General features: G+C 36.6%; 1 protein-coding gene across 2 annotated transcripts; it reads left to right on the top strand.

The window, feature by feature from the left end:
- The first annotated feature begins 62,826 nt into the window (after positions 1-62,826).
- On the top strand, positions 62,827-66,726 carry LAC6 (laccase 6). Of its 2 annotated transcripts, XM_089382599.1 has the most exons (6): positions 62,827-63,348; positions 64,022-64,173; positions 64,321-64,565; positions 64,725-64,853; positions 65,358-66,308; positions 66,465-66,726. In XM_089382599.1, exons 1-6 carry the CDS (start codon positions 63,229-63,231, stop codon positions 66,593-66,595), a joined length of 1,728 nt encoding a protein of 575 aa, XP_089238725.1. In that variant the 5' UTR covers positions 62,827-63,228; the 3' UTR covers positions 66,596-66,726. The 2 variants fall into 2 exon arrangements, with proteins under 2 accessions (XP_089238725.1, XP_089238726.1); XM_089382600.1 differs by lacking the exon at positions 62,827-63,348 and having other exon boundaries at positions 64,093-64,198.
- The last annotated feature ends 5,363 nt before the right edge of the window (positions 66,727-72,089 follow it).

The following is a 72,089-nucleotide window of genomic DNA, read 5'->3' as shown; positions in this document are numbered from 1 at the left end:
CTATGAGCTAACTGAGTACCAAGACAAGAAAATAATTATGTCCAAAAATTTCCAGTGAAAATGGGATCTCTGTCACTTACAATAATCTTTGGGTTTCCATGTAGCTTTTGAATTGTTTCCATAAATGCAGTAGAAACTGTACTGGCTTTAAATGGATGTGATAATGCACAAAAGTGTGCATACTTGGTAAGTCTGTCAACTACCACCATGATGACACTCTTTCCCTCAGACTTGGGTAAACCTGTGATAAAATCCATTGAAACCTCCTCCCAACGTTGGCTTGGAATGGATAAAGGTTGTAATAGACCCGGTGTCTTAATTGTTTCAACTTTATTTTGTTGGCAAACCAAACATTCCGCCACAAACTTTTGAATATCTGATTTAAGGCCATCCCAAAAAAATTCCTTCTTAACCCTGTGGTAAGTTTTTAAAAATCCTGAGTGCCCTCCTAAGGGAGAAGTGTGCAATTCCATAAGAATCTTTTGTTTTAGCTGGGAATTCTTACAGAGGTATAAGCGATCTTTGTACCATAACGAATCATTTTGCCAGCTAAATGTATCAGACGTACTGGAATCTTGTTGTAGCTTTCGAATAAGTGCCCACACTTCTTCGTCATTCTTCCATTCCTCCCTTGCTTCATTTATCCAATCTGGTTGGATAATAGAAATGGCGCACAACAATGCTTCCACATCCTCATCCTTTCTTGAGAGTGCATCTGCCACCACATTTTGCTTCCCTTTTTTGTAGATGATTTCAAAGTCATAACCCAACATCTTTGTGACCCACTTTTGTTGCTCTTCAGAGGATAATCTTTGTTCTAAAAAGTATTTAAGGCTATCATGATCCATTTTTACCTTGAAGTGTCTTCCCATTAGGTAGGGTCGCCATTTCTTAAGTGCATGGAGTATTGCCAACATTTCCTTCTCATAAATAGCTTTGCTTAAAAACTTTCCCTTGATTGGACGACTTTCAAAAGCAATGGGTCTTTCATCTTGCATTAGAACAGCACCAATTCCATTTCCTGAAGCATCACATTCCACAATAAAGGTTTTTGTGAAGTCCGGTGTAGCTAAGACCGGTGCTTGGCACATTGCCTCTTTAAGATGTTCAAAGGCCTTTGTTGCTTCCGGAGTCCATGAAAATGCATCTTTCTTCAATAATGTTGTTAGAGGTGCTGCTATTCTCCCATAATTCTTAACAAACTTGCGATAATACCCTGTCAACCCAAGAAATCCTCGCAGATGCTTTATGGATGTGGGGATTTTCCATTCCTTAATGGCTTTAATTTTGCTAGGGTCTACCTTAACTCCTTCATGAGATACAATATGACCCAAATATTCCACCTCCTGGACTCCAAAGAAACATTTGGATCTTTTTGCATATAATTGTTTCTCCTCCAATAGTTGTAGCACCCTGTCAACATGTTCAACATGATCCTTCCAAGACTTGCTGTAGATTAGTATATCATCAAAAAATACTAACACAAATTTTCTAAGGAATGGTTTGAAAATTGAATTCATCAAACCTTGAAATGTTGAAGGTGCATTGGTAAGGCCAAAAGGCATGACCAAAAATTCATAATGACCCTCATGAGTTCTAAATGCTGTTTTCGGAATGTCTTCAATCTTCATTCTGATTTGATGATATCCCGAACGAAGATCCAACTTGGTGAAGTAAATTGATCCATGCAATTCATCCAGTAATTCATCAATGACAGGAATGGGGAACTTATCTTTAATAGTGAGCTTGTTGAGCTCCCTATAATCCGGACACATGCGCCATGATCCATCCTTCTTGTGCACCAATACTACTGGAGCAGAGAAAGAACTTTGACTCGGTTGAATTATACCAGCCTCTAGCATTTCTGCAACCATACGTTCAATTTCACTTTTTTGGACATAGGGATATCTGTACGGCCTGATGTTTGGAGGAACACTTCCTGGAATCAGATGAATAGCATGATCATGATCACGCATAGGTGGGAGACCTTTGGGAGTCTCAAATACCTTGGAATGATTGTCCAGGACTTTTTGGAGATCTGGAGAAATAGATGATTCCGATGTGGAAACATCTAGCGAACATAATTGTGCAATTACACCTCTTTGCTCCTTTTTTAGAAGCTTTGTCATACCATTAGAGCTGATTATCTTTCCTGGTTTCCCTGCAATACCCCTTAATTCAACTTCCTTTCCTTCCGTAGAAAATTTGATGAAAAGTTCTTGAAAATTAAAAGCTATTGTACCCAAGGATTGTAGCCATTGGACTCCTAGTACAACATCAGCACCTCCCATTGGAATGGAAAGCATTGGGCTAGTCAATACATATTCTCCCATGGATAGCTTGATATTATGGCACTTTCCAGAGCAATTTATTGTTCCTCCATTTGCAATCATCACTTGACACTCTGGTGCTGGATATAGGAAGCAATTCAATTCTTTTGCTACCCTACAATGAATAAAATTGTGGGTGCTTCCTGAATCAATCAACACTATTACCTTTTTCTTCTTGATTTGTCCTTCTATCTTGATGGTTTGAGGAGTGGTAATTCCCACCAATGCATTACAAGATATGGTCGGATTTATTTGTTCTTCATCTAGGCTTTGTTCCTGGAGTATATCCTCTTCTTTTGACCTTTCTTGCTCCTTTTCTTCTTCCTCTTCACAATCTATGTAGAATAATTTCTTCTCAGCACACTTATGACCTTTAGTGTATTTGCTATCACAACTGTAACAAAGCCCTTTTGCTCTTTTTTCTTCCAATTGTTGTGGTGTCAACCTTATAGGTTGTGGAAGACTAGGGGCAACAACACTTCCATCTTTATAGTTGTGAGTGGTATGCTTCCTGGTTGCCATAATTTTGCTTTCCATTTTTCTTGCTAACCTGAATGCCTTCTCTAATGAATCAGGTTCCCAAAGGCGAACATCATGTTGGATATTATCCTTTAAAGACCCTATGAACACATCAATCCTATGCTCCTCTGGAATATCTTTTACCCTTATGTTCAATTTTTGGAACTCCTCAATGTGCTCCATTATTGAACCCTTTTGTTTGAGACTTATCAATTGGCTAAAAAAAGTGTTGCTTTTTGTATCCTCATAATGTGCTATCAATTCTTCCGTAAAAATTGCCCAAGTGATAAATTGTTTACGAGAGCAAAGCCATTGATACCATACAAACTGATTTGGTTCCAAATATAAAGTTGCCATACGTACCTTTTGTGTGTTTTGCACATTATTGAGATCGAAGAATTGCTCCATCTGTAATATCCATGTGGCAGGATCCTTGCCATCAAACTTCCTCATATCGATTTTTGGAATATGGTGTGTCTTCGATCCAACATTAGTATCTATGGAATCATGATTAACATTTCTTTTGTTCTCATCATGAGTTTCCTTTAGTACCCTTTCACCTTAGTGCCCATTTCTTGTAGCAACTTATTCATATTTATCTTCAATTCGTCCATGTCTGTCTTCAAATATGCCATGTCTCTCTTCAAATCTATGTTCGAATCATCCATCTTAGCTTTCATGCCCTTTATCTTAGATTCCACGCCATTTATCTTAGCTTCTGTTAGCTTTTGTGAGCGTGACATTTGTTGCACTTGTTCTTGTAATTTTGATATATCATGTAGCATTTCTTCCTCTTCTTCATGAGTCATGCTAGAGCTTTCAGGTTCCTTACTAGGTGTTTGCATTTTCTTTCCTCGGGGCATCAGTTACCGATAATAATGCTTTACTATGCCCTTTGAATTCCTTCAAACCAAGCTTATGCAAAAATAAAAAAAAAAAAACTACACACCTTTTTTCACTTTGTAGAAGCCTGATATTGAATCTGATGTATCTCTGTAATTTCGAATCATTCAGTTCTGAAATTTTGACCTGTAGTAGCCTTCTGAGTCCTCTTTCCAATGCCACAAGTCTGACCCAAATTGGTTTCTCCAAGGAAGAGTTATGTGAAATCTCCCACAGTGACTTGCTTATAGACTAGTTCAGTAGAGCAAACTTGTACGACGTGCCACGAGTCATTGTTTCGACCTTTGGATCTGAAAAATGCATACAAGAAACTACAGTCCGTCCTCTTTCTGTACCTTCTTACGAAATTTCAATCCGATCCTCAGAGAGAAAGTTATGACGATTTTCCCCAGGTCACCTGTTTTGAATGTAATTCAGGAGTCTGCAAAAAGACCAACTTCCTCAGATCATATCTCCGAAAATATCATGCGAAAAGCTCTGAAATTCGGATCCAAGGTTCAGCGCGATTTCTTCTCAAATGGGTTTTTTTTTGCGACTTCTGAAACGTCACAGAAAAAAAGTTATAGCGAAAATTCCACGATGACCTGTTTGGAGCAGCGAAACCCTAGAATCCAAAGCTCTGATACCAAATGTTATGAAACCAGCTCAAGAAAAGATAGAAAAGATAGATCAACGCCTTAGAATTCAGCCTCTTCGAGGGGGCAACCTCCTTTACATTACATAAATGAACAATTCTTGGATGATTCAAATGACAAAACCTCCTTTCTATATATAGGAGTCTAAGGAGTCACAATATAATCCAGCCGACCTAACAATAATAATATAAAGCCACAAAAATAACAATAGAGGGATTCTATGGGGCACAAAAATAACAATATGGGGGTAATAGGGGCACAACAATATAAATAAGGGGTATAACTACAATAGTAATGGGGTAATCACTAGTATTATAGGGACCCAACATATATGTAGATGATCTTTTGATGACAGGGAATAATGAGAGCTACATTGCATCCATAAAGAAGGAATTGAGGAAAGGTTTTGAAATAACTGATTTGGGATATGTTCATTACTATCTTGGTATTGAAGTAACTCAACATTTGACATCTGTATTCCTTTCTCAAAAGAAGTTCATTGGAGATATGTTTAACAAGTCTAGCATGGCTGAGTGCAATCCTCTAACTACTCCAATGGAACAAAACTTAAATCTCACATCCATTGAAGGAAAAGAATTTGAGGATGCAACAAAGTATAGACAACTTGTAGGAAGTCTCAACTACTTGACTACTACCAGACCAAAAATTTCGTTTGTTGTTGGAATCCTCTCCAAGTTTATGCAAAAGCCTTGTGAGGGCCATTGGTCTCTAGCAAAAAGAGTTCTAAATTACTTGAAGGGGACACATGACTTTATACTCTGATTCAGTTCGATGGAGACAAAGAAACTGCGTATCTACTTTTGGTTATGCTATGGGTCTTGGATCAGGAGTTGTCTCCTGGAGATCACGCAAAAAATCAGTTCCAACATATTCCACAACAGAGGCAGAATATGTGGCAGCAGCTGAGGCAACAAAAGAAATTGTGTGGATCATGAAAATTTTGGAAGATTTGCAGGTAAAACAAGTATATTCAACTCCACTCATGATCAACAACACCTCTACAATAAAGTTGGCCAAGAACCCAAAGTTCCATGATCAAACGAAGCACATTAATACAAAATACCATCTGATTCAACATCATGTTGAGGCCAAGACAATCTGTCTATGCCATTGTTCCACTAATGAGAATATTTCAAACATCTTCACCAAAGCGCTTGGAAGAGAAAATCTTGAAAGATTCAAAACGATGCTTGGACTCACCAACATCCCTTCAGATTAAGGGGGGAATGTTGACACCTAATCATGGGGATTGGGTAACATTTGTAAATAATGTAAATAATAAATAACGGAAAAGGAAGAATCATCAGGAGGTGAAACCCAAGAGTCAATCCCTCATGTATATAACTATGAACAATATAAATGAATAAGCATAGTTCATTTGAGGAGTTACCTCCTGGCCTGACAGAAGTGTTCAATAAAAAATTATCAGATTTATGAAGATTAATATTTGTTCAAGAAGTTTCCATATATTCCTCTAAAACGTCCCAAAAGGAAATAACTTTCGTGACAATGGGACAACCGATTAACATTATATCATCAAAAAATTGTTGATCAGATAATGGGTCATCTTCCCAAAATAGTTAGAGACCATTAATCTTTCTATCTGTTATTATAGCCTTAATAGCGTGCCCTAGGCCCTCCGCAAACAAAATAAAAAGCAAGGGGGAATCATTAATCAGAATAGAGAGGATAGTGGAGGAGATAAGCAAGTGAATCCATGATGTCCAAGAGGAGGAAAATCCAAAAGCAAGATGAATTTTATGGAGGAAGGACAAACTACATTTATCAAAAGCCTTAGATAGATCCAACTTAATAATCATGTCTACCTTTTTGGATTTTTGCACAAACTGAATTGCCTCATGTGCCACAACGATGTCATCTAGGATTTGTCTTCCTTGTACATATCCAAACTATTCCTCTAATATGAGGGATGGTAAGATCTATTTTAGCTTGTTGGCCATTACTTTGGAAATTTTCTTGCTAAGATTGTGTTGCATAGAATGATTGGTCGAAATATATTAGGATAATTTACTTTTCCTTGTTTGGAGATAGAGCCATGAAATGCCATTGAGGGTAGTAAGACCAAGGGGGAACTTGGTGAATCATCCACCAATTCCTATATTTTGTTTCTTACAAAAGGATAATAGGCTTGGTAGAAATATATGGGGAACTCATCTTGGCCAAGGACCTTATTTTTTGGCATTTCCAAGTTTGTTTTTTTGACTTCCTCCATAGTGACCAATCTCATTAAAACATTGTTGTGATATGGGCTAATAAGAGAGGGAATATGTTTGGTAATTTTATCAATGGCTTCCTTGTGATACAACTACAACTATGTGAGAAGAGTTTGGCAATAATTTACCATCTCCCTTTTGATTAATTTGTGCTCCAAGATTCTAGTACCATATGAACCATGAAGTGAAAAATTTTATTTCTACTGTGGTGATTGATCATTTATTTATGAATTTATTTTGAATTATTCCCCTTTCTTAAGCCATCTAATCCTTGAATTTGGAACTAGATAATTTCTTCCTAGATTTTACACTCTTCTAATTAATTAACAAGAATAACCTCTTATTTAGCAAAAGATTCTGATTGACCATTCAATATTATTTTCTATTATAGATCAACCATTATTCACTCAAGGTGTGGCCAGGCCTAAAATATATTGCCAACTCTTCTTGATTCCATTTCTTGATATGAGATTTAAGATATTTGAGTTTTAATTGGAAAAGTTTCAAAGGAAATCCTTAGGTGGGTCAATTTTGAACCACCATTTCTTAGCCCTGTCTTTGAATTTGGGCTCTTGCAACTAAAATCTCTCAAATATAAACAATTGGTTCCTAGGTCGTACCTTGATATCTTGGGTCAAGCATATTCGCCAATGATCTGAGCCTTGGAAAGAGAGTATGGATGCCTATAAGAATAGTTATTTTTTCAACATGATCTCAAAGACAAGGAAATGATCTAAATGAGAGCAACTTGTCAGGCTCCTCCCCTGTCATTATTCCATGTGAGTAATCCATTAACTGCTTCTAAATCTACAAGTTGTAGCTATTTTATGGTATCTTTATAATGGCTTGTGTTTACATCTAATCTTTTAATCCCCCCTTGTTTCTCCTCTGAAGATTTATTGAGGTTGAAGTCACCACCTACAATCTAGGGAAGTGCTATCACCAATGGATGTTGATTACAGAGTGTCTTGAGGAAGACTGGCCTGTCATGGGGAACATGTGGGTTGTAAACATTGGATATGAACCCATCCTATATCTATCCCATAGGCCTAACTTTAGAAGTTAAAATTCTTTGGGCCACTCTGAAATTTGATATATGAACTTCTTTAGTGTTCCATATTATCACTAAGCCTCCTACTTGGCATGTTGCATCAATACCTATACTCTGTGATGCAACTGAATATTCATAGGACATGATAGCCACTATTTTTTCTATAGCACTTTGTATGTAAATGATTATTATTGTAGGTTGATCTTTTCTACTTTTACTTCAATGGAGCCTCTAACTTCCCTTGCAACTGAGGCATGTCATGTTCTATGAGGTGTTCGTCATTAAGTAGATAATGAAGGGGAGGTGAGTGCCTCCATTATCAGAGTTATTCTTCCATGATTCACTACCATTTCTCTTATTTCTCACAATATTTTTTTATTTCTTCGATGGCCTTGTTGCTTCCCTTATTTTGCACACTTTGGCTACTTCTAAAGAAGAGTTCATGTTGACACCCAATGAGGAAGAGGAAGATTACCTAAAGGATCACTTAGAGGCTAGAGTTTGTATATAAGTAGTTCTCTCTTGAGAATTTGGATATGATGCTCCAAGATCACTTTCAAACCCTTACCTTCCATTATGCCAACACAAGTTATAGATCTAGTGAATCTAAGTCCATAACTGTGGTGAAGTAAAATTATAAGTGCGGACACAAACAAATTCATCTAGCCCGATAATGGGTCTAGCCACAACAAATACATTCTATGGAATATTTCCTTAGGTTATAACCAATTAAGAGGGCCTACCTCTTAGTATGCTTATCCCATTTGATGATTTCCTTTCTTGCTCACTCCAACTATCTCTCGCTTCCTTATGTAAACACCTGAAACAAGTAAAAAACAACAAACAACAACCGTGATAACAGACAAATTGTAATTCAACCTACTTAACAAGTCAAGAAAAATTAAGCCATGAATATGTAAGATGACAAATCATGTAGGAAATCGATCGATAGTTGCATATATATTGATATCAAAGAGAGATTACAACCATTGTCTTGACGTTGTGGTTCTCCTCTGACAAGACTAGGTTCCCACACACTTCTACTATCATTCCATGATGGCCTCAATCAATAATAGTTTTAAGGCTCTTCCCTTTTAGGATTCACTCCAAACCAAATCACACTTCTCCCTCACACAACTAGATAGCTACAACTAGGAATAGCTTGTTGTTTACTCCAAACCAAAATAGCACTAACACACCAACATTAACACTAGCTTTTGCTTGGGAAGAAGGGAGGTTTATATAGGATGAATGGATAGGAGATGGATCCTCTTCTCATGGGAGAAGGTCTTATCCCTTGAGGTAGTTCCGTAATTATAGGGGAAAGGAGCCCAAACTGACATCCTCGACCCCATCTGCCCAAACCATTTACCAGACTTCTGTTACGAAATTTCTAGAGTTGGAAGCTTCAGCTCTTATTTAAAGAAATTTCCATAATAGGACTAGCGCGACTGGAACATATCTCAATTGCTTCAGTCGGTGCTAGGGATAGTGCTAATCTCTGCACATTGGCATGGGGGAGACAAAGGTCATTATCGTCAGTCTTGTAAACTGGGAAAAACAGAAGTTTCAGGGGAAATGGTGCAAAAGGGAATTGATCTACTCACGAAGAGGGACATAATGGGAGTTTCTTCATTAAGGCAAAGAATGTGGGGTTCACTGTAGAGGTCCTCTGGGATCAAGGAACGAGGAGTACAGGGACAGTGACAAAATTCTGTGTAACAGATGCCCCCTAAAGTGTGAAGGCCGAACTAGAGTGAGGGATGAAATGCTTTATGAATCAGTGCGGGAAACCGTAGTCTGCCATCGGAAAACCTGAAAGCAAGTACAAATGAATATACATAATTGAAAACTCTATCAAATGATGCATGAATCGTGGCATTGACACAGCCACCCAGAGAATGATCATGTAAATGGATCCAGGTATGGGTGTAGCCATCCGTCAAAGAGAATCATAATGAAACCAAGGTATGGTCGCAGCCATCCAATAATGAGAAGGATCACATGTAATAACTCATGGTATGATCGTAACCATCCATCTGAAAGGGACATGCATATCAATATAACCATGTCACATCCCTTCGTGACCTAGACTTTTGTGATCTGAGTCCAGATTTTTGTGCTCCAACACAACCCAATCAAAGTACAAATTCTATCATGTGAATAGATGTGTTGACATCAAACATGTTAGAAAATCATTTGATTACCAGTCAATGATGTAAACTATTAACAAGTACAAGAGAAACCACCAATAATGACAATGGTCCTCAAGGTACTATTAGCACAATTCACGAAATGTGAATAGAGGAACTGAAGTCGAACACCCATGAAATCACTCGATCGAAAGCCAATGATGTGAACTTGTCGTCGAGTGCAAAGAACTTGCCATTAGGGCATGCAAGCTCTAAGGTACTGGAAGGGAGTCTCTCGATCAACTTCTCGGATAATGAGTTGAAGTCGACGTAAATAAACTGTGTCAAGGGTGGGCCATAATGTTTCCCACATCATCGATGTGAGACAAAAGGATGCAAAATGATTTTGGGTGATACAGAGAATCAGAGGTAAGTGTAACTATAGAAGGACAACTCTTGAACATATCGGCGACACGACTGGAAGTTTGGCAGCTTTTGGATCCATGGGATCGGTGGTCATGATGATGTGGCAGAGATCAAATGGAAGGAAAAAAATGAACGGCCCAAACCCAGGAAGGTCAATGATACAAAGGAGGATATCCCAACCCAACACGAAGCAGAAAGTGTCATGTTCAAGAGTGAGCTGCCGACACAACTGATAGATTTCCAAATTCCCCCCCACCATTTTTGGCAGGTACCCCAATTACTTTTTAATCGCAAGCTTGAAGGGGATAGCAGATGGTTGCACTATAAGTTCATCCTTCAGACAAATCTGACCTAGTAAGTTTAACAAGCCCTAGGAAGGAGAAGCTCATGTTCATCATGATGACAAATTCGATGTCGTTTAATAGATTAACGAGTCCGACAAAGGTGTAACTCGATATCTTTTTCATGTTTAGAGAGTTTGAAAAAGACACGTAAAATAAAACTCTAGATGGTCCCTTTTCATACGTTTGTGTCTCTCGAGCTTGAAAAGGTAGAAAATGACACTTGAGAGAACCGCTTGACCATTTCAGTCAAGGAGTAACTTTTCCTAAATAGTGCATCCCAGCCCGAAAAAGGGGTAAACGTATGCTGAGTGCATGACGTTTTTCATCCTATTAACGAGTTCGAAATGACAAGGCCTTGGCTATATTTTCATGTTTAAAGGTTTGGAAAAGAGCTTGAAAGTGGACACCCCATTTTATTCTCTTTAACGAGTTAAAAAAGGTAAAAATACTCGGTGATATTTTCATCTTTTATGAGTCAGAAAAGAGCTTAAAGGTGACTTGTCCTGGAGGAATGAGTGGTATAAACGGATAGAAACTGGTTCCGACAATGGTGGAACTACTTAGAACATGTAACGGTCAAGAGGCTAGCTAATAAAACCACTCATCATTGTGGTCCCTAAGGAAAGGAAAAACAACCAAGTGAAAGCATATGATCAGCCAAAGAGATGGTGGTGATGGAATGAAACAACCAAGGCTCATCTAGCAGAAATTAGCTGATAAAAAGAGAAATCACGAGATGTAAATTGGGCATGGGTTCATTTTTACACAAGCTTGAACCACGGGGAACTATGCTTGAATTTATTTTCATGTTTACACAAGCTTGAAATGATAAAACATGCTTGAGATAAGTTTGCATGCCCCTAGCATAATGACTTAATCGAGGTACATGCCCCCCAAGCTTCATTTTAGTGAACTCGGTGGATGGAATGAAGTTTCACTTTCAAGATCTTGGATAGACTCGACTGGGATTTTACAAGATCTTAATCAAAGACTCGATTTGGAAAAGGGAGTTGTTCCATTTTTTTAACGAGGTTGACACAGTAAAAGAACTATCCTCAAAACCCTTGTTTCATTTTTTAATGAGCTTGACACAAGACAAGGAACTATGCTCATGACACTTGTTTCATTGTTTAACAAGGTTGACACAAGACCAAGAACTCTCCTTATGACTCCTGTTCATGACCCATAAGATAACATGGCTCCCAAGAGGTCTTCACTAGACAGAAGAACCACGTTCTGGGAGGAATACATGTCATTTGGTACCAAAGGCAGATCAGGTTCCAATGCCCCTAGTACATAACGTACAATACCATCTGTGTGTTCATTCGCAGATGTGGAGACAGAATGGGTAAGCACATAATTGACTTGTGGTGGGGAAGGTACTACTTGCAAACAATAGCCGATAGGGGACGACAGTTGCGAAGGAGGTGCCTGGTGACCAATGAATGGCAGTTGATCAATAATCACAATTATCCCTTCGTGCAGAAAACAAACCATGTGGAAAAGTGAAGAAACAGGAGCTCCCATGACATAAACATAGTCACGTCCAAGGAGAAGATTGAAAACTAAGGGACCTTGGACTATCATGATTTCTATATAGACGGTCTTTCCTCCCAAAGTAATAGGGAACTTTAGAAGGACCCCTAAGGGTTGAATGGTTCCTCTATTGAAAGCCAACAAATTCTGAGTGATAGGCACAAGTTGTGGGGAACCTAAAGCTTGCGAAGTAGTTGAATACATGATGTTAGCAAACGCACCTTCATCTAATATAGTTTCAGGTACTACCATATTATATGCTTGTACCGTGATCTAGAAATGCACATAAGATGGGAGGCGGAAAGAAGTCAAGTGACTCCAATCGAAAGAAACGACAAAAATACTTGGTGGGGGTATCATAGGATTGCCCCCATGCTCTGTAGAACAAGAGGGACTCTCCTCAAAAATCGGGATCGGAGGGTCATGCTTCGATTCATGAGATCCCGAGGAGACGAGAAGAACATGAGTAGTATGATCACCACTCTCTTTCAAAACAGAGTGAGCAACCGAAGGCGGAGCTAAGTCGACACTCTTTTCGACCAATGATTGGTCAAGAACAGACAGAAGAGAGTCTCGCTTAGGAAGAGCAGGACATGCAAGAGATGAACCTAGGTCAATCTCTTGACCAACCAGGAGAGGGTCAGAAGAAAGCCTCCGATAAACAATAGGAAGTTGGGGTTGAGGAGCTGCAAGGTTTTCCAAAATTTTGGAAGATTTATCCATAAGAGGACAAAAGTGAAGAAGATGCTCTCCTTCGCATAACCTATAGGGGAATATAATCTTTCCCTTCTTCTTACCATCATTAGCTAAAGGAATAGCATCGACATGATCTCCAGAGGTCGACGGGGATGGTCGGTTCAAGTCTTGAGACCATACCTCTAAGACTCTGGGAATGCCATGACAGTCTCGAAGGAGATGGTCACCCTTACACAGCTTGCAAGGGAATCTAACCTTCCATGGAGGATCAGAAGGTTTGTCTACAGGAGGTGCATTTGGAGTAACAGTCGTGCGGTTCACCTCTCGCTTATCTAAATTCTTCTTCTTCTTCTTCTTCTTATTCTTCTTAGCCTCCTAGTTATTATATTTCAAACCTCCACCAGGCAAAGTAGAAGAGGAACAGGAAGAAACAGGGGAAGAAGGGGATAAGTCGACCTTAGAATCGATGTGATGTGATTCAAATGAAGGATATTTTTGGACAAGAGCCGAGACACTTGAGACCACCGAGGTCAAAAACAACCATACAAGTAAACCAATGGTTAACCTTGGAAGGGACAACGTATCCATATAAGGAGCACCAGCATTTCGAAAATAAGGAAAAGGACCAAGATTCCCATCCGAGGGGAACCCTTGACTGGTGGACTCTGGAAATGTTGCAATTGGAATCAACCCTAAAGAATTACTAAGGAAGATAACTTTTACCAAGAATATTTCGTGGGAAGTTAATTTTAGAACACTAAAACAAAACTCTTTCGTGTTTTAAGAGTTGAGAAAAGGATGAAAGATGACTCTAGTCGCTTTTGGAGTTAACGAGATCAAAAGGACAAGTTCTCAATGATCTTTTCAAATTTAAAGTGTCAATAAAGATCAAAAATGAGTATTCGGGGTATTCTAGGAAAAAGGATTACCAGGTAATCGTGAACTGCAAAATACCTCCCAGCAAACCGAGAAGTACAGGCAGGAAATCTCCCTGAATGTTGTGTTCGGTGTATCAAGTTTACAAGGCAGCAGACTTGGCTTCCTATGGATAAAGGATTTCAAACCTAGTGGGGTCTCCATTTATATATACAATGGGAGCACAAGTCTGTACTACCGCTGTCTAATTCTGAAGCAAACAATAGCTGCTAGGTTTAAAGACGTCGGAACACATCTCTAGCCTAGACTGCTAAACGTGAGTGTTAAGTTTTAATGCTTCCTTAGGTTAATTCAATAAATTTTAACGGTTGATCTTGAATTAGGTATCAACTACAAGGTCCTACCACTTTCATCTCACAAAACTCCCACATGTAGCTATATGAGAAAAGAGATCTTGTCTTCGATGAAAGTTAACACTAATTGAGAGATAGGGAACACAAAATCAATGCAACAATCATAGAATGAAATATTTCTCTAATAAATCTCCTAAATGCATTGAATCTTCCTATAACAACAAAATAAGTTTCATTTCATTTCCAATGCTTATGCTGATGCAATTCTAGTTTCTCAATGACACTACTAATGTAATATTTTCACTTAAGTAAACTAGAATGATGTTCTTCTTTTCATAAAATGCAAAATGAATCTTTCACATAAATCACTTTAATGAAAATTTCACAGTTCTGAACAAACAAGCATCAATAAAATCCAAAGCACGATGAATGAAACTAAAAGCAACTTCTTCCCTGAATCGAACAAACCAAACACATAAATGCTTCAATCGACAAACCAAGTAATGTAATCTATGTTTCGAAAGAGAAAAGAGACACTCGAAATAAGAGAGCAAATGAGACCCTTTCACTCATTCAATTGAAAACAAAGCATCCTAGTCACTTTTGGGTGGAAGAAGAGAGTTTGAGGGTCAAGACACACTAGAACTAGAATGGGAGAAATTCTGATTTTTCTTAACTCAGAGACTAAAGTGACTTTTGGACCAAAAGTAGCACTGATCGGCACGAATGACACAACTTTGAAGCTAAAACTAGCACTGATAGGCCTGATTGGCGCGATTGTTTGGCCAAAAATAGCGCTGATCGAGGGATTCAAAGAAAAATAAAAAATAACTTCACACAGGGCCAGACTTAACACATCAGAGGGTGGACTAAACGAAGCAAGCACATAAACCAAGCTCAATGAAGCTCTCTAGTCAGGGAGAAGACAATATAAAAGGCTTATAGGGTTGAAATCATGAGAGAAAAACACACTAGCCAAGATTTGGGACAAACCCTAATATTCACTTACAGGCATCGGTGTGACTCCCTAACTGACAAAAAGCACCTGAGGCTGGTCAGTGTGACTGTTTCTCAGCAAATCGTGCTGATCGACATGATTGTCTACAGATTAAGCATGCTAATCGAGGGAGCCAAGAAAAAAAAATAAAAAAAATTGAAATAGGGACTAGATCTACTACTATGAATTTCAAACTCAGGCCAGTAAGCAAGAGAAAAGAAACAGAACCAAAGGGAAAAAGTGGAACTAGAAAAGTTCACACGAAATCATGAAATCTCAAACAAGACAAACAGAAGGATTGGCTCCCCAGTGGAGTCGCCAATTTGTGGTGAAGTAAAATTATAAGTGCAGACACAAACAAATTCCTCTAGCCCAATAATGGGTCTAGCCACAATAGATACATTCTATGGAAGATTTCCTTAGGTTAGAACTAATTAAGAGGGCCTACCTCTTAATACGTTTATCTCGTTTGATGATGTCCTTGCTTGCTCGCTCCAGCTATCTCTCGCTTCCTTCTTTAAACAACTGAAACAAGTAAACAATAGCAAACAACAACCATGATAATAGACAAATTATAATTCAACCTACTTAACAAGTCAAGAACCATTAAGCCATGAATATGTAAGATGACAAATCATGTAGGAAATCAATTGATAGTTGCATATATGTTGATATCAAAGAGAGATTAGAACCATTGTCTTGACGTTTCGGTTCTCCTCTAACAATACCAGGTTCCCACACACTTCTGCTAGCATTCCATGATGGCCTCAGTCAACAATAGTTTTAAGGCTCTTCCCTTTTAGGCTTCACTCCAAACCAAATCACACTTCTCCCTCACACAACTAGGAATAGCTTGTTGTTTACTCCAAACCAAAATAGCACTAGCACACCAAAATTAACACTAGCTTGTACTTGGGAAGAAGGGAGGTTTATATAGGATGAATGGATGGGAGATGGATCCTCTTCTCATGGGAGAAGGTCTTATCCCTTGAGGTAGTTCCATCATTATAGGAGAAAGGAGCCCAAATTGACGTCCTTGACCCCATCTAGCCAAACCATTTACTAGACTTCCGTTATGAAGCTTCTAGAGCTGGAAGCTTCGGCTTTTAATTTAAAAAAATTTCCATAACAGGACCAGCGTGATTGGAACACAACTCAGTCACTCCGATCAATGCTAGGGATAGTCCTAATCTCTACACATCGGCATGGGGGAGACAAAGGTCATTAGCACCGGTCTTGTAAACTGGGCAAAACAGAAGTTTTAGGGGAAATGGTGCAAAAGGGAATTGATCTGCTCATGAAGAGGGACACAATGGGAGTTTTTTCATGAAGGCAAAGCATGTGGGTTCACTGTAGAGGTCCTCCAGGATCAAGGAATGGGGAGTACAGGGACAGTGACAAAAAGTTGTGTAACAATATCTTTAGTTGCTTTTGGGGTATGGTCATAAGCACTTTATTAGGAGGTAAATCCCCCCTATATGCTACACATTTCTAGTTGGGTCTTCCTTTTTTTGGCTATTTCTTAAGGCCATAGGTTCACTAGATTCTCCACTAGTTCCTCCTACCAGACTTGTTGCTGACAAATTTGCTAATTTTTTGAAGTTTTTATGGGTTGGTATCACTAGATCTATGTTTTTAGTTGGATGAGATAATGGGTGTTTGAACTTTGATGGGGTTGCACAAAGCCATGTTTGTTGTTGTTGGGATTTGACTTCTGGTTCTAGCTGAAATAAAGGAAAACATTAGAATAAGTGGTTATATTCATGACAATGTTGGAAGTGGAAAGGATTATGTTCATAGTCCCATGGCTACTAAGCCGCACCTACCGTTGGCTTCATATTTGAAACTGTGTTACATAGACCATTTCCTTGGTATCAATTTATTGTGCAGTGGTTTCCACTCCTCCCTAATCAGTTCCATGAGAATCCCCATGGCTAGATTATGATAGGAGAGGGAAGGCCCCCCTCCCAGGCATCTAATATGTATTATGAGAGAATCTAAGTGATTCTGTGAAGAAACCCTAAATTGCAAAAACAATGACCTAACACTTCCACATTAATAAAAATATTATTATTTGTAGTATTTTGACTTTTTTGTAATTATGTATTACTACTATAAATTTTCATTTTATTTCAAATCTTGTTATATTCTATTATTCTTTTTTTATTTTTTTTTCTATAATAAAAAGAATCATCACAAAATCATCCATAAAACCCAAAGAGATAGGTAATTATTGAAACCCATAAGAAAAATTAATCCTAATATAATTTTCTTTAATAATAATTTTATATTTTTAATTTAGACATGATTAGTTTCCTTAAATCTCTTATTTTAAAAATTGTAAAATAAAATTATATAAAATACATTTAAAATATAATATTTAGTAATTCTCTAATAAACTTTTTCCATTCCATCAACAGTTGATTTATAACCCACAAACTTATCAAACATTTTATTTCTTTATAAAACCCTAATTTAAAAATAAATTGTATAATTTAGAACTCATAAATTTATTAAACATTTTATTTATTTATAAAATTTTAATTTAAAAATATGCTATATAACACAAATATTTTACATATAACATTGTTTTTAAAACTGAGCTACATGGTACTTTTAATTCTAATAAATGTTTTAAAACTTCATTTGAATGTAATAAAAAAGAAATTCATTATGTTGTAGGTCTATGCCATATATGTTTTTGGCCACTCGATTGTTGAGGTAGGTTAAAGAAATTTTTAGAATAGGGGTTACAACATTTTTCATGCAAATTCATATCTTGGTCTTTTTCAATGTTATATACATAAAAAGATGTTATATATTTTTGAAGAAATAATTTTAATTTAAAAAATGATATTATAATAGAAACATGAAGATGTCATAGTGGTTTTTATGTAGTTATAGGTTTTTTTATTTACAAACAATTTTTTTTAAATATGGCTCAGAAAAATTTTCATAGCAATAGCATCAAATCATATCTAAGCTTTCTATCAAAGTTACACCAATCTAGATACTAGCAAGCATTTGATTATTCAAAAAACATCGGGAAATTTTTTTAATATGACAATGAAGAGAAGAACAAGAAGAAGAAACTTTCATTTCCATGACGCTAAGGATAACCTATGGGACATACCACCTCGCAATTTGATTTCTATATTAAGCATTTTCCCAAAGCAATGTGACAATGAGCACTCCCAACTTTTCAACAGTCCCATCACTAAACAAGTTGTCCCAAGATCTAGTTGTCATGATATTTACATAATTGTCCCTACTATCCTTCAAGGCCTCATGCTCTCAAATGAAATGATTTTCTATTTCCATTTTTCCAAAAGTGCAAAAAATACTCTACCCCCCAAACTTCTTTTAGTCTTTTCCAATGTTCAGGTTCACAATGGAGTTGATGAGAGTTAGTTCTTAAATGAGCAATACGAATTTTAGCTCTCCATGATATATTGGCCCCTATGTACACCTTTTGATGATGATTATGAGTGTGATTAAACTCTTCAATATAATACTTTCTCTTTCTCCCAAACTCTTTATCCCAAGTACACTTATGGAACTTATCCATAACAAAAGTATTTATCTCTTTACTCTTTATGGGGCACATGTTCAATTAAATATCCCATTTACTAAACCATTTTCCATTTTGTTGCATTCAAGTCTTCTTTCTTTTTCACAATATGCCATTGAGACAACCTTAGGTCATCTGCCCTCTTCCATTTGCTCAATTTTTTTTAAATATCTTATGAGTCACACCATAGCAATTGCTTCAATAAAAGAAGCCCCCATTTCACTTAGAAATATATCATAAGGGTTGTACTTTTAATGTTGAACTTGATTGTAATCAAAAGTTTCAGAATTTTCTCAATTTGCTTCCATTGTAAGTCAAATGTACTATTGACCCATAGTTCATAAGCATAGAGAACCACCGGAACCACTTAAAGACCAAAAAGAATGTAGGTGGTCTTCCAATCCCATGGTTCTACCTCTTTATACCTATTTTGAAAAGAATAAAATGCTTTCTAACCTTCCTAAGTTCTTTTCTTTCTACCTCCTTCCCAACTTAGATATTCATTGAATTCAATTCTGAGGTATTTGTAATCTGGAACTTTGTCAATAGTGTTGCCTTCATAGTAAAACTTATGTTGGCTATGTTTTCTTTTGTTAGAGAAAACCGCCACTTTTGTCTTGCTAATATTGACTTGCATCCCCACCCTTCTATAAAAATGCTCAAGGAAAAATATGTGTGCTGGCAAGCCAAGAGCATATTTAGTAATCAGAATAAGGTGATCCACATAAAAAAGAAGCCTTATAACAAAATTTCCAAAATGGACACCATCACCACCTTGTAAGTTTAACCACTCTTCAAGATTGTCAATATATAAACCAAAAATGGTAGGGATAATGGGCACCCTTGCATGATCTTTCACCAAACAACCTATTCACAACTACTCTAAGATGGATATGAACTCCAAGCTCCTCCATTCTATGCAAAACCTTATCCCTAGGGATTGTGTCAAAATCTTTTTCGAAATCAACAAAACAAAAAAAGTCTCCCTCCTTTTTCTCCCAAACATTTTCAATGATGTGCCTTAAAGTTATATTGTGATTGATCATGTTGGGAAAAATACTGAGAGGGGGGGTGAATCAGTATTTAAACTTTCACAATAATAATTTTCTTTTTCAAACTGTATACGCGATTTTACAAAAACAAAACAGCGTGTATCCATGACTATAATGAATGAAACCAGCATATAGATAATAAATAGCTAATTCATTGTCTGTTGAACTTAAATCAGAGTGTGATGCATTTACTAAGCAGTAAACAGATGCAGTAAGAACAAAATAAATCAACACACATAAGCAACACACATGAACACCAAGATCTTTTTCAGGTGGAAACCTAATGTGGGAAAAAACCACCACTACTGTCGTCTCAGTCTTCAATCTTCTTATTATTAAAAGTGTTTACAAGTTTTGTATTGGTGCAAACTCTTTCCAGTACGTAGGCATCCACCTACTGAAGGCTACAACCTTCACTCATTTTCCAGCTTCAACTAGAAGGGAGCTCCAACCCCCTAGCTCTTGTATTGGCTGATATGATTACCAGTACATAGGCACCAGCCTATAGAAGGCTACCACCTTCACTCATTCTCCAGGGACCACGTTTCCTAAATTTTCAGACTGGATACTCGTGGTACACATCAACCAATACTGTAATACAACCATCAAATACAACTGCATCTACCAATAACTGAAACCCATCAACTCTGCAACAAAACACAATCAATCAATCTGAATAGTCAGATCAATGTCACCAGAACATAGAGCTGAACCAAAAACACTACATTAACAACCAGAACCAACTACAACCTCAAAAATCATATGTCAGAATGTATATGCTACTTCAATGAGGACAACCTGCGTGTATATGCTACTTTTTGTAACTCAACATGTGTATACCTCTAAAGATATTGAATCATAAAACTTTTGAACCGAAGACATTCTGAAGATATACTGTCATATTAAAGAGTTCTAAATAGATAGCAACAAAATATCACCCTTCTTACTCAATCAATCAGTCAGCCAGACTCAATCTCCTTATACAGTTAGTTTAACTTCATATCTAATGAAGACATCATTGACAAACAGCAGTAAAACAACATTACTAATTAGATAGATCAATCATTTCTGAACAACAAGCTCTTCTTCTGCATACGCTACTTGGAAGTGCCGAATCTGCATGTATACACGCCTTCACCGAGGCTAACCTGCGTATAGATATGCAAATAATGACTTATAACTTCGCAACTTTTCAAGACTTTAGATATACCCAGATCATATCATTTAAATGATAAAACATGTGTTAGCACTTCGATCTAGCTTATCCATTATTAGATCATACAATGATAAGTCATTTCAGGTCTCATGATCCTAATCCAACATTGTATCCAAGGATGCACAAGATGTTTCAAATCTATATCATAGCCATACCCCTTACAACACAAAATATACTTCAGACAGAAGTATTCATGAAAAACCCTTTCACTTTCACATTTAGCTCTTTGATCTTCTCCTCCTCATATACTTAGGGCCTTTGTTAATACCTTGAATCAAAAGAACACTTAGAACCTATGGTATTCTTAAACCGGATCGAGTAACTGTTATTTCGCTCAATATTGTGGGCTAATACCATGGTATGGACCCTTGGTATTCTTTAACCTTAATTTTCCATCCCAACCCTCGTGTATACGCGATTTGGACTAGGTTAAATAGTGCATACAACTTAAAACATTCTCTTTCCTCAATTTCTTGATTCTGATCTGTAATCCTTTGTCCCATCATCTTGTTCTTCTGTGCCATTACTCTGTTACCTCTGAATTGACCTATTACAATGTGAGTTTCCATCATGCATCACTTTATCATTTTTGAACTGACCTATGGATACATCTGGTTATCATATATGTGAGTTTCCATCAAGGACAACACATGTACCATAATTCCAACAATCTCCCCCTTTGGACTTGATGGCAACCATATTGGCGTTGATCACTTCAAGCTGTAGAATCTGTTAGATATAACAAAAAACACCAAGATACTCTTTCCCTTTGAAATCAAGGGAAAAGGGTAGACGAAGATATTCTCCCCCTTGGTACATGCTGAGATGCACTATATTGTTCATGCTCCCCCTGGGCACATGAAAAGTCTGCAAAAATATTTTTCAAAAGAATAACATGACTCTATAACTCAACTATGTGAGTATGACCTTCTTATCACCAATGACTCATACATACATCAATCACCCAACCAAGTGGGGATACATCAAATGTTCATACATGACTGAAAATTGCAATTATTACATCATCCTTCCCATGCATAGTGGGGGTACAAATTACATCATGTGTCCAAAAGGACTCATCCATAATAGACTATGATAGAAAGAGACATATTATTACACCATAGGTCTTTACATGACCTTTTCATCAAATGACATTAATAACTGAGACCATAGTTGAATTCAGCAACCATGATGCCAACAATGCATAATATTTTGAAGGCTAATGCTCCCCCTGAACCTATGCTACTTGTGCATTGTCAACAATTCATTCATCAAGGCATCTTCATCAATCAAATAAACATCAATGAGAAAATCATATCAGCAGATTGTATCCATCAACATCAGACTAAACATGCATGTCAGAAACTGATTTTGAGTCTAACCCACTGTTTTTCTATTAGAAAAACACATATGCTACTGTCGGCACAGAAACTCGCATATATACGTGACTCTGCTTCATGAAATCTGCGTATAGAAAACAATCCTCTGATTTTGTACATGTAGACTGAACAAACTAGTTTTAACAACAAGATGAGGTAGAAACAACTCCCAACTTTTGTCTGAGATATTCAAATGCTTCTCTGGGAAGAGGTTTGGTAAATATATCAACAACATGATCTTTGGAGGGAATATACTCTAATTTAACCTTTTGTTCAAGCACTTGTTCCCGTAGAAAGTGGTACTTAATGGGTATGTGCTTGGTCTTGGAGTGTATAACAGGATTTTTCGAAATACTAATCGCACTTGTATTGTCACATTAGATGGAGATGGGTGGAGAACATTTAATTTGAATATCTTGTAATGTTTGCATCATCTAGAGAAGTTGTGTGCAGCAAGATGCAACAACCACATATTCTGCTTCCATTGTAGATAAGGAAATTGAACTTTGTTTCTTGCTGATCCAAGATACTAATCGTGATCCCATATAAATTCACCTCCACTAGTTCTTTTTCGGTCATAACATTCCCAGCCTAGTCCGCATCTGTATATGCGTGAAGGGTGAGATCTGTATTTTTAGGATACCATAGAACAAAGTCTTGAGTTCCTTGGAGATACTTGAATGTTCTCTTTACTGCCTGAAGATGTGATTCCTTAGGATTGGCTTGGAATCTTCCAACAATTCCTACCACATGCATGATATCTGGTTTGGTACCTATTAGATAAAGTAGACTTTCAATCATAGATTTTTACTTTGGTTGATTCATTGTAGGAGAACATCATTAGAACTGAGACTACATCATGTTACCATTGGAGTACATACTGGTTTGGAATCTTCCATTCCTTACTTCTTCAGAATCTGCTTGAGATATTCAGTTTGTGAGAGAAAGATTCCATCCTTTGTTTGTTGCACTTGTAGACCAAGAAAATAGGTTAGTTCTCCAAATAAAGAAATTTAAAATTCTTGCTGCATAACGAAAGAAAAGTTTTGACTCATAGTTTCTTCATTACTGCCAAAGATGATATCATCAACATAAACAACAATAATTAGCAGTTTATCATTCTCAATTTTGGTATATAAGTTGATGTTTGTGGATCCTTTTGTGAAGCCTTGTTGTTTAAGATATTTGTCAAGAGGATAAACCATGCCCTCGGAGCTTGTTTCAGTCCATATAAAGCCTTTTTGAGTTTGCATACAAGCTTTTCATCATTTCCCAGAATGAATCCTTCTAGTTGTTCAATGTATACTTCTTCTTCTAGATCTCCATTAAGAAATGCAGATTTTACATCCATTTGATAAGCTTTGAATCTTCAAAAACTTGAAAGAGCAAGAAACATTGTTATGGCTTCAAGTCTAGCTACAGGTGCAAAAGTTTCTTCAAAGTCTATACCTTCTTTTTGTGCACACCCTTTACAAACAAGCCTTGCTTTATTCCTAATTACCTTTTCATTTTCCTTCAACTTATTCTTGAATATCCATTTTGTCCCTATAATGTTTTTATCATGAGGTCTAGGAACTAATTCTCAAGTATCATTCTTTTCAATTTGGTCAAGTTCTTCATCCATGGCCTTAACCCAACATTCATCGTTGCTAGCTTCATTTACATTTTGTGGTTCTATGGAGGATAATAAGGCTAGTTAACTAGGAGATCCTACAAGAGTTCTTCTTGTTTGTAGTCCAGACCCTTTTTCTCCTAGAATTTGAGATTGTGGATGATTCTTTTGAACATGCCTGGATGGATCCTTTTGCTTCATTGGTTTCTTCCTATATATCATTTCTTCCTATATATATAACTATGGTAATGGTGCCTCCTACATAGTCAGCTCATACGACCTTTTCATAATGGAGTCTCTTGGTCTCAAACTCACCAAGCTAAGCACTCACATTTTTAATCATGGTAGTGTTGACTATATCTCGGAAGGCGTGATAAAGGGCATTCCTGTTGATGTTGGCCATGCTCGAACCTTGACCACATTCCATGTTCTCAGAATGTCGGATCCCAAGATCTCCCACTAGACTTCTACCCTCCTTATGTTACCTTCGCTCCAAAGCATTATGCTTCAACCCTCCCTCTGATACCTTCACTCCTCACTGTTATGTTGAATGTTATATGCCCCCTACTTTGGGTTCCCTTCACTAGATATGCCCTCTCCCATTGAAACCTCCCTCATATAGCCCTCTCCCATATAAAATCTTACCCATATAAAGCTCCCTCATATAACCCTCCCCCATATAAACCTCTACATTATATATATATATTAGAATTGTAATTTTTTTTACAAAATTACAACCGGAAGTGAAATTTCTTGTATTTTATTGGAAGAAGAAGTTTTTTTTTTACAATACATAGATTTTACAATGTATTCATTGATATCTATTGTGGGAGTAGTTCTCATCGGGAAGGAGAACTATCCAGAATGGTCATGGAAGATCAAACACACTCTCATTTTTAATGAGTTGTGGAAAGGAGTTTGTGTTGGAGAAGGAGACGATGAACCAGCAAATCCTACCTCAGACAAGGAATTCGTCATTTGGGAAAACAAGAACAACAAGGCCTATGCCTTGATTGCAACATCTGTAAATGATGAGGAGAGTCGCCATATTTCACCATTTTCGACTCTGCACTTGAAGCTATCCAACTAATGATTAAATTGTTCAAACTTGAATTACAAAATGATGATCATCTTGCTCTTGCATCAGAAGTAAAATCTATTATGCATGATATCAAAGTCACTATGTTGAACTAGGCATTCCTCTGATAGCTTTTGTCAAGGCACTTTATCCCACTTATTCAAATTATCTTGAGTCATTGCAAGCAAATGGAAACATCAAAGAAATTACCTTTGACTCCATTATGAATAAATTTGTTGAGAGAGAGAAAGATTTTGGGAATAAGATAGCTCCTCAGTCTTTTGAAGAAGCTATATGTATTGCACATAGAGAGAAGAATCATGCTCAAGATTCTTTCAGAGGAAGAGGTGGCCGAAGAGGAAGAGGAAGAAAAAATTTCAGAGGCAGGGGGGGCAGACTCTCTCAAGGAGAAAATTCTGATTTGCATTGCATATGTTGCAATAGAGATGGATCACATGATGCATCCACATGCAAGTTGCCTTGGGACATAATTGAGAAGGAAAGAAATCAACCCAAAGGTAAAACCAATGACAAAGAGAAAGGTAAAGCACATGAATCCGTTCACTATGTTGTGGCACATTGTAGTATTGGAGTAAATGAAGACTTGTTTAATCCTTCACTTTCTTCTTGGAAAAATGATTAGTTGCTTGATTCAAGATCAACTTTCCACATGAATTTTATAAGAGATTGTATTGAAGAATTTACTGACAATGTTGATGGAGAAGTATACTTTGTAGACAAATCAAAACTCAAGCCATCAAGGCTTGGCACAATCAGGCTCAAATTTCCTGGTCTTCCAGTCTTTCTTCTACATCATGTTTTATATCTCCCACAACTGAGGAAAAAATTGTTGTCCTTGGTCCACATCCACCAGCAAGGACACTCCATTCATATGTTTGATGGCAAGGTTGATGTGAGAAAAGCATCAGATCACTCACTTGTCATGATGGGGATAGAAGAAGAAAGGCTTATCAAGCTGCAAGGTACCTCTGCTTGTGCACAAAATTTCTCATACAATTCTCGTTATGATGAAGGTAAATTTCCATCAAGTCTATTATGGCATGCTAGATTTGGACACTTGAACTATGACAGCCTTCGCTTGTTGAATAAAAATGGTGTTACTGGTTTGCCTACAATTCCTAGGCAACTTAAGAAATGTGATGCTTGCATTCTAGGAAAGTATAGAAAACAGTCTTTTCATGATTCACATTCTAGAGCACATAAAAAACTTGAACTCATTCATTCAAATTTATGTGGTCCAATGCCTGTTCCTTCTGCAAATGGAAATAAATATATGATGACATTTATTGATGACTACACTAGAATGTGTTTGGTTTATTTATTGAAGAACAAATTTGATTTTTTTCAAACATTCAAGAACTTCCATACATGGATTGAAAATGATGCACAATCTCATATTGGCTCTTTTCACACTGATAATGGAAAAGAATACACTTTCAACGAATTTGAAAACTATCTTTCCCAACATGGGATCAAACATCAAACAAATGTACCTTATAATCCCCAACAGAACGAAGTAGCTGAAAGAATGAATAGGACAATCTTAAATATGATGTGTTCCATGATGTTTTTCAAGAATGTAAAATTGATGTTTTGGGTTGATGTAGTTCTATGTGTTGTATATGTAAAGAATAGATGTCCATCTAATGCTATTAGAAACAAGACTCCTTATGAAATGTGATATGGCCACATTCCTTTGGTAAAGCATCTCAGGGTCTTTGGTTCCACCTGCTATGCCTTGATACCAAAAGTACATAAAAACAAACTTGGTGCAACGAGTCATAAGTTTATCTTCTTGGGGTATTCAAACACTTCCAAAGCATACCGTCTCTATGATGAAGTTAATAAAAAGTTTGTTGTATCTAGAGATGTAATCTTTCTTGAATCTTCTAAAGCTGACAATGTTGTTGAGCAGAAACTTTATTGCTTAGATAGCTTTGCAAATTCAAAATCATTTCAAGAATTTGATAATCATATTCCAAATCTTGAAGGGGGGATTCCTATACTGGATCAATCTATGGAATATTCTTCTGAAGTACTCTCTCCCCGACATGATAGTCCAACCATTGATGATACTTTGAGTGATGTGATTGACAGAATTAGGAGACTCAACCTTGATTCAGTCCCAACTCAATCAACTAAGCAACCTAGACCACCTCAGAAAGGTCCCCCAAAATGGTTGATAAAGACACTTGAAAGTGTTCATCCTGATGAAGTTGGAAAGATAGGAATGAGAAATTCAACTAGGAAAAATGGAGGGGATGTAGATGATTCTGATTCACCTGTTGATATGGATGATTCTTATGATTGTGAACTAAATTTGTCTACAAATTTTGAACCAAATTCCTTAAAATAAGTCACTTCTCATGATGAATGGAAAGAAGCGATGCAAAAGGAGTATGATTCCTTGATAAAGAATGACACTTGGAAGTTGGTTGATCCTCCGTTGGGAACCAAACCAATTGGCTCCAAGTGGGTCTACAAGAACAAGTATAAATATGATGGCGCACTTGACAAACACAAAGCTAGGATTGTGGAAAAAGGTTTTGCATAGAAGGAAGGGGTCGATTATGAGGAGACATTTCCCCCATAGCAAAATAGGCTAACATCAGGACACTATTTTCCCTAGCAGCTCGGAACGGTTGGAAAGTCCATCAAAGGGATGTAAAAACTGCTTTCTTGAATGGATATCTAAAAGAGAATGTTTTTATGTCCTAGACTAAAGCATTTTCTGTTAAAGGACATGAACATAAAGTATGAAAACTTGTGTAATCCTTGCATGGCCTCAAGCAAGCACCATGAGCCTAGTATGAAAAGTTAACTAAGCATCTTCTAAAACTCAAATTCAAACATTATGATCTTGATGATGCAACATTGTTTTTCAAGAAAGTTGGCAAAACAGTTGTATATCTTGTGGTATATTGTTATGAAACCAGCTCAAGAAAAGATAGAAAAGATAGATCAACACCTTAGAATTCAGCCTCTTCGAGGGGGCAACCTCCTTTACATTACATAAATGAACAATTTTTGGATGATTCAAATGACAAAACCTCCTTTCTATATATAGGAGTCTAAGGAGTCACAATATAATCCAGCCGACCTAACAATAATAATATAAAGCCACAAAAATAACAATAGAGGGATTCTATGGGGCACAGAAATAACAATATGGGGGTAATAGGGGCACAACAATATAAATAAGGGGTATAACTACAATAGTAATGGGGTAATCACTAGTATTATAGGGACCCAACATGCCCCTCTCCTTCAAAAAAGTGTTGTCCTCAATGCTTGAGTAGTTCTGGATACTTCTGCATAAAATTCTCATCCTCCCATGTGGAATCTTCAGCGGATAAGTTCTTCCACTTGATAAGATACTCTGAAATTGATCGATTTCGTAGCTGTCGAGTTCTTGTTTCTGTGACTGCTTCCGGTTCCAATATAATTTTTCCTTCCTCGTCAAGTTCTGGAAATATTGTTTGAACTGGGAGCTTGTTGCCTATAACCTTCTTTAAACATGAAACATGGAAAACTGGGTGCAATCGAGAAGCTGCAGGAAGCTCCAATTTGTATGCCATAGTACCAATCTTTTGCAACACCTTGTACGGACCATAATACTTTGGTGATAATTTATTATCCTTCTTAGCTTGCTTTAGGGACATTTGCTTATATGGTTGTAGCCGTAGGAATACCCAATCACCTACATCAAAACTTCTTTCACTGCGATGTTGATCTGCCTGTTGTTTCATTCTATTTTGTGCCAACACGAGGTTATCCTTTAAGAGTTGGAGGACTTGTTGTTGATGTTCGATGTGATGTTCCACTGCCTGAACCTTAGAATTTTCTCTTAAATATGATGTGATGGATGGTGGTTGATACCCATAAAGTGCCATAAATGGGGTCATTTTTGTTGCTGTATGGAAGGAAGTGTTATACCACCATTCAGCCAGAGGCAACCATTTGACCCATTGTGTCTGTTTATCAGATACAAAGCAACGAAGATATCCTTCCAAACATTTGTTTACTATCTCAGTTTGCCCATCAGATTGAGGATGATAAGATGAGCTATGAGCTAACTGAGTACCAAGACAAGAAAATAATTATGTCCAAAAATTTCCAGTGAAAATGGGATCTCTGTCACTTACAATAATCTTTGGGTTTCCATGTAGCTTTTGAATTGTTTCCATAAATGCAGTAGAAACTGTACTGGCTTTAAATGGATGTGATAATGCACAAAAGTGTGCATACTTGGTAAGTCTGTCAACTACCACCATGATGACACTCTTTCCCTCAGACTTGGGTAAACCTGTGATAAAATCCATTGAAACCTCCTCCCAACGTTGGCTTGGAATGGATAAAGGTTGTAATAGACCCGGTGTCTTAATTGTTTCAACTTTATTTTGTTGGCAAACCAAACATTCCGCCACAAACTTTTGAATATCTGATTTAAGGCCATCCCAAAAAAATTCCTTCTTAACCCTGTGGTAAGTTTTTAAAAATCCTGAGTGCCCTCCTAAGGGAGAAGTGTGCAATTCCATAAGAATCTTTTGTTTTAGCTGGGAATTCTTACAGAGGTATAAGCGATCTTTGTACCATAACGAATCATTTTGCCAGCTAAATGTATCAGACGTACTGGAATCTTGTTGTAGCTTTCGAATAAGTGCCCACACTTCTTCGTCATTCTTCCATTCCTCCCTTGCTTCATTTATCCAATCTGGTTGGATAATAGAAATGGCGCACAACAATGCTTCCACATCCTCATCCTTTCTTGAGAGTGCATCTGCCACCACATTTTGCTTCCCTTTTTTGTAGATGATTTCAAAGTCATAACCCAACATCTTTGTGACCCACTTTTGTTGCTCTTCAGAGGATAATCTTTGTTCTAAAAAGTATTTAAGGCTATCATGATCCATTTTTACCTTGAAGTGTCTTCCCATTAGGTAGGGTCGCCATTTCTTAAGTGCATGGAGTATTGCCAACATTTCCTTCTCATAAATAGCTTTGCTTAAAAACTTTCCCTTGATTGGACGACTTTCAAAAGCAATGGGTCTTTCATCTTGCATTAGAACAGCACCAATTCCATTTCCTGAAGCATCACATTCCACAATAAAGGTTTTTGTGAAGTCCGGTGTAGCTAAGACCGGTGCTTGGCACATTGCCTCTTTAAGATGTTCAAAGGCCTTTGTTGCTTCCGGAGTCCATGAAAATGCATCTTTCTTCAATAATGTTGTTAGAGGTGCTGCTATTCTCCCATAATTCTTAACAAACTTGCGATAATACCCTGTCAACCCAAGAAATCCTCGCAGATGCTTTATGGATGTGGGGATTTTCCATTCCTTAATGGCTTTAATTTTGCTAGGGTCTACCTTAACTCCTTCATGAGATACAATATGACCCAAATATTCCACCTCCTGGACTCCAAAGAAACATTTGGATCTTTTTGCATATAATTGTTTCTCCTCCAATAGTTGTAGCACCCTGTCAACATGTTCAACATGATCCTTCCAAGACTTGCTGTAGATTAGTATATCATCAAAAAATACTAACACAAATTTTCTAAGGAATGGTTTGAAAATTGAATTCATCAAACCTTGAAATGTTGAAGGTGCATTGGTAAGGCCAAAAGGCATGACCAAAAATTCATAATGACCCTCATGAGTTCTAAATGCTGTTTTCGGAATGTCTTCAATCTTCATTCTGATTTGATGATATCCCGAACGAAGATCCAACTTGGTGAAGTAAATTGATCCATGCAATTCATCCAGTAATTCATCAATGACAGGAATGGGGAACTTATCTTTAATAGTGAGCTTGTTGAGCTCCCTATAATCCGGACACATGCGCCATGATCCATCCTTCTTGTGCACCAATACTACTGGAGCAGAGAAAGAACTTTGACTCGGTTGAATTATACCAGCCTCTAGCATTTCTGCAACCATACGTTCAATTTCACTTTTTTGGACATAGGGATATCTGTACGGCCTGATGTTTGGAGGAACACTTCCTGGAATCAGATGAATAGCATGATCATGATCACGCATAGGTGGGAGACCTTTGGGAGTCTCAAATACCTTGGAATGATTGTCCAGGACTTTTTGGAGATCTGGAGAAATAGATGATTCCGATGTGGAAACATCTAGCGAACATAATTGTGCAATTACACCTCTTTGCTCCTTTTTTAGAAGCTTTGTCATATCATTAGAGCTGATTATCTTTCCTGGTTTCCCTGCAATACCCCTTAATTCAACTTCCTTTCCTTCCGTAGAAAATTTGATGAAAAGTTCTTGAAAATTAAAAGCTATTGTACCCAAGGATTGTAGCCATTGGACTCCTAGTACAACATCAGCACCTCCCATTGGAATGGAAAGCATTGGGCTAGTCAATACATATTCTCCCATGGATAGCTTGATATTATGGCACTTTCCAGAGCAATTTATTGTTCCTCCATTTGCAATCATCACTTGACACTCTGGTGCTGGATATAGGAAGCAATTCAATTCTTTTGCTACCCTACAATGAATAAAATTGTGGGTGCTTCCTGAATCAATCAACACTATTACCTTTTTCTTCTTGATTTGTCCTTCTATCTTTATGGTTTGAGGAGTGGTAATTCCCACCAATGCATTACAAGATATGGTCGGATTTAATTGTTCTTCATCTAGGCTTTGTTCCTGGAGTATATCCTCTTCTTTTGACCTTTCTTGCTCCTTTTCTTCTTCCTCTTCACAATCTATGTAGAATAATTTCTTCTCAGCACACTTATGACCTTTAGTGTATTTGCTATCACAACTGTAACAAAGCCCTTTTGCTCTTTTTTCTTCCAATTGTTGTGGTGTCAACCTTATAGGTTGTGGAAGACTAGGGGCAACAACACTTCCATCTTTATAGTTGTGAGTGGTATGCTTCCTGGTTGCCATAATTTTGCTTTCCATTTTTCTTGCTAACCTGAATGCCTTCTCTAATGAATCAGGTTCCCAAAGGCGAACATCATGTTGGATATTATCCTTTAAAGACCCTATGAACACATCAACCCTATGCTCCTCTGGAATATCTTTTACCCTTATGTTCAATTTTTGGAACTCCTCAATGTGCTCCATTACTGAACCCTTTTGTTTGAGACTTATCAATTGGCTAAAAAAAGTGTTGCTTTTTGTATCCTCATAATGTGCTATCAATTCTTCCGTAAAAATTGCCCAAGTGATAAATTGTTTACGAGAGCAAAGCCATTGATACCATACAAACTGATTTGGTTCCAAATATATAGTTGCCATACGTACCTTTTGTGTGTTTTGCACATTATTGAGATCGAAGAATTGCTCCATCTGTAATATCCATGTGGCAGGATCCTTGCCATCAAACTTCCTCATATCGATTTTTGGAATATGGTGTGTCTTCGATCCAATATTAGTATCTATGGAATCATGATTAACATTTCTTTTATTCTCATCATGAGTTTCCTTTAGTACCCTTTCATCCTTAGTGCCCATTTCTTGTAGCAACTTATTCATATTTATCTTCAATTCGTCCATGTCTGTCTTCAAATATGCCATGTCTCTCTTCAAATCTATGTTCGAATCATCCATCTTAGCTTTCATGCCCTTTATCTTAGATTCCACGCCATTTATCTTAGCTTCTGTTAGCTTTTGTGAGCGTGACATTTGTTGCACTTGTTCTTGTAATTTTGATATATCATGTAGCATTTCTTCCTCTTCTTCATGAGTCATGCTAGAGCTTTCAGGTTCCTTACTAGGCATTTGCATTTTCTTTCCTCGGGGCATTAGTTACCGATAATAATGCTTTACTATGCCCTTTGAATTCCTTCAAACCAAGCTTATGCAAAAATTAAAAAAAAAAAACTACACACCTTTTTTCACTTTGTCGAAGCCTGATATTGAATCTGATGTATCTCTATAATTTCGAATCATTCAGTTCTGAAATTTTGACCTGTAGTAGCCTTCTGAGTCCTCTTTCCAATGCCACAAGTCTGACCCAAATTGGTTTCTCCAAGGAAGAGATGCGAAATCTCCCACAGTGACTTGCTTATAGACTAGTTCAGTAGAGCAAACTTGTACGACGTGCCACGAGTCATTGTTTCGACCTATGGATCTGAAAAATGCATACAAGAAACTACAGTCCGTCCTCTTTCTGTACCTTCTTACTAAATTTCAATCCGATCCTCAGAGAGAAAGTTATGACGATTTTCCCCAGGTCACCTGTTTTGAATGTAATTCAGGAGTCTGCAAAAAGACCAACTTCCTCAGATCATATCTCCGAAAATATCAGGCGAAAAGCTCTGAAATTCGGATCCAAGGTTCAGCGCGATTTCTTCTCAAATGGGTTTTTTTTTGCGACTTCTGAAACGTCACAGAAAAAAAGTTATAGCGAAAATTCCACGATGACCTGTTTGGAGCAGCGAAACCCTAGAATCCAAAGCTCTGATACCAAATGTTATGAAACCAGCTCAAGAAAAGATAGAAAAGATAGATCAACGCCTTAGAATTCAGCCTCTTCGAGGGGGCAACCTCCTTTACATTACATAAATGAACAATTCTTGGATGATTCAAATGACAAAACCTCCTTTCTATATATAGGAGTCTAAGGAGTCACAATATAATCCAGCCGACCTAACAATAATAATATAAAGCCACAAAAATAACAATAGAGGGATTCTATGGGGCACAAAAATAACAATATGGGGGTAATAGGGGCACAACAATATAAATAAGGGGTATAACTACAATAGTAATGGGGTAATCACTAGTATTATAGGGACCCAACATATATGTAGATGATCTTTTGATGACAGGGAATAATGAGAGCTACATTGCATCCATAAAGAAGGAATTGAGGAAAGGTTTTGAAATAACTGATTTGGGATATGTTCATTACTATCTTGGTATTGAAGTAACTCAACATTTGACATCTGTATTCCTTTCTCAAAAGAAGTTCATTGGAGATATGTTTAACAAGTCTAGCATGGCTGAGTGCAATCCTCTAACTACTCCAATGGAACAAAACTTAAATCTCACATCCATTGAAGGAAAAGAATTTGAGGATGCAACAAAGTATAGACAACTTGTAGGAAGTCTCAACTACTTGACTACTACCAGACCAAAAATTTCGTTTGTTGTTGGAATCCTCTCCAAGTTTATGCAAAAGCCTTGTGAGGGCCATTGGTCTCTAGCAAAAAGAGTTCTAAATTACTTGAAGGGGACACATGACTTTATACTCTGATTCAGTTCGATGGAGACAAAGAAACTGCGTATCTACTTTTGGTTATGCTATGGGTCTTGGATCAGGAGTTGTCTCCTGGAGATCACGCAAAAAATCAGTTCCAACATATTCCACAACAGAGGCAGAATATGTGGCAGCAGCTGAGGCAACAAAAGAAATTGTGTGGATCATGAAAATTTTGGAAGATTTGCAGGTAAAACAAGTATATTCAACTCCACTCATGATCAACAACACCTCTACAATAAAGTTGGCCAAGAACCCAAAGTTCCATGATCAAACGAAGCACATTAATACAAAATACCATCTGATTCAACATCATGTTGAGGCCAAGACAATCTGTCTATGCCATTGTTCCACTAATGAGAATATTTCAAACATCTTCACCAAAGCGCTTGGAAGAGAAAATCTTGAAAGATTCAAAACGATGCTTGGACTCACCAACATCCCTTCAGATTAAGGGGGGAATGTTGACACCTAATCATGGGGATTGGGTAACATTTGTAAATAATGTAAATAATAAATAACGGAAAAGGAAGAGTCATCAGGAGGTGAAACCCAAGAGTCAATCCCTCATGTATATAACTATGAACAATATAAATTAATAAGCATAGTTCATTTGAGGAGTTACCTCCTGGCCTGACAGAAGTGTTCAATAAAAAATTATCAGATTTATGAAGATTAATATTTGTTCAAGAAGTTTCCATATATTCCTCTAAAACGTCCCAAAAGGAAATAACTTTCGTGACAATGGGACAACCGATTAACATTATATCATCAAAAATTTGTTGATCAGATAATGGGTCATCTTCCCAAAATAGTTAGAGACCATTAATCTTTCTATCTGTTATTATAGCCTTAATAGCGTGCCCTAGGCCCTCCGCAAACAAAATAAAAAGCAAGGGGGAATCATTAATCAGAATAGAGAGGATAGTGGAGGAGATAAGCAAGTGAATCCATGATGTCCAAGAGGAGGAAAATCCAAAAGCAAGATGAATTTTATGGAGGAAGGACAAACTACATTTATCAAAAGCCTTAGATAGATCCAACTTAATAATCATGTCTACCTTTTTGGATTTTTGCACGAACTGAATTGCCTCATGTGCCACAACGATGTCATCTAGGATTTGTCTTCCTTGTACATATCCAAACTATTCCTCTAATATGAGGGATGGTAAGATCTATTTTAGCTTGTTGGCCATTACTTTGGAAATTTTCTTGCTAAGATTGTGTTGCATAGAATGATTGGTCGAAATATATTAGGATAATTTACTTTTCCTTGTTTGGAGATAGAGCCATGAAATGCCATTGAGGGTAGTAAGACCAAGGGGGAACTTGGTGAATCATCCACCAATTCCTATATTTTGTTTCTTACAAAAGGATAATAGGCTTGGTAGAAATATATGGGGAACTCATCTTGGCCAAGGACCTTATTTTTTGGCATTTCCAAGTTTGTTTTTTTGACTTCCTCCATAGTGACCAATCTCATTAAAACATTGTTGTGATATGGGCTAATAAGAGAGGGAATATGTTTGGTAATTTTATCAATGGCTTCCTTGTGATACAACTACAACTATGTGAGAAGAGTTTGGCAATAATTTACCATCTCCCTTTTGATTAATTTGTGCTCCAAGATTCTAGTACCATATGAACCATGAAGTGAAAAATTTTATTTCTACTGTGGTGATTGATCATTTATTTATGAATTTATTTTGAATTATTCCCCTTTCTTAAGCCATCTAATCCTTGAATTTGGAACTAGATAATTTCTTCCTAGATTTTACACTCTTCTAATTAATTAACAAGAATAACCTCTTATTTAGCAAAAGATTCTGATTGACCATTCAATATTATTTTCTATTATAGATCAACCATTATTCACTCAAGGTGTGGCCAGGCCTAAAATATATTGCCAACTCTTCTTGATTCCATTTCTTGATATGAGATTTAAGATATTTGAGTTTTAATTGGAAAAGTTTCAAAGGAAATCCTTAGGTGGGTCAATTTTGAACCACCATTTCTTAGCCCTGTCTTTGAATTTGGGCTCTTGCAACTAAAATCTCTCAAATATAAACAATTGGTTCCTAGGTCGTACCTTGATATCTTGGGTCAAGCATATTCGCCAATGATCTGAGCCTTGGAAAGAGAGTATGGATGCCTATAAGAATAGTTATTTTTTCAACATGATCTCAAAGACAAGGAAATGATCTAAATGAGAGCAACTTGTCAGGCTCCTCCCCTGTCATTATTCCATGTGAGTAATCCATTAACTGCTTCTAAATCTACAAGTTGTAGCTATTTTATGGTATCTTTATAATGGCTTGTGTTTACATCTAATCTTTTAATCCCCCCTTGTTTCTCCTCTGAAGATTTATTGAGGTTGAAGTCACCACCTACAATCTAGGGAAGTGCTATCACCAATGGATGTTGATTACAGAGTGTCTTGAGGAAGACTGGCCTGTCATGGGGAACATGTGGGTTGTAAACATTGGATATGAACCCATCCTATATCTATCCCATAGGCCTAACTTTAGAAGTTAAAATTCTTTGGGCCACTCTGAAATTTGATATATGAACTTCTTTAGTGTTCCATATTATCACTAAGCCTCCTACTTGGCATGTTGCATCAATACCTATACTCTGTGATGCAACTGAATATTCATAGGACATGATAGCCACTATTTTTTCTATAGCACTTTGTATGTAAATGATTATTATTGTAGGTTGATCTTTTCTACTTTTACTTCAATGGAGCCTCTAACTTCCCTTGCAACTGAGGCATGTCATGTTCTATGAGGTGTTCGTCATTAAGTAGATAATGAAGGGGAGGTGAGTGCCTCCATTATCAGAGTTATTCTTCCATGATTCACTACCATTTCTCTTATTTCTCACAATATTTTTTTATTTCTTCGATGGCCTTGTTGCTTCCCTTATTTTGCACACTTTGGCTACTTCTAAAGAAGAGTTCATGTTGACACCCAATGAGGAAGAGGAAGATTACCTAAAGGATCACTTAGAGGCTAGAGTTTGTATATAAGTAGTTCTCTCTTGAGAATTTGGATATGATGCTCCAAGATCACTTTCAAACCCTTACCTTCCATTATGCCAACACAAGTTATAGATCTAGTGAATCTAAGTCCATAACTGTGGTGAAGTAAAATTATAAGTGCGGACACAAACAAATTCATCTAGCCCGATAATGGGTCTAGCCACAACAAATACATTCTATGGAATATTTCCTTAGGTTATAACCAATTAAGAGGGCCTACCTCTTAGTATGCTTATCCCATTTGATGATTTCCTTTCTTGCTCACTCCAACTATCTCTCGCTTCCTTATGTAAACACCTGAAACAAGTAAAAAACAACAAACAACAACCGTGATAACAGACAAATTGTAATTCAACCTACTTAACAAGTCAAGAAAAATTAAGCCATGAATATGTAAGATGACAAATCATGTAGGAAATCGATCGATAGTTGCATATATATTGATATCAAAGAGAGATTACAACCATTGTCTTGACGTTGTGGTTCTCCTCTGACAAGACTAGGTTCCCACACACTTCTACTATCATTCCATGATGGCCTCAATCAATAATAGTTTTAAGGCTCTTCCCTTTTAGGATTCACTCCAAACCAAATCACACTTCTCCCTCACACAACTAGATAGCTACAACTAGGAATAGCTTGTTGTTTACTCCAAACCAAAATAGCACTAACACACCAACATTAACACTAGCTTTTGCTTGGGAAGAAGGGAGGTTTATATAGGATGAATGGATAGGAGATGGATCCTCTTCTCATGGGAGAAGGTCTTATCCCTTGAGGTAGTTCCGTAATTATAGGGGAAAGGAGCCCAAACTGACATCCTCGACCCCATCTGCCCAAACCATTTACCAGACTTCTGTTACGAAATTTCTAGAGTTGGAAGCTTCAGCTCTTATTTAAAGAAATTTCCATAATAGGACTAGCGCGACTGGAACATATCTCAATTGCTTCAGTCGGTGCTAGGGATAGTGCTAATCTCTGCACATTGGCATGGGGGAGACAAAGGTCATTATCGTCAGTCTTGTAAACTGGGAAAAACAGAAGTTTCAGGGGAAATGGTGCAAAAGGGAATTGATCTACTCACGAAGAGGGACATAATGGGAGTTTCTTCATTAAGGCAAAGAATGTGGGGTTCACTGTAGAGGTCCTCTGGGATCAAGGAACGAGGAGTACAGGGACAGTGACAAAATTCTGTGTAACAGATGCCCCCTAAAGTGTGAAGGCCGAACTAGAGTGAGGGATGAAATGCTTTATGAATCAGTGCGGGAAACCGTAGTCTGCCATCGGAAAACCTGAAAGCAAGTACAAATGAATATACATAATTGAAAACTCTATCAAATGATGCATGAATCGTGGCATTGACACAGCCACCCAGAGAATGATCATGTAAATGGATCCAGGTATGGGTGTAGCCATCCGTCAAAGAGAATCATAATGAAACCAAGGTATGGTCGCAGCCATCCAATAATGAGAAGGATCACATGTAATAACTCATGGTATGATCGTAACCATCCATCTGAAAGGGACATGCATATCAATATAACCATGTCACATCCCTTCGTGACCTAGACTTTTGTGATCTGAGTCCAGATTTTTGTGCTCCAACACAACCCAATCAAAGTACAAATTCTATCATGTGAATAGATGTGTTGACATCAAACATGTTAGAAAATCATTTGATTACCAGTCAATGATGTAAACTATTAACAAGTACAAGAGAAACCACCAATAATGACAATGGTCCTCAAGGTACTATTAGCACAATTCACGAAATGTGAATAGAGGAACTGAAGTCGAACACCCATGAAATCACTCGATCGAAAGCCAATGATGTGAACTTGTCGTCGAGTGCAAAGAACTTGCCATTAGGGCATGCAAGCTCTAAGGTACTGGAAGGGAGTCTCTCGATCAACTTCTCGGATAATGAGTTGAAGTCGACGTAAATAAACTGTGTCAAGGGTGGGCCATAATGTTTCCCACATCATCGATGTGAGACAAAAGGATGCAAAATGATTTTGGGTGATACAGAGAATCAGAGGTAAGTGTAACTATAGAAGGACAACTCTTGAACATATCGGCGACACGACTGGAAGTTTGGCAGCTTTTGGATCCATGGGATCGGTGGTCATGATGATGTGGCAGAGATCAAATGGAAGGAAAAAAATGAACGGCCCAAACCCAGGAAGGTCAATGATACAAAGGAGGATATCCCAACCCAACACGAAGCAGAAAGTGTCATGTTCAAGAGTGAGCTGCCGACACAACTGATAGATTTCCAAATTCCCCCCCACCATTTTTGGCAGGTACCCCAATTACTTTTTAATCGCAAGCTTGAAGGGGATAGCAGATGGTTGCACTATAAGTTCATCCTTCAGACAAATCTGACCTAGTAAGTTTAACAAGCCCTAGGAAGGAGAAGCTCATGTTCATCATGATGACAAATTCGATGTCGTTTAATAGATTAACGAGTCCGACAAAGGTGTAACTCGATATCTTTTTCATGTTTAGAGAGTTTGAAAAAGACACGTAAAATAAAACTCTAGATGGTCCCTTTTCATACGTTTGTGTCTCTCGAGCTTGAAAAGGTAGAAAATGACACTTGAGAGAACCGCTTGACCATTTCAGTCAAGGAGTAACTTTTCCTAAATAGTGCATCCCAGCCCGAAAAAGGGGTAAACGTATGCTGAGTGCATGACGTTTTTCATCCTATTAACGAGTTCGAAATGACAAGGCCTTGGCTATATTTTCATGTTTAAAGGTTTGGAAAAGAGCTTGAAAGTGGACACCCCATTTTATTCTCTTTAACGAGTTAAAAAAGGTAAAAATACTCGGTGATATTTTCATCTTTTATGAGTCAGAAAAGAGCTTAAAGGTGACTTGTCCTGGAGGAATGAGTGGTATAAACGGATAGAAACTGGTTCCGACAATGGTGGAACTACTTAGAACATGTAACGGTCAAGAGGCTAGCTAATAAAACCACTCATCATTGTGGTCCCTAAGGAAAGGAAAAACAACCAAGTGAAAGCATATGATCAGCCAAAGAGATGGTGGTGATGGAATGAAACAACCAAGGCTCATCTAGCAGAAATTAGCTGATAAAAAGAGAAATCACGAGATGTAAATTGGGCATGGGTTCATTTTTACACAAGCTTGAACCACGGGGAACTATGCTTGAATTTATTTTCATGTTTACACAAGCTTGAAATGATAAAACATGCTTGAGATAAGTTTGCATGCCCCTAGCATAATGACTTAATCGAGGTACATGCCCCCCAAGCTTCATTTTAGTGAACTCGGTGGATGGAATGAAGTTTCACTTTCAAGATCTTGGATAGACTCGACTGGGATTTTACAAGATCTTAATCAAAGACTCGATTTGGAAAAGGGAGTTGTTCCATTTTTTTAACGAGGTTGACACAGTAAAAGAACTATCCTCAAAACCCTTGTTTCATTTTTTAATGAGCTTGACACAAGACAAGGAACTATGCTCATGACACTTGTTTCATTGTTTAACAAGGTTGACACAAGACCAAGAACTCTCCTTATGACTCCTGTTCATGACCCATAAGATAACATGGCTCCCAAGAGGTCTTCACTAGACAGAAGAACCACGTTCTGGGAGGAATACATGTCATTTGGTACCAAAGGCAGATCAGGTTCCAATGCCCCTAGTACATAACGTACAATACCATCTGTGTGTTCATTCGCAGATGTGGAGACAGAATGGGTAAGCACATAATTGACTTGTGGTGGGGAAGGTACTACTTGCAAACAATAGCCGATAGGGGACGACAGTTGCGAAGGAGGTGCCTGGTGACCAATGAATGGCAGTTGATCAATAATCACAATTATCCCTTCGTGCAGAAAACAAACCATGTGGAAAAGTGAAGAAACAGGAGCTCCCATGACATAAACATAGTCACGTCCAAGGAGAAGATTGAAAACTAAGGGACCTTGGACTATCATGATTTCTATATAGACGGTCTTTCCTCCCAAAGTAATAGGGAACTTTAGAAGGACCCCTAAGGGTTGAATGGTTCCTCTATTGAAAGCCAACAAATTCTGAGTGATAGGCACAAGTTGTGGGGAACCTAAAGCTTGCGAAGTAGTTGAATACATGATGTTAGCAAACGCACCTTCATCTAATATAGTTTCAGGTACTACCATATTATATGCTTGTACCGTGATCTAGAAATGCACATAAGATGGGAGGCGGAAAGAAGTCAAGTGACTCCAATCGAAAGAAACGACAAAAATACTTGGTGGGGGTATCATAGGATTGCCCCCATGCTCTGTAGAACAAGAGGGACTCTCCTCAAAAATCGGGATCGGAGGGTCATGCTTCGATTCATGAGATCCCGAGGAGACGAGAAGAACATGAGTAGTATGATCACCACTCTCTTTCAAAACAGAGTGAGCAACCGAAGGCGGAGCTAAGTCGACACTCTTTTCGACCAATGATTGGTCAAGAACAGACAGAAGAGAGTCTCGCTTAGGAAGAGCAGGACATGCAAGAGATGAACCTAGGTCAATCTCTTGACCAACTAGGAGAGGGTCAGAAGAAAGCCTCCGATAAACAATAGGAAGTTGGGGTTGAGGAGCTGCAAGGTTTTCCAAAATTTTGGAAGATTTATCCATAAGAGGACAAAAGTGAAGAAGATGCTCTCCTTCGCATAACCTATAGGGGAATATAATCTTTCCCTTCTTCTTACCATCATTAGCTAAAGGAATAGCATCGACATGATCTCCAGAGGTCGACGGGGATGGTCGGTTCAAGTCTTGAGACCATACCTCTAAGACCCTGTGAATGCCATGACAGTCTCGAAGGAGATGGTCACCCTTACACAGCTTGCAAGGGAATCTAACCTTCCATGGAGGATCAGAAGGTTTGTCTACAGGAGGTGCATTTGGAGTAACAGTCGTGCGGTTCACCTCTCGCTTATCTAAATTCTTCTTCTTCTTCTTCTTCTTATTCTTCTTAGCCTCCTGGTTACTATATTTCAAACCTCCACCAGGCAAAGTAGAAGAGGAACAGGAAGAAACAGGGGAAGAAGGGGATAAGTCGACCTTAGAATCGATGTGATGTGATTCAAATGAAGGATATTTTTGGACAGGAGCCGAGACACTTGAGACCACCGAGGTCAAAAACAACCATACAAGTAAACCAATGGTTAACCTTGGAAGGGACAACGTATCCATATAAGGAGCACCAGCATTTCGAAAATAAGGAAAAGGACCAAGATTCCCATCCGAGGGGAACCCTTGACTGGTGGACTCTGGAAATGTTGCAATTGGAATCAACCCTAAAGAATTACTAAGGAAGATAACTTTTACCAAGAATATTTCGTGGGAAGTTAATTTTAGAACACTAAAACAAAACTCTTTCGTGTTTTAAGAGTTGAGAAAAGGATGAAAGATGACTCTAGTCGCTTTTGGAGTTAACGAGATCAAAAGGACAAGTTCTCAATGATCTTTTCAAATTTAAAGTGTCAATAAAGATCAAAAATGAGTATTCGGGGTATTCTAGGAAAAAGGATTACCAGGTAATCGTGAACTGCAAAATACCTCCCAGCAAACCGAGAAGTACAGGCAGGAAATCTCCCTGAATGTTGTGTTCGGTGTATCAAGTTTACAAGGCAGCAGACTTGGCTTCCTATGGATAAAGGATTTCAAACCTAGTGGGGTCTCCATTTATATATACAATGGGAGCACAAGTCTGTACTACCGCTGTCTAATTCTGAAGCAAACAATAGCTGCTAGGTTTAAAGACGTCGGAACACATCTCTAGCCTAGACTGCTAAACGTGAGTGTTAAGTTTTAATGCTTCCTTAGGTTAATTCAATAAATTTTAACGGTTGATCTTGAATTAGGTATCAACTACAAGGTCCTACCACTTTCATCTCACAAAACTCCCACATGTAGCTATATGAGAAAAGAGATCTTGTCTTCGATGAAAGTTAACACTAATTGAGAGATAGGGAACACAAAATCAATGCAACAATCATAGAATGAAATATTTCTCTAATAAATCTCCTAAATGCATTGAATCTTCCTATAACAACAAAATAAGTTTCATTTCATTTCCAATGCTTATGCTGATGCAATTCTAGTTTCTCAATGACACTACTAATGTAATATTTTCACTTAAGTAAACTAGAATGATGTTCTTCTTTTCATAAAATGCAAAATGAATCTTTCACATAAATCACTTTAATGAAAATTTCACAGTTCTGAACAAACAAGCATCAATAAAATCCAAAGCACGATGAATGAAACTAAAAGCAACTTCTTCCCTGAATCGAACAAACCAAACACATAAATGCTTCAATCGACAAACCAAGTAATGTAATCTATGTTTCGAAAGAGAAAAGAGACACTCGAAATAAGAGAGCAAATGAGACCCTTTCACTCATTCAATTGAAAACAAAGCATCCTAGTCACTTTTGGGTGGAAGAAGAGAGTTTGAGGGTCAAGACACACTAGAACTAGAATGGGAGAAATTCTGATTTTTCTTAACTCAGAGACTAAAGTGACTTTTGGACCAAAAGTAGCACTGATCGGCACGAATGACACAACTTTGAAGCTAAAACTAGCACTGATAGGCCTGATTGGCGCGATTGTTTGGCCAAAAATAGCGCTGATCGAGGGATTCAAAGAAAAATAAAAAATAACTTCACACAGGGCCAGACTTAACACATCAGAGGGTGGACTAAACGAAGCAAGCACATAAACCAAGCTCAATGAAGCTCTCTAGTCAGGGAGAAGACAATATAAAAGGCTTATAGGGTTGAAATCATGAGAGAAAAACACACTAGCCAAGATTTGGGACAAACCCTAATATTCACTTACAGGCATCGGTGTGACTCCCTAACTGACAAAAAGCACCTGAGGCTGGTCAGTGTGACTGTTTCTCAGCAAATCGTGCTGATCGACATGATTGTCTACAGATTAAGCATGCTAATCGAGGGAGCCAAGAAAAAAAAATAAAAAAAATTGAAATAGGGACTAGATCTACTACTATGAATTTCAAACTCAGGCCAGTAAGCAAGAGAAAAGAAACAGAACCAAAGGGAAAAAGTGGAACTAGAAAAGTTCACACGAAATCATGAAATCTCAAACAAGACAAACAGAAGGATTGGCTCCCCAGTGGAGTCGCCAATTTGTGGTGAAGTAAAATTATAAGTGCAGACACAAACAAATTCCTCTAGCCCAATAATGGGTCTAGCCACAATAGATACATTCTATGGAAGATTTCCTTAGGTTAGAACTAATTAAGAGGGCCTACCTCTTAATACGTTTATCTCGTTTGATGATGTCCTTGCTTGCTCGCTCCAGCTATCTCTCGCTTCCTTCTTTAAACAACTGAAACAAGTAAACAATAGCAAACAACAACCATGATAATAGACAAATTATAATTCAACCTACTTAACAAGTCAAGAACCATTAAGCCATGAATATGTAAGATGACAAATCATGTAGGAAATCAATTGATAGTTGCATATATGTTGATATCAAAGAGAGATTAGAACCATTGTCTTGACGTTTCGGTTCTCCTCTAACAATACCAGGTTCCCACACACTTCTGCTAGCATTCCATGATGGCCTCAGTCAACAATAGTTTTAAGGCTCTTCCCTTTTAGGCTTCACTCCAAACCAAATCACACTTCTCCCTCACACAACTAGGAATAGCTTGTTGTTTACTCCAAACCAAAATAGCACTAGCACACCAAAATTAACACTAGCTTGTACTTGGGAAGAAGGGAGGTTTATATAGGATGAATGGATGGGAGATGGATCCTCTTCTCATGGGAGAAGGTCTTATCCCTTGAGGTAGTTCCATCATTATAGGAGAAAGGAGCCCAAATTGACGTCCTTGACCCCATCTAGCCAAACCATTTACTAGACTTCCGTTATGAAGCTTCTAGAGCTGGAAGCTTCGGCTTTTAATTTAAAAAAATTTCCATAACAGGACCAGCGTGATTGGAACACAACTCAGTCACTCCGATCAATGCTAGGGATAGTCCTAATCTCTACACATCGGCATGGGGGAGACAAAGGTCATTAGCACCGGTCTTGTAAACTGGGCAAAACAGAAGTTTTAGGGGAAATGGTGCAAAAGGGAATTGATCTGCTCATGAAGAGGGACACAATGGGAGTTTTTTCATGAAGGCAAAGCATGTGGGTTCACTGTAGAGGTCCTCCAGGATCAAGGAATGGGGAGTACAGGGACAGTGACAAAAAGTTGTGTAACAATATCTTTAGTTGCTTTTGGGGTATGGTCATAAGCACTTTATTAGGAGGTAAATCCCCCCTATATGCTACACATTTCTAGTTGGGTCTTCCTTTTTTTGGCTATTTCTTAAGGCCATAGGTTCACTAGATTCTCCACTAGTTCCTCCTACCAGACTTGTTGCTGACAAATTTGCTAATTTTTTGAAGTTTTTATGGGTTGGTATCACTAGATCTATGTTTTTAGTTGGATGAGATAATGGGTGTTTGAACTTTGATGGGGTTGCACAAAGCCATGTTTGTTGTTGTTGGGATTTGACTTCTGGTTCTAGCTGAAATAAAGGAAAACATTAGAATAAGTGGTTATATTCATGACAATGTTGGAAGTGGAAAGGATTATGTTCATAGTCCCATGGCTACTAAGCCGCACCTACCGTTGGCTTCATATTTGAAACTGTGTTACATAGACCATTTCCTTGGTATCAATTTATTGTGCAGTGGTTTCCACTCCTCCCTAATCAGTTCCATGAGAATCCCCATGGCTAGATTATGATAGGAGAGGGAAGGCCCCCCTCCCAGGCATCTAATATGTATTATGAGAGAATCTAAGTGATTCTGTGAAGAAACCCTAAATTGCAAAAACAATGACCTAACACTTCCACATTAATAAAAATATTATTATTTGTAGTATTTTGACTTTTTTGTAATTATGTATTACTACTATAAATTTTCATTTTATTTCAAATCTTGTTATATTCTATTATTCTTTTTTTATTTTTTTTTCTATAATAAAAAGAATCATCACAAAATCATCCATAAAACCCAAAGAGATAGGTAATTATTGAAACCCATAAGAAAAATTAATCCTAATATAATTTTCTTTAATAATAATTTTATATTTTTAATTTAGACATGATTAGTTTCCTTAAATCTCTTATTTTAAAAATTGTAAAATAAAATTATATAAAATACATTTAAAATATAATATTTAGTAATTCTCTAATAAACTTTTTCCATTCCATCAACAGTTGATTTATAACCCACAAACTTATCAAACATTTTATTTCTTTATAAAACCCTAATTTAAAAATAAATTGTATAATTTAGAACTCATAAATTTATTAAACATTTTATTTATTTATAAAATTTTAATTTAAAAATATGCTATATAACACAAATATTTTACATATAACATTGTTTTTAAAACTGAGCTACATGGTACTTTTAATTCTAATAAATGTTTTAAAACTTCATTTGAATGTAATAAAAAAGAAATTCATTATGTTGTAGGTCTATGCCATATATGTTTTTGGCCACTCGATTGTTGAGGTAGGTTAAAGAAATTTTTGGAATAGGGGTTACAACATTTTTCATGCAAATTCATATCTTGGTCTTTTTCAATGTTATATACATAAAAAGATGTTATATATTTTTGAAGAAATAATTTTAATTTAAAAAATGATATTATAATAGAAACATGAAGATGTCATAGTGGTTTTTATGTAGTTATAGGTTTTTTTATTTACAAACAATTTTTTTTAAATATGGCTCAGAAAAATTTTCATAGCAATAGCATCAAATCATATCTAAGCTTTCTATCAAAGTTACACCAATCTAGATACTAGCAAGCATTTGATTATTCAAAAAACATCGGGAAATTTTTTTAATATGACAATGAAGAGAAGAACAAGAAGAAGAAACTTTCATTTCCATGACGCTAAGGATAACCTATGGGACATACCACCTCGCAATTTGATTTCTATATTAAGCATTTTCCCAAAGCAATGTGACAATGAGCACTCCCAACTTTTCAACAGTCCCATCACTAAACAAGTTGTCCCAAGATCTAGTTGTCATGATATTTACATAATTGTCCCTACTATCCTTCAAGGCCTCATGCTCTCAAATGAAATGATTTTCTATTTCCATTTTTCCAAAAGTGCAAAAAATACTCTACCCCCCAAACTTCTTTTAGTCTTTTCCAATGTTCAGGTTCACAATGGAGTTGATGAGAGTTAGTTCTTAAATGAGCAATACGAATTTTAGCTCTCCATGATATATTGGCCCCTATGTACACCTTTTGATGATGATTATGAGTGTGATTAAACTCTTCAATATAATACTTTCTCTTTCTCCCAAACTCTTTATCCCAAGTACACTTATGGAACTTATCCATAACAAAAGTATTTATCTCTTTACTCTTTATGGGGCACATGTTCAATTAAATATCCCATTTACTAAACCATTTTCCATTTTGTTGCATTCAAGTCTTCTTTCTTTTTCACAATATGCCATTGAGACAACCTTAGGTCATCTGCCCTCTTCCATTTGCTCAATTTTTTTTAAATATCTTATGAGTCACACCATAGCAATTGCTTCAATAAAAGAAGCCCCCATTTCACTTAGAAATATATCATAAGGGTTGTACTTTTAATGTTGAACTTGATTGTAATCAAAAGTTTCAGAATTTTCTCAATTTGCTTCCATTGTAAGTCAAATGTACTATTGACCCATAGTTCATAAGCATAGAGAACCACCGGAACCACTTAAAGACCAAAAAGAATGTAGGTGGTCTTCCAATCCCATGGTTCTACCTCTTTATACCTATTTTGAAAAGAATAAAATGCTTTCTAACCTTCCTAAGTTCTTTTCTTTCTACCTCCTTCCCAACTTAGATATTCATTGAATTCAATTCTGAGGTATTTGTAATCTGGAACTTTGTCAATAGTGTTGCCTTCATAGTAAAACTTATGTTGGCTATGTTTTCTTTTGTTAGAGAAAACCGCCACTTTTGTCTTGCTAATATTGACTTGCATCCCCACCCTTCTATAAAAATGCTCAAGGAAAAATATGTGTGCTGGCAAGCCAAGAGCATATTTAGTAATCAGAATAAGGTGATCCACATAAAAAAGAAGCCTTATAACAAAATTTCCAAAATGGACACCATCACCACCTTGTAAGTTTAACCACTCTTCAAGATTGTCAATATATAAACCAAAAATGGTAGGGATAATGGGCACCCTTGCATGATCTTTCACCAAACAACCTATTCACAACTACTCTAAGATGGATATGAACTCCAAGCTCCTCCATTCTATGCAAAACCTTATCCCTAGGGATTGTGTCAAAATCTTTTTCGAAATCAACAAAACAAAAAAAGTCTCCCTCCTTTTTCTCCCAAACATTTTCAATGATGTGCCTTAAAGTTATATTGTGATTGATCATGTTGGGAAAAATACTGAGAGGGGTGGGTCAATCAGTATTTAAACTTTCACAATAATAATTTTCTTTTTCAAACTGTATACGCGATTTTACAAAAACAAAACAGCGTGTATCCATGACTATAATGAATGAAACCAGCGTATAGATAATAAATAGCTAATTCATTTTCTGTTGAACTTAAATCAGAGTGTGATGCATTTACTAAGCAGTAAATAGATGCAGTAAGAACAAAATAAATCAACACACATAAGCAACACACATGAACACCAGGATCTTTTTCAGGTGGAAACCCAATGTGGGAAAAAACCACCACTACTGTCGTCTCAGTCTTCAATCTTCTTATTATTAAAAGTGTTTACAAGTTTTGTATTGGTGCAAACTCTTTCCAGTACGTAGGTATCCACCTACTGAAGGCTACAACCTTCACTCATTTTCCAGCTTCTACTGGAAGGGAGCTCCAACCCCCTAGCTCTTGTATTGGCTGATATGATTACCAGTACATAGGCACCAGCCTATAGAAGGCTACCACCTTCACTCATTCTCCAGGGACCACGTTTCCTAAATTTTCAGACTGGATACTCGTGGTACACATCAACCAATACTGTAATACAACCATCAAATACAACTGCATCTACCAATCACTGAAACCCATCAACTCTGAAACAAAACACAATCAATCAATCTGAATAGTCAGATCATTGTCACCAGAACATAGAGCTGAACCAAAAACACTACATTAACAACCAGAACCAACTACAACCTCAAAAATCATATGTCAGAATGTATATGCTACTTCAATGAGGACAACCTTCGTGTATATGCTACTTTTTGTAACTCAACATGTGTATACCTCTAAAGATATTGAATCATAAAACTTTTGAACCGAAGACATTCTGAAGATATACTGTCATATTAAAGAGTTCTAAATAGATAGCAACAAAATATCACCCTTCTTACTCAATCAATCAGTCAGCCAGACTCAATCTCCTTATACAATTAGTTTAACTTCATATCTAATGAATACATCATTGACAAACAGCAGTAAAACAACATTACTAATTAGATAGATCAATCATTTCTGAACAACAAGCTCTTCTTCTGCATACGCTACTTGGAAGTGCCGAATCTGCATGTATACACGCCTTCACCGAGGCTAACCTGCGTTTAGATATGCAAATAATGACTTATAACTTCACAACTTTTCAAGACTTTAGATATACCCAGATCATATCATTTAAATGATAAAACATGTGTTAGCACTTAGATCTAGCTTATCCATTATTAGATCATACAATGATAAGTCATTTCAGGTCTCATGATCCTAATCCAACATTGTATCCAAGGGTGCACAAGATGTTTCAAATCTATATCATAGCCATACCCCTTACAACACAAAATATACTTCAGACAGAAGTATTCATGAAAAACCCTTTCACTTTCACATTTAGCTCTTTGATCTTCTCCTCCTCATATACTTAGGGCCTTTGTTAATACCTTGAATCAAAAGAACACTTAGAACCTATGGTATTCTTAAACCGGATCGAGTAACTGTTATTTCGCTCAATATTGTGGGCTAATACCATGGTATGGACCCTTGGTATTCTTTAACCTTAATTTTCCATCCCAACCCTCGTGTATACGCGATTTGGACTAGGTTAAATAGTGTATACAACTTAAAACATTCTCTTTCCTCAATTTCTTGATTCTGATCTGTAATCCTTTGTCCCATCATCTTGTTCTTCTGTGCCATTACTCTGTTACCTCTGAATTGACCTATTACAATGTGAGTTTCCATCATGCATCACTTTATCATTTCTGAACTGACCTATGGATACATCTGGTTATCATATATGTGAGTTTCCATCAAGGACAACACATGTACCATAATTCCAACAATCTCCCCCTTTGGACTTGATGGCAACCATATTGGTGTTGATCACTTCAAGCTGTAGAACCTGTTAGATATATCAAAAAACACCAAGATACTCTTCCCCTTTGAAATCAAGGGAAAAGGGAAGACGAAGATATTCTCCCCCTTAGTACATGCTGAGATGCACTATATTGTCCATGCTCCCCCTGGGCACATGCAAAGTCTGCAAAAATATTTTTCAAAAGAATAACATGACTCTATAACTCAACTATGTGAGTATGACCTTCTTATCACCAATGACTCATACATACATCAATCACCCAACCAAGTGGGGATACATCAAATGTTCATACATGACTGAAAATTGCAATTATTACATCATCCTTCCCATGCATAGTGGGGGTACAAATTACATCATGTGTCCAAAAGGACTCATCCATAATAGACTATGATAGAAAGAGACATATTATTACACCATAGGTCTTTACATGACCTTTTCATCAAATGACATTAATAACTGAGACCATAGTTGAATTCAGCAACCATGATGCCAACAATGCATAATATTTTGAAGGCTAATGCTCCCCCTGAACCTATGCTACTTGTGCATTGTCAACAATTCATTCATCAAGGCATCTTCATCAATCAAATAAACATCAATGAGAAAATCATATCAGCAAATTGTATCCATCAACATCAGACTAAACATGCATGTGAGAAACTAATTTTGAGTCTAACCCACTGTTTTTCTATTAGGAAAACACATATCCTACTGTCGGCACAGAAACTCGCATATATACGTGACTCTGCTTCATGAAATCTGCGTATAGAAAACAATCCTCTGATTTTGTACATGTAGACATAACAAACTAGTTTTAACAACAAGATGAGGTGGAAACAACTCCCAACTTTTGTCTGAGATATTCAAATGCTTTTCTGGGAAGAGATTTGGTAAATATATCAACAACATGATCTTTGTAGGGAATATACTCTAATTTAACCTTTTGTTCAAGCATTTGTTCCCGTAGAAAGTGATACTTAATGGGTATGTGCTTAGTCTTGGAGTGTATAACAACATTTTTCGAAATACTAATCGCACTTGTATTGTCACATTAGATGGAGATGGGCGGAGAACATTTAATTTAAATATCTTGTAATGTTTGCATCATCTAGAGAAGTTGTGTGCAGCAAGATGCAACAACCACATATTCTGCTTCCATTGTAGATAAGGAAATTGAACTTTGTTTCTTGCTGATCCAAGATACTAATCGTGATCCCATATAAATTCACCTCCACTAGTTCTTTTTCGGTCATAACATTCCCAGCCTAGTCCGCATCTGTATATGCGTGAAGGGTGAGATCTGTATCTTTAGGATACCATAGAACAAAGTCTTGAGTTCCTTGGAGATATTTGAATATTCTCTTTACTGCCTGAAGATGTGATTCCTTAGGATTGGCTTGGAATCTTCCAACAATTCCTACCACATGCATGATATCTGGTTTGGTACCTATTAGATAAAGTAGACTTCCAATCATAGATTTTTACTCTGGTTGATTCATTGTAGGAGAATCATCATTAGAACTGAGACTACATCATGTTACCATTGGAGTACATACTGGTTTGGAATCTTCCATTCCATACTTCTTCAGAATCTGCTTGAGATATTTAGTTTGTGAGAGAAAGATTCCATCTTTTGTTTGTTGCACTTGTAGACCAAGAAAATAGGTTAGTTCTCCAAGTAAAGAAATTTCAAATTCTTGCTGCATAACAAAAGAAAAGTTTTGACTCATAGATTCTTCATTACTGCCAAAGATGATATCATCAACATAAACAACAATAATTAGCAGTTTATCATTCTCAATTTTTGTATATAAGTTGATGTTTGTGGATCCTTTTGTGAAGCCTTGTTGTTGAAGATATTTGTCAAGATGATAATACCATGCCCTCGGAGCTTGTTTCAGTCCATATAAAGCCTTTTTGAGTTTGCATACAAGCTTTGCATCATTTCCCAGAATGAATCCTTCTAGTTGTTCAATGTATACTTCTTCTTCTAGATCTCCATTAAGAAATGCAGATTTTACATCCATTTGATAAACTTTGAATTTTCAAAAACTTGAAAGAGCAAGAAACATTCTTATGGCTTCAAGTCTAGCTACAGGTGCAAAAGTTTCTTCAAAGTCTATACCTTCTTTTTGTGCACACCCTTTACAAACAAGCCTTGCTTTATTCCTAATTACCTTTTCATTTTCCTTCAACTTATTCTTGAATATCCATTTTGTCCCTATAATGTTTTTATCATGAGGTCTAGGAACTAATTCTCAAGTATCATTCTTTTCAATTTGGTCAAGTTCTTCATCCATGGCCTTAACCCAACATTCATCTTTGCTAGCTTCATTTACATTTTGTGGTTCTATGGAGGATAATAAGGCTAGTTAACTAGGAGATCCTACAAGAGTTCTTCTTGTTTGTAGTCCAGACCCTTTTTCTCCTAGAATTTGAGATTGTGGATGATTCTTTTGAACATGCCTGGATGGATCCTTTTGCTTCATTGGTTTCTTCCTATATATCATTTCGATTTGACACAGGAAAGCATTGATCGCCTTCATTATTATCATGTTCTTGTGTTGATGTCACATGTTTCAGATTTCTGCATGCTTCATCAATTACAACATCAATGCATTCAACAATTTTTCGAAGTCTCTTATTATAACATTTGTATCCTTTACTTCTAGATGAATAACCAAGAAATATTCCTTGGTCTGCTCTAGGTTCAAACTTACCAAATTTTTCACCAGTATTTTTGATGAAACATTTTCTTCCAAAAACTTTGAAGTGTTTTATAGTGGGAAGCTTACCATACCAAAGTTCATATGGATTTTGATCACTATTTACATGTACATGAGCTTTGTTGAGAATATTTACTGCAATATGTGCAGCTTCACCCCAGAAGGTGTCAGAAGTTCTAGACTCATCAAGCATAGCTTGAGCCATTTGTTGAATTGTTCTATTCATTATTTCCACCACACCATTTTGTTGAGGAGTTCTGGCAACAGAGAACTGTCTCTTTATTCCATTTTGTTCACAAAATTCAAAAAATTCATCTTATATGAATTATCCTCCCCGATCAAATCTAAGACATTTGATTTTTAGATCTAATTCATTTTCAACTAAAGCTTTGAAGACCTTAAACTTTTCAAATGCTTCATCTTTATGTTTTAGTAAACCAATCCAACACATTCTAGAAAAATCATCAATGAATAAAATGTACTATTCTTCTCCACGAGGTGACTTTTTCCTTGTTGGTCCACACAAATCAGTATGAATGAGTTCAAGATGCTTACTTGCTGATCCTTCTTTGGCATTGAATTGAACTCTAGTTTTCTTACCGAATTGACATGGTTTGTAGATGGTACTTTTTGGGATGATGATATCTAGAAGATCACGAACAACCTTGAGCCTGCATGATTTTCTTATTTGAGAAAAGCTTAGATGCCCCAATATTCTGTGCCATAACCAATTCTCTTATGTTTTTCTTAGATAACATTGTTATTGACCTCCTTCTAGCATATATAGATTACTTGGAGTTCTTGTACCTTTTATTATGGTCTTTCCTGTGTCAAGCTAACAAACCACACATTATTTTGATCGAACACAACTTCATTTCCTTGATCACACATTTGACTAACACTCAATAAGTTATGCTTTAATCCATCAACATACATAACTTTTCCATCTTTAACCTTTTATTTTAGATAAACAGAACATTTACCCTTAATGAAAAATAATGTGTCATTTCCAAAAGAGACATTCTTTTCCTTTTCTAAAGCATTGTATGAAATGAATTTATCTATATCACCTGTCATGTGTTTTGAGCATCTGCTATCAATGTACTACTGATTTTCTTGTCCTTCTGCAAACAAATTTATGCCACATCTTTCTAAGTGTAATTCCTTCTTTTTCTATATCTTGGAGTTTGATGATGTTTGCTCCTTTTGATATGTTGGCCGAAATTTTCTCCTGCATTCAGATTCTTCACGACCAAAGTTATTGCAAAATGAACATTCAATTTCATCTTCAAGAGGTGAAAAGTTATTATAAGAGCTCTTCTTGATTCCTATCATGCTCCTTTGTTTTCTTGCTTCTCTAGTCATGATATTTTTGTAAGCAACACATTGAGCAGCCTTATGACTAAAGTTATGGCATGAAAAACATTGTTCATTAAAGAAGAAGTTTTTGTGACCATAAAATCTTTTGGTATTGTTCACCTTTTGGTTGGTGCTTCTATTGATGTTCACCCTTGGAGTTAAATGAGCATGATTTACCTGAGGAGTACCTTTAGGCTTTTGTTGAGGATCGACACATTATTAACTAGTTTTTGCTGCATTAAGATAGCTTCTGGTGATGACTGAAGAATTTTCTGGTTGGGATGTTTCTCTAGTGTATCCATGACCAGTATTTATAAGAGGAGAACGCTGAACCTTGATGATTTCATCTAAGGTTTTTGATCCTTTAGAAAATCTAAGATTCTAAGTTTTTGTCTTCTTAAGTTCCTTTCTTAGACTTACTACTTCACACTCTAATTTTTCATTGTTCTTTTCCCTTTCCATGAGTTGATGTGTCAAAGTGTCTATAACTATATTCTTTTCTTCCAAGCAGATTTTGAGTTGAGTGATTTCTTCAAGAAAATCGTCTTCTTCTAAGGCATCCATAAACTTATTATTTTCATAAGCCATTAGCAGTTTAATATCTTGATCAGATTCACATTCATCACTATTAGACAGGCCATCACTATCTTCATGAGTATAATAACTTCTTATATTAGAAAATTGTTTCCTATTACCTTTTGCAGAATTCTTTCCTTTGTCATGGTGATATTTAAGAGGACATTTAACAACATAATGATCAACTCTACCACAAGAAAAACATTTGAAGGGAATCTTACCTCTGAATCTTCTGGAAGCCAGTTGAATTCTCTTCACAAATTTTACCTCATCTTTTTCTGATATATATCTTGGTTCCTTGAGATCTTCCTTTTCTTTTCCCTTTGCAGAGGCTTTGAAAGTGGCTTCTCTAATTTTTTATGGATGTCCTTTCCTCATTTCAAAGGCAGTTGAAATTCCATGAAGTTGAACAACAATAGCATATTGTAGATCCTGCTTCTCTTCAATGACAGATACTTTTGACTCAAATTTAGAAGATAGAGATCTCAAAATTTTCTCTACTATAGTAACCTCCTTTATTTCTTCACCCAGATTCTTCATACGATTTACAATCTCATCTACTCGTAAAAAGTAATTAGCAATACTTTCATCACTATGCATCTTGAGAGTTTCATATTGAATTCTAAGAGTTTTGAGTTTAGCACATTTTACTTGGGAGTCTCCTTCGTATCTCTAAATGATTTTGCCCCATATTCCTTTCGCTGTGTTGAGTTGCATGACTTTGACGAATTCTGATTCTGATAGACTTCCCAATAATGCATTGAAGACTTTGGCATTGGTTTCATATAATTTATTTTATGTTGTATCTGTGGGTAATTCTGCTGGATATTGGTATCCTCCTTTCACAATTGCCCAAACATTAGTTCCAAGTGACTGAGGATAGGCTCTGGTTCTTATCTTCCAATATGCTAAGTTATTTCCATTGAAGAGTGGTTGTTCGATAGATATCATTCCATCTTGATTGCTCATCTTGAGAAATCTTCCTTCAAGCTATCAAGGTTCTTCTGAAGGACCTACTCTGATACCAATTGTTGGGAAAATTAATAAGAGGTGCGGGGGGGCGGAGGGAGGGGGTGAATCAGTATTTAAACTTTCACAATAATAATTTTGTTTTTCAAACTGTATACGCAATTTTACAGAAACCAAACAACGTATGTCTGCGACTACAATGAATGAAACCAACGTATAGATAATAAACCACTAATTCATAGTCTGTTGAACTTAAATCAGAGTGTGATGAATTTAATAAGCAGTAAACAAATGCAGTAAGAACATAATAAATCAACACACATAAGAAGAAAACATGAACACCAGGATTTTTTTCGGGTGGAAACCCAATGTGGGAAAAAAACCATCGTTGTTGTCATCTCAGTCTTTAATCTTCTTAATATTAAAAGTGTTTACAAGATTTGTACTGGTACAGACTCTTTCCAGTATGCAAGAATCCACCTGATGAACGATACAAGCTTCACTCGTTTTCCAGCTTCAATTGGAAGGGAGCTTCAACCTTCTAACTCTTGTACTCGCTGATATGATTTCTAGTATGTAGGCGTCAACCTACAAAAGGCTACCACCTTCACTCATTCTCCAGGGACCACGTTTCATAAATTTTCAGATTGGATACTCTTGGTACACATCAACCACTACTGCAATACAACCATCAAATACAACTACATCTACCAATCACTGAAACCCATCAACTCTGAAGCAAAACACAATCAAACAATATGAACAGTCATATCACTATCACTAGAACATAGAGCTGAACCTAGAACACTTCATCAACAACTAGAAGCAACTACAAACTCAAAAATCATATGTCAGAGTGTATATGCTACTTCAATGAGGAAAACCAGCATGTATACACTACTTTTTGTAACTCAACATGCGTATACCTCTAAAGATATTGAATCATAAAACTTCTGAACCAAAGAAATTCTGAATATCTACTGTCATATTACAGAGTTCTAAACAGATAGAAGCAAAAGATCACCCTTCTTACTCAATCAATCAGTCTGCCAGACTCAATCTCCTTATACAATTAGTTTAACTTCAAATTTAATGAAGACATCGTTGACAAACAATAGTGAAACAACATTATTGATTAGATAGATCAGTCGTTTTTGAACAACAAGCCCTTCCTCTCCATATGCTACTTGGAAGTGCCGAATCTGCATTTATATGTGCCTTCATTGAGGCTAACTTGTGTATAGATATGCAAATAATGACTTATAACTTCACAATTTTTCAAGGCTTCAGATATACCCAGGTCATAGCATTTAAAAGATAAAACATGCATTAACACTCAGATCTAGCACATCCATTATTATATCATACAATGATAAGTTATTTCAGGTCTCATGATCCTGATCCAACATTGTATCCAAGGGTGCACAAGATGTTTCATATCTATATCATAACCATAGCCCTTACAACACAAAATAAACTTTAGATAGAAGTATTTATGAAAAACCCTTTCACATGCACATTTAACTCTTTGATCTTCTCCTCCTTATATACTTAGATCCTTTTTCAGTACCATGAACCAAAACAACACCTAGAACCTATGGTATTCTTAGATGGGATCAAGTGACCATTATTCCGCTCAATATTGTGGGCTAATACCATGGTATGGACCCTTGGCATTCTTTAACCTTAATTTTCCATCCCATACACCTATTTCCTTCTGTGAACCCGCATGTATACACGACTTGGAATAGGTTAAACAACATATACAACTTAAAACATTCTCTTTCCTCAATTTCTTGATTCTGATCTGTAATCCTTTGTCCCATCATCCTATTCTTCTATGCCATTACTTTGTTACCTCTGAATTATCATGTAACAATGTGAGTTTCCATCATGCATCACTTTATCATTTCTGAACTGACCTGTGGATACATCTAGTTAGCATATATGTGAGTTTCCATCAAGGACAACACATGTACCATAATGCGAACACAAATTAGCGAGAGTGACATCGCCAAGTCACTTAGTTAAGTCAGTCAATTCAAGTTTGTGAGCACGTAGTAGAGTTTTGCATGAGTGATTTCTAAGATCTAGAAATCTAGTGGAGTTATAGTTAGTGAAACTCAGTTATCTGAGCTTTAGTCATGAATAGAGTCATTATGAGTTCTGTTGAGTAGTTGTAAGTGTTGTTAACTCATTGATCTCTCAGTTAACAAATCAATTTACTAAAAATATCCCTATTTATGCATGCAATTCAAATTTCCTAGTTGAGTGGATGGAAAAGATACAATTGTATTTATTATTGTATACTAGTGAGTGTACAAATTTTGCATGTAACAGGTGAACTAATTTCCTTATGAATTGCACAAGGAAATAGGAACTTCCTATTCTTTAGAAACAAGAATTGTGCAAGGAAATAGGAGGAAGTTTAAGGCCTATTTTGGCTAAGTGTTGGTCAAAGCAGACAGAGCAGGAGATTAATATTGCAGTGCAAATTGAGCTTCAAGGATTGAAGTAGTCATTGCAATATATCTATATTATTATCTAATATAATACAAATAGAGGACGGGTTTTTCCTAGTTGGCATCCCAACCATTAAAAACTATGTGTTCATTATGATTGAATCATTGCTTATGTTTCTATTGTATGTTTTCATTTCTGTAGATTGAGTAGAAGAAATTTGTGTCTATTGATCTCAATCGGATTTCATTAGTAGCTACAAATTTCGATTTATTTCTACATAGTATCATAATATTAAAAACTACATAGAAACCATATTCCTGATCATCTCTCAAAGAAATTTTTAATAGTAGATTTGTGGCCTAGGTATTTTCTTCAGTGAAGGAACAATGTATTTCTATGGATTGAGGCTTGAGTATGCATTGGAGGGCCCTTTCAAATTTCATAGCTTGGAACAAAATGATGGAACTTGTGCTGCATGAAAATGAAATGTTGGAGTACACAAAAACTGATATTCCAAAACCAACAGCATCATATGCACATCAAATGGATTTGTGGAAGAAAGATATAGAAAAATCCAGGAGGATTATCCTGGAGGGAGTTAGAGACCATTTGGTTTCAAGTTTGCATGGCAAGCAGACTATTTATGCAATGTGGAAAACCTTCCTAGTGCTATTCGAAAGAAACAATGATGCCAAGAAATTGGCATTAAAAGATAAGCTCAGGAACATTTGGATGCAAAAAAATGAAGCCATTGTTAAGTACCTATCTAGATTCACTCAACTCACATATGGAATTAGAGGAGTAGGAGAGAATGTGCCACCATATGAGCTTGTAAGCTTAGCACTCCTTGGTCTTCTGAAGTCCTAACACAACTATAAGGATTCAGTTAATGGAAGACACAAACTTCCAAATTGGGAGAGACTTTAGTTTGACTTAGTGCATGAGGAGATTAGAAGAAACACGAGAGATGGAGTCTCATCCATATATGATAAGGAATAATATTGTGCTCTAGTTGGAAAAGGAAAGAATGTCAAAGGAAATAAGGTCCAAGGTGAGGAAGAATCCAACCAGAACCATGGCAAGAATAATGACCTCAGTAAAATTAATTGCTTTCACTACCATGAGTATGGACACTATGCAACCAAGTGTCCACATAAGAAGTCCAGTAAGGAGCTTGAAGCAACAATAGGAGGAGATGCTCTCACATCATAATTCAATTTGAATTTCACCCTCATTACTTGCACGGAAAGCACAGTAAGAGGGAGTGAGCGGTACCTAGAATCTGGCGCTTTAAGTCATATGACAGGAAACAAGGAGTTCTTCAGCAACCTAAAGGAGAAGGACCTACAATTACCCATAGAGCATGGGGATGATGGGAGATATAGTACCAAAGGGATTGACATTGTCACCTTTAAGAGGGAGTTAGGCTCCCATAATCACCTAAAGAATGTAATGTATGTGCCTAGTCTGAGAAAAATCTAGCTTTTGTAGCTATACTTGAAGACAAAGGATATGTTGTGGTGTTCAATAGAGGGAAGGCATATATGAAGCATGTTGCTACTGGACAAGTAAAACAAATTGGTGTTTCGAGTTAAAAATATTTACAAGCTAGCGTAAATTTCGCCATGCATGCAACTATACCTCCAAGAGTGGGGTCGGGAGATGTAGAACCCTAGTCCCACAGTTGCAAAGATTTGGGCAGGGTCCTTAGGAGAGCAATAACAATTGCAATATACTCTTTTCATGTATCACTACCCTTGCTATAGGGACCCATAGTATTCAGTAGCATAAGGATCAATGTTAGTTGATGCAGTCATGTATTGAGTGACAACAAAAAGGTTAGCAGTAGTCAGATTCAAAAGATAGTTGTAGCTCAGAGACATAGTTGATTCTTCTCAATTGCAGTTGCAGCAACAACAGTGAAAGGGAGTGTTAGTTGTGTTACAGTACATTCCTCAGGAGGAGTAGGATTGGGGTGTGAAAAACCCTTTTATTGCCAAGAGGGAGTGTTAAATTGTAGTAAGAAAATACTTCATTTGACTTATGCCCTAGTCAAATGGAGAAATTTGAATTTCCACATCAACACGATGACTTGAATTGCAGTTAGTAAGAGTGACATGGCCAAGTCACTTAGTTAAGTCAGTCAATTCAAGTTTTTGGGCAAGTTGTGTATGAGTTGACTACTAAGATCTAGCAATCTAGTGAAGTTATAGTTAGTGAAACTCAATTATTTGAGCTTTAGTCATGAATAGAGTTAGTGTGAGTTCAATTGAGTAGTTGTAACTGTTGTTAATTCACTGATTTCTCGGTTAAATAGACAATTTACTAAAAATAGCCCTAGTCATGCATGCAATTCGAATTGCCTAGTTTAGTGGAGGGAAAATGCATAATTGTATTTATTATTGTATACTAGTGAGTGTACAGAGTTTTCATGTAGCAGATGAGCAATTGTCCTCAGGAATTGCGGAAGAAACTAGGAGCTTCCTATTCTTTAGGAGAAAAAATTGCGCAAGAAAATACGGGAAAGTTGGAGGCCTATTTTGGTCAAGCTTTGGTAAAAAAAACCGTAATAGGAGATCAATATTGCAGTGCAAATTGAACTTCAAGGATTGAAGCAGTGATTGTAATAGATCTATATTCTCATCTAATATAATACAAATAGAGAAGGGGTTTTTCCCAGTTGGGTTCTTTAGCAAAAACACTGGGTTCATTCTGATTGAATGATTGCATATGTTTCTATTGTATGTTTTTCTTTCCGCGGATTGAGTAGAAGAAATTTGTGTCTATTGATCTCAGTCTGATTTCATTAACATTTGCAAATTTCAAGTTATTTCTACACGAAGTTCCTATTTTTTTGCTCATTTGCACTGTGCAAGTGCACTTTGGTTTAAATGTATTGGTTTGTGACTATGAAGGTCATCGAACACAATTTTCTCTTTCCCAAAAGCCTCTCTGGCGTTATTTTGAAGGTATTACAGTTTTTTTGAGTCAAAAGAATTCTGCCCTTTGGGAGAATTTATTGAATACACTAAATTTTCATTCCAAACTGAATTCTGTTCCTTGAGAAAATTTTATTGAATACACTGAATTTTCATTCCCAAGAAAAATTTAAGTAAATTAGTTTGTGATGGGATTAAAATCCCCAAACTGTTCACCAATCAAAACTTCCTCCATTTTCTAATACAGACCATGTGAGCTGATTGTCAGAAAAAACGAACTCTGACCAATAATGACAAAGAAGTATATCGTGATTGTCAGACGGAAGCTTTCACATTAACATATTTTGATGGCTATGGCAGGGACGGAGCATGCTATGATCGCATATCTATGGAGTCATCTCGAGGCAGGCTTGCAGGTGAACAGTGACTGTCAATAATTTCGCATCGAACAATAAACGTGGTGTTTCAGTTGTGCAATGTCCATTTGTCTTTTGCGTATTTCGTGATAGAGGATTTTGCTTCCGAATTAGTTTTATTTCTGGACAATACTTTTTGAAATACTCGATATTAATTTTTTTTGAAGACTTATTTTTTTTCTTAAATTTGAAAAAAATATATATATATATTTGTCACATGCTTGCTTCGGCATTCATTTTCTGCTAACTGCTTTTGCCAGGAACATTTTAAAATTTACAAATAAAACAAAAATCGAAATACCAAACTGTTATTTCTCAACCTAATATATTTTCAAAAAATTCTCAATTCTCATTTAAGACTACTTGCAAATCTATTCCAAACTCCAGAGACCTGAATATATAAAATTTTAATATCTTAAAATATAAATAAATAGTACAATACAAAAATATTAAAATAAAAATTACTTCGTATAAAAAAGACTTCTATTAAATTTTTTTTGTTGTCATCCCAGTACTAGCATCTTAGGAGTATTTTCTGTTATATTGCATCAAATCATCTACCATGTATTTTTTTTATATTTGCAAATATCAAATAAATTTTAGTTTTCATTCCTTCCTTTTTCACTTCTTGCATTGGGTAATTCTCATTTTTTTAATAGGTTAAATATCAGAGAGAATATGTACTTTGCCAGTCAACTAATTTGCATTTGAAGCAGGCCCTTCCCATTTTGTTTTGTACTAGTCAATTACTTTCCACTTGAAACATGGCATTCGAATTTAGTTCATCTCACAGAATATCAAAGTCTAGGAATCCTTTCAAATTTAGTCATCTCACATAATATGAAAGTCTAGGAATCCTTTTGAGCTGAATTTGTGCCCTCTTAATAGTTTATTTCTTAGATATCGATCTACAGTAACAGAAAGAGGGAATCTAGTCCACAACTTGTTAGAACTTCTTTTCCGTGAATGGATATATAGGTGCTCTAGTCTCTTCCATGGCATTACTAAGCAATGCCATTTCTTCTTTGGCCGAGATCACCGCAAGGCATTTCTTCCGCTCACTGTGTTTTTATTACTTGGGCGAAGATAAAACCAGATATGTAAGATTGCCAACAAGTCAAGAAGCAATTCTATAAATGGGCCTGCATGGTTTCCCTTGGTTTGATCTGCTGCTATTCATCTGCATTGCCATTATCTTATCCGATGTTTCTGCTTTCTGGCCTGTGGGAGGGACAAGAAGATTTTATGACTTCAAGGTGAAAGTATCAGTTGGATGAAAACATGATTTGAATCTTGAATCTTATGGTTTTTTGTTTGTTGGTTTGATTCAACTTTCATAACAGGGCAATCCCCAATTGAACGGACCCCATTGACATTTCTACTCACAGTTATCAACTGATATTTTCACTATTGCTTAATGCATTGAGCTAATGATATACTTTTCTTGAGTTTTATAGCTTATGAACTTATATTTTTCACTATTGCTTAATGCATTGAGCTAATAATATATTTTTATTTTTCTTGAATTTTGTAGCTTTATTTTGGTTATTGGGTTGATCCAATTTCATAACTAGGCTATAGCCAATTCAGCTGCCCCACTGAGCATGTCTACTCACAGTTATCAACTGATATTTTTAACTACTTTTACTGCATCACTGAATTAATATCAACTGATATTTTTCACTACTTTTATTGCAACAATGAATTAATAAATTTTCTCTGAAAGATCATCCTGACTTAACTACATTTACTGCATCACTGAATTAATATCAACTGATATTTTTCACTACTTTTATTGCAACAATGAATTAATAAATTTTCTCTGAAAGATCATCCTGACTCTGCCTGCTTTCTGATTCGAATGTGCTCGTAGAATTTAGATTCTAGTACACAGTTTATATAACACGACATTTGTTTGGATTCTGACAGGTACAAACAAAGACTGTAACAAAACTATGTAAACCTTTGACTATAGTCACAATTAATGAGATGTACCCAGGTCCCATTATCTATGCACAGGAAGATGATAGAATCATTGTCAAAGTCACTAACCAGACTCCCTACAATACCACTATTCATTGGTAGCTATCTTTTCCTTCGTTGCAGGTTTGATCTGAACTTATGGTAGTGTTCGCTTACAATTATAGAAATAGGAATGAATCTCGATAAATAGTGAGAAATTTGAGTCATTGGTTAACTGATTGGATTGGTAATATGCATTGCATTAGGCATGGAGTCAAGCAGCGACTCACATGTTGGTCTGATGGGCCTGCATACATCACTCAATGCCCAATTCAAGCAGGGCAGACATTTACATACGAGTTCACGCTGGTGCGGCAGAAGGGAACAATGCTATGGCATGCCCACATCTCATGGCTAAGGGCAACGGTTCATGGACCTATTGTGATCTATCCCAAGACTGGCGTTCCTTATCCATTTCAATTCCCTTATGAGGAACATGTTATTGTCCTTGGTATTTATTTCCTTGACCCATTTTCCATAGACCCATCAGTTCACGATTTTGCCTATTGCTTTGTATTTAGTCTCAGAAAGAAGTGGAGTACTATATAGATGGAGTTCTGTAAGGGTTGGAGTATGAAGAAATTATTTTACAAATGAGATTTGGTTACAGGAGAGTATTGGTTGATGGAGACTCAAGAACTGGAAAGAGAGGTTGTGCAAAGTGGTGGAGGTCCTCCTTCTGCAGATGCTTATGTTATAAATGGTCATCCAGGTCCTCTTTATAACTGCTCAGAACATGGTAAGTAATCTGTTGCTACATTTTATACAGAAAGAAGTTTACATCATCATTTTTTTTATCGCTCTGGACACTAGATAGATCCTGTAGATCCTGCTCTAGATGAATCTATGTTAGTGTAGATCTTGTTCTAAATAGATCTATATTTGTGTTTTAATTCAATTGGTTATTTGATAAGTGCAAGCTTCCATTTAAAATACTCTGGCCCTTTGCTGCCATTTGTTTTACTGCTTGTTTCATGAGCATAAATTAATTTTGTTTGTTGGACATGTCTTATGTCTGTTTCATATATTCAATGTATCTATCCAATGACAGAGGAGATCAAACACCTTCCATCCCTCAGGTTTATGGTGAAACACCTGCCTTCTTTCACAGGTTTATGCCCGTTCAGGCCCACCCCACCAAGATGTGAAGCTCAGCTACTTGCATTCGGCTCTGCCTGACAGATCTGTAATTGTATGTCTATATAACTGATGATATGTGTACCTGATTTATCTTTTTCTACAGATATGTACACCATAAGTGCAATTCCTGGAAAGACATATCTTCTGAGAATCATCAATGCAGCCCTTAACATGGAACATTTTTTCACCATAGCCAATCACAAGATGACAGTAGTTGAAGTGGATGGAGAGTATACTAAGCCCTTTGTTACAGAGCACTTGATGATCATACCAGGCCAGACGACCAATGTACTGGTAACTGCAGACCAGCAATTAGGAAGTTATTACATGGGAATGGGGCCTTACATGTCTGCTCATAACATAGATTTTCAGAAATCTCCAGCACTTGCTCTGTTACAGTACCAAGGGAGTTCGAACATTCTGCGACAGAAGCCCATGCTTCCCAAATTCAATGATAATGAACTCCCCCAATTGTTCATGAATGGTCTCAAGAGCCTAGCAAACGAAGATAATCCTGTCAATGTGCCACAGACAATTGATAGGGATTTATTTTTCACCATTGGAATTAATGTGGAAAGATGTAACTCTTCCAGTCCTAGGAAGCATTGCCACGGCCCTAATGGAGGAGTCTTCGCAGCCTCAATAAACAACATAACCTTCGTGAGGCCTACAGTGTCAATTTTGCAGGCTTATTACTATGGCCTTGAAGGATTCTTTACAGAGGACTTCCCTGATACTCCACAGAGATTTTATGACTTTGTGAAGGGTGCACCCAATGATATTCCAAACGACACACAATCCTTATTTGGTACCAGATTGAACGTGCTTGAATATGGCTCCAATGTGCAGTTGATTATACAGGACACTGGCACTGTTGGAGCAGAGAATCATCCTATTCACTTGCATGGCTTCAGCTTCTATGTGGTGGCTTCTGGAATTGGAAACTACGATCCCTCCACTGCAATTCTAAATCTCGTTGATCCTCCCTATAGAAATACCATAGGCGTTCCTGTGGGAGGATGGGCAGCCATCCGATTTACAGCAGATAATCCAGGTAATTAAACCGTTTCTCTTTTGACCCAGACATGCCTTTCTCAAAGATTTTCTCCTACTACCTTCGGCTTTTCCCTTGCATTTTTTGACTGGAAGTATCCATCCCTGTAACAGTCCATGGATTTGATAGCAATTTGTGTACTAATTGCTTTCGTAGGTATCTGGTTCGTGCATTGCCACCTGGAGATTCACACAACATGGGGCCTCTCCATGGCATTCCTCGTGCAAAACGGAGAGGGGCCATTACAAAGCCTGCCCCCTCCTCCTTGGGACATGCCTGCTTGTTAGCTGAGGGATCAAAACTTTATATCATTATAAAACGGAAATTGATTCGAATGGTCTGAATTATATGTTGTGATTTTGCTGAAATAAGTACTAGAGCTTCTCTTTTGCACATACAATTTTGTGTTATTGTCGATCCTCTTTGCTATGATATTGTTGTTAGATTTATACCTATGGCATTTGGAAAAGTTATCCACATATGCATATATATATATACATAAAGTTTTGCAGGGTAGCTTAATTAATTAATGTACATGAATATGAAGTATTATGTTTCAAAAGTTTATTATATTTCAAAAGGTTTTGGATTCAAATCTCTCGGAAATTGTTTTGGAAAAATGATTCATATATATAAAGTTTATATAAAGTTTTATAGGGTAATTTAATTAATTGTCTATGAATATGAATTATTATGTTTCAAAAAGTTTTGTGTTTACATCTCTCTAAAATGTTTTGGGTTCAAATTTCATTAGTTTAGTTGATTTATCTAAAAGTTGTTAAATCGACAAATGAGTATGAGAAATCAACAATGAGTATGAGAAATCGACACTATATCAAACGAGTTGGGTTCAAATTTCTCCAGTTTAGTTGATTCATCTAGAAGTTGTTAAATCAACAAATGAGTATGAAAAATCAACACTATATCAAGCGACATTGACCTAATTGTCAATTCTTCTAATTACCCCAAAAAAAACTTTAATTTATAAAATCAAATTTAATATAATAAATAATATTATTAATATTTATAACCATTTATATTACAACAAATTAAAATTATCTTCCAAAATATTTTATAACTGTGTTTTTACTTTAAAATTAAATTTAACTTTTAAGATAAAATTTAAGTTTTAAAATGTCTATTTATTTAATATTCAATTTATATTAATTAAAATAATATATATTTTTTAATTATTTTTATTTTGGAAATCAAATTTAATATAAACCAATAAAATGATACTATTAATATTCAATATGATTTATACTTATGATCTTTTTCAAAACATGAAAAAAACCCTACAATATTTATTTTGTAATTGCTTTTTCATTTTCAAAATCAAATTTTAATATAAACAAAATATATTGATTGTGTCGAGAGACACTCTACAACTCAATATGGGGGCAATGTTGTAGTAGTGTAAATGTTTGTTTGTAAACATTTACATGTCAACTCAATTTAAAAATACTAAAAAGTTAAAAGTACTATAGAGCCTAATAAAGGGAGATGTTGTAGTGTCCATAAATGAGTGTAAACATTTAATGGTTGGCTCAATTAATAATAGAAAGTTAAAAATATTAAAATTCACTTGAGCTCTGAAATCGGTATTGTGAATCTGCAAAGGGATGTTTTATTTGGTGTAGGGTCTTTTAGATCCAGGGATGGGCTCAATAGCAGATCAGTTGCACTTGTCAATCAGTTGTAGTTGATAGGTGATCCTATACAAAGAGATTTGGAGGATGCAATTATTGGCTTGCACCTCAAAGCTCCATAATGGAAATATGTTAGGACTTACACAACGACCATGGAAACTCTTAGGGGTCTACGCAATGTGAAAGATTCTCAAAGCTTAATAGAAATGTGTAATCTTGGACACCTTGTCGTTGATGACTAGAGCAACCAACAGACAGGCAATATATTGTTTCGTCATGTGGTAAATGTATAGGTGCAAGTGGCAACATGGACTAGGTATTCTTTGATTATAGAGGCTGAGAATGAAAACCATACCAAGCTTTACAAAGCTAAGGCATGTATCAAAACTTGGGAGAATTTCAATCATTTGAAGGACTTTAAGCATATGGAGCAAAAATTTATTTCTAGGGTTGACCCTAGCGTTAAGAAAGAAATATCTTTTGGCCTAGATTGCAAACGAGTCCTTGTAGGATTGGTAATTTAAAAGGGTGCTAGTTTTCTTCCAAGGGAGGATCTAATCAAACCACCCTTCCTCAAAACCTCGAAAATTAGGGAAAATAATTTTCTATTACATAATCTTTCTTGCATCCAATATGGGTCTTTTACCCTAGATCTGGTGAATTTTACGGTCTTTATAAGACCATTCTTAGGCAGTTCCTTATGTCTATTGGTCAAAGCCTTAGATCTCTTATCTTCACTCACCACACAAATTCAAGATTGACTATGAATCCCCTTTGACAGTAATTGGTTCCCACATGGAAAAAGGAAATTTCAGGACCTAACACCCCTTAGAGAGTATGGAATATCCAAGGTTGCCTCTATTTATTTAGTCTCAATATTAAAAGGTGGAGCCAAAGGATGTGGTGTAACCTCCTCCTCCCAACCAAAGTCCTTTAAGGATTCCCTAAAGTCAGGACTTTCACCTTCAAACCCCAAATATCTGTTAGGGCCAACATTCATTGTAGATGAGGTCGCAGACATTCCATCTCTTGAAGTGAACAATCTTATAACCAATTTCATGGCTACAAATTATGAACGACAAATGGTCATTTACCATTTTAATAGATTTTGATTGTCGACATCTTCTCTTCAAAAATGGGTACACTATAGTTAGTCTCAGAATACAAAGTTGTGTTTTTGCTCGAAAAAATTCTTTGTAGTGCTCTTCAGAAATTTAGAATATTGGCAAAAGGTTTTTGATTATGGGCCCTAGTTTTGGGATTTTTTCGGTCTCTCATTTCAACCATGGTTTCCTAATTTTAATCCTTTTCCCATGTTGGATTTGGAAACTCTAGTCTAGGTAAAGGCTTCATAACCTTCCCATCCATTCAACACAACCTAATATCTTAGCCAATGTGCGAAACTTACCATGCCACTTCATCAAAATAGACAATGAAAGGATTTATAAAGGAACTATCACATTTTCTCGCTTATGTGTCGAAGTGGACCTTAGTAAAGGATTTTCAGATAAATTCCTTAAGTGGAGGGGTAGGGTTTATTCACAACCAACAAAATATGAGAACAATTGTAAGACTTGTCAACAACCTAGTCATTGCAAAAATGCCTTCTTTTTTTGCAAGGGTCCTTTTCTGTGACAACCCCTGTTGCTAACCCTCTTGTAAATATCATTATGAATTGCAATTTATGTAAATTATGTGGAATTGTAACACATTGACTAGCTGAGAAGTGGACATAGATTCAGAGAACTAAAGGAGGAGGAGTTTCTTGTAAACCCACACCTTTCATTTAAGTTATCAACTAAATCCATGTCGGGAGGGATGGCCCTACTATGTAGGTATTCAACGGAGGAAATGGGTTCTTGATTAGAGGAAAAGTTCTAGAATTCCCTCATAGATTGTGTTTATAGAGTTAACATGCAAGAGGAAGTCGAAGGGAAAGAAGTCCCAGGGAGGAGAGATCATTATATAAATTAAACATGATTACACATTGAGGGAAGAAGGAGGAAATTCCAAAGAACGGGATAGCCAAAGAGAAGAATGTAGGTGGTGTTTGGTAGTTGTGCAGGTCTTCTTGGGAAACTTGACTACCCCTTTTTCTAACATTGGTGCATGTGGAATGAACCCATGTGCATGTATTGAGGCTATGATTCTACATGAGTGATGCTTTCTAAGGTTTTGAGTGTGCCTATGTGTTTAATTTAAGAGAGAGTTCAATGGAGTTGTGATGCTCTGGTGATAACCAAGTTGATAAACCCATAGGGCTTGCTTGCTAATAATCACATGAGAAGTGGCTTGTCTCAAGGATGATAAATCACTGGAAAACTAGCTGGTTGAGAAACCACTAGTTAGGTTGAGGCATCCCAATACTAGTTGACTTATATACAACCGGTGTAGCATTGAGTTTGAGAGAACAAGTTCTAGCACCACTAATAAACTAATAGAAAAGTGAATTCTTATTCCTACAATAGCTAACACAACTGATAAATTTCCTTTATTTATGCATATCCTTCTCTAGAATTAAACTGAGACTCTTTGTGCCTTGCTTAAACCCTTGTGTTTTTTTATTATTGGTTGAGAGCCATTGTGGTGTTACAACTAGAAGCTATTGAGAATCACCTGAGAAATAGGTTCTATCCCTTGTAAATGAGTGACTGGATGATAACTCCTGAGAAATTTACCTTCTTAGACTCTGAATCTGGCTTGGGGATGGTTGGCTACAAGAAAGAATAAATGTGTAGTTAGCCTATGGTTGGGTGGAGAGTTGAAGTCCCACTCTCACTCGCCAGTTAATTAACTCATAATATACATTATTTTCTTGTGTTAATGCACATGCCAATACAATGTAAATGTTACCTATTTCTAATTGGATAGCTAGCATTGTTATTAAGGGACACGTGCATTCCTATGTGTTGGTGATGAGGTATTTCTATATTTACTATTGATATGAGGGGTTTGTAATCCTTGTATTTTTTGTTTCTTTGTGGTGGTCGCATGATCATGAGGATTACTCAAAATTTTTAAATATGCTACTGTGGTGAATGAATATTATGGCTTGGTTTTTTACTTTTAGTAAGGAAATTCCTCTAATTATGGAGTTGTTGTGTGATGTGCTAAGCATGCATGTTAAATCATCATGGAGCTTGCAGAACTTGTAGGCTGATGTATTCCTTACTCATGGAGTAGTGGAAGACTTAACATTTTTGTGTTGATAAGATATGTGAGATTTGATACTACTATGACTAAGTCGACATAGGCTTGTTACCATTGATTGACTGAGAGAATACCTGAGAAGAGGGAAGCAAGATATCTTTGAGACAATGCATTGTTCATTGTTATTTTTATAATTAATTTAATTTGTTTTTGGTAACCGTAAGGGGTGGATTTCCTTATTTACATAGGTGAGATTGAGTTCGCTGGAGAAACACAATTGCACCCTTGATAAAACAACAGATGACTTACAAAAATAATCTAAGTTAAATGAATTTAGGCCTATGGTAGATGTTTTCAGGCCAAACTCAAATGGTTTGGGATTTTATGGCTTCAAGATGCTTGGGGAGGATTAACCATATATTTGGGATGAACTTGAATGTACTAGTCAGGGAGTCATTTCGGTGCACAAACTAGTTTGGGGGTCCGAGAATTTTTATGTGTGTGGTGTAGTATGGAGGCAGATGTGGCCCTTGATATGGAATAGACTAGAAGTTTTGGAGTTTTGGGTGGTTGGAAAGGACTTTTGTTATGTAGGCCCAAACCCTATACTTTTCTTTATAACATGAAATTATGACCAAACATGTTGCGATGTCGTTACGGTGGGGCTCATGAAGAGATGTGACATGGCATGTGCCATGTGGACATTGTGACATACATGTTGGTGCTGCAAGTGACATGGACAACCCAAGGGTAAGGTGTATTTTCCACATTGGATCCATGTGGAAGTACCTTGCTGACATGGCTAGTGTTTATTGGCCAAACTTTAAACGACCATAAATGTCAATCTGGGAGTCATATTTTGATAAAATTCATATCACTAGAAGGATATCGATGAGCCAAAAGTGATGGTAATGTTTATTCTAAGTTCTACTCACGTTGAGAAAAGAGTATTTTTATGATCCCATTTCCATGATGAGACTAT

The sequence above is a fragment of the Pinus tabuliformis genome, chromosome Q, assembly GCF_031772625.1.
Source record: "Pinus tabuliformis cultivar Carrire ecotype Pingquan chromosome Q, CPIR1, whole genome shotgun sequence".
In the NCBI taxonomy this organism is placed as follows: Eukaryota; Viridiplantae; Streptophyta; class Pinopsida; order Pinales; family Pinaceae; genus Pinus; species Pinus tabuliformis.
Note: the sequence above shows the minus strand (reverse complement) of the source record. Positions and strands in the feature narration are given on the sequence as shown.

Bases quoted from the DNA above. Each gene is read 5' to 3' on its own strand.
- LAC6 (XM_089382599.1), top strand. From the start codon at position 63,229: ATGGGCCTGCATGGTTTCCCTTGGTTTGATCTGCTGCTATTCATCTGC. The intron at 64,174-64,320 runs GTAGCTATCTTT...GCATTGCATTAG, and splicing joins TACAATACCACTATTCATTG to GCATGGAGTCAAGCAGCGAC. The intron at 66,309-66,464 runs GTAATTAAACCG...TTGCTTTCGTAG, and splicing joins ATTTACAGCAGATAATCCAG to GTATCTGGTTCGTGCATTGC.